Source organism: Colias philodice, chromosome 15, assembly GCF_061535455.1.
Source record: "Colias philodice isolate Cphi_HAF_F1 chromosome 15, ilColPhil1 Martin Lab GWU primary, whole genome shotgun sequence".
Lineage (NCBI taxonomy): Eukaryota > Metazoa > Arthropoda > Insecta > Lepidoptera > Pieridae > Colias > Colias philodice.
The window spans coordinates 6,842,321-6,914,314 of NC_143100.1; the positions used below are offsets into that span (position 1 = coordinate 6,842,321).

The window sequence follows — 71,994 nt, forward strand, 5'->3', positions numbered from 1 at the left end:
ACTAAAGATTTTACCGTAACATTTTGTTGTATTTCATACTTTATATTTTATTATTAATTAATAGGTATCTTAAGAAACGTATTTTATATCATTTGCTTCATTTTCTGTGTCTCTAGCTTACAGATTTAAGAGAAAAATCTGCTTTGAGTAAATGTGTGGATCGTATTACGGACGTAAACGTGAAATTCTGTTAAACAAAAAATATTGCACACAGCTTGGTCTATTTTTGAGTGCATTTTGCGCTATTTTGGCGTTCCCCACACAGGCAATATGTCAATGACCCTGTTTCGCGGCATTTGTTCACGTAAATTTGGTAAGTTTTGGAGCGCTCTATGGTAACGATGTAGTCAAATATTTTCATAGTGCTAATCATTCTAGGGTTATTTGGATGTGTTTTACGATTTATACCTGATAATTTTTAGGTTTTGTAATAATTGTGTGTATAGTATAGTATAGTATATAGTGCCTATATATTATTTTCATGTTTGTTGAAATAAAAAAAAAAAACAGACAAACGGCAACCATAGATAGGTACTTTTAGCTTTGAATTACATATATGACTAATCTAAAAAGTTACTGATTGTAGTATTGATAGTATCAATTTGCTACAGTTGCATGCAATTATGTGTGCATCATGGATATTGCAGTGTAGAGTCCCTCGTTATTAAAATGTAAAAAATTGTTAGAAACGTATAATTTTTACTTTTAAGTCAACATTTCGGCCGATACAATGGCTTTTAAAAATTATTCGAAAGTTAATATATCTACTATGTTAAGTTAATGATAGAAAGCATATTAATTCGAGTTTTATGATAATTAACGAACTAACAGAATATTTTATTTCGATAGCACGACGCGAAGTTCAACGTTAGCATACAAAGAGCCTGGGTGAGGCTCAGCTTTTTATGAGCCGAATTCGGCTTTAATCTATAGAGGAGGCACACAAGGGCACGGTGCGTGGTATGCGCGCGCGCACTCACGCACACACGCGCGGCTGCCCTCCTCTGCGGGTGCAATTCGAACGCGCCGCGCCCCGCACTCTCGCCCGCACGCAATTGCACTGCACTCCGACGCGATGTGTGCGTAAAAAAGCGCACGGAGGTGCGGGGCACGGCGGCGGAGGACTGCGAGCGCCCGCTTGCAACCAACAGTCATTGCTAGACGCTCGGAAGAGCACACCGCCCCCACAGGGCGAACGACCACTAGCTTACCGCGATACAACCCCTTGTGCTACGAACTTTGTTCAGTGCTAATACGAATTTTTCACATGAAGTTTTACAACGCATGAGTTCTCGCCGAAACTGAAATTGGATCTTCCATAACAATTAAGGGTAAGTTTCTTAATATTTAGTTTTTCTTTTTATAATAGGAGTTTTTTATTTTATAAAAAATATTCATAAATATTCGCTGTTTTGTGCAAAGGTACTGAGTTTTTTTAAGTAAGTATACTAGGTAGTTATACTAGCGAGATTTATTTATTTCAAAATTATTTTTTTTTTTTTATTTTATTTAAAACTCTAAGGCGATGGAATTAAAAGCTAAAAGTGCAATAACAATTGAATGCGGTATAACATGTTAGGAGGGATCGCGTAGTCTTTCATCGGTTCCCTAAATTCGATGTACCTGCTGAATAAAAGGTAAAAGTCAATTTGGTAAGGAAGGGCTATAGCGATATATGTAAATGGGGTAGGGCGGGCAGTGGTTGAGTGTTCGAGCAGCGCTGAGCGGCGAGCACACTGTCGGTTCGCACTTCGCACTTGGCGATCGTTAGCGGTGCGTGAGCTCTGAGTGCGTATGTGCACTGCGAGGCGCGAGTTTGTTTGGTTGTATTCACTCACTGGACTTTGCTATGTATCCGGCTTCTTCGTGTGACGGCGTTTTGCCAGGTTTGTTTTGTAGCAGCCAGTTTATAGCGTAGTTTGTTAACTTTATATTGCGGTTTGTTTTAATGTTGTTATGCTATTAATGGTTTTAATGTTTTTGCATAAAAAACCATAACCGAAATGCATTTGAAATATGCGATAGGTAATTTTATTTTGAAATCCTCTCGATATTTGATTAGATTTTTTAACCTAGAGTTATGCCTTTTAATTTTTATGTATTAAAACTAAACATAATTTTAATATTCAATTCACAAGAATTTTGCACTGTTTTTGTTTAGTTTTTCAAAATAAATATTCATTTAAAAATTTCGGTATATAAGTATCTAAGTAGGTAGTAGTGGTGTTACATAAAAAATAAATATAATTTAGTATAAACTTAATTCTTATATATTTTAATTATTTATTTTTAATCTACATCTTTGTTGTTTTTGTCTAATAAGAATTTATTTTGATGCGTGTTTCCTATTAATGAATGCATCTCTTCAATGTTTCATTAACATATTTTCTTTTGTTCACAGAAGCTCAATTCAGAAAAATGGGTAGCAGCGAAGGTCAACAGACGTTTTGCTTAAAATGGAACCACCACAAGACAAATTTAGTAGAGATCCTAGAGGCGTTAATAAAGGTAGAGACGTACGTCGACTGCACGCTTGTAGTTGACGATCAAGTCACTTTTAAAGCTCACAGAGTTGTGCTGGCTGCAAACTCTCCATATTTCCAGTCGATCCTGGCAGACGTGCCAATGGATCACTGCAGTATACTGTTCCCAGGTGTTAAAGATTTTGAAATGCGTGCACTGCTTGAATACATGTATACGGGTGAAGTAAATGTAACCCAAGCGCATATTCCGAGAATAATGAAAGTAGCCGAGCAGCTGGAAGTTAAAGGTTTGTTCGATATGACGGAGCTGCGGCGCCGCCCGGGTAGCAGTGAGCGAACTCCTGCTGCCTCGCCTCCCAGAGTCGTGCCCGCTGCGCCATCTAGCATTTCACCTCCGGTACAGATCAATCGCTGGCCGCCTCCGCCCACGGCACCTCTTCTCTCCGCAGCATACGATTCAGCGGATATGAACCCTTTAAAACGTAAAAAACTTTCAAGCATGCTAGCCACTCGTGATACTCCAATTTTAAGAAATGTTTTAGCCCAAAACACCTCAGTGGATTCATCTCAACCTATTTCCCTTGTATGCCATCCCGTGAGTCAGCATGAACCAACCCGCTTACATTCCAATGGTTCGGCACATGAATCTGAACGACCTGTGAGTCCTCAGCGTCCATTTGATTATCGTCCTCGAAGATTGTCATCAAGAGCATCGTCGCCTCATTATAATCGTTCAGACCGGTCTGAAGATGCTCACTCACCCTACACAGAACGTTCATTTGAAGAAGAAAATCAACGCACTTTCCATCCATCATCACCACCTACTAACTTTCAACAAGACGTAAGAGCCGGCTTAGCTCCATACGTGCCACCTCAACAAAAGCCAGAATGGAAGCGATACAAGCAATACACACGATCAGATATAATGTCAGCAATTGAGTGCGTACGAAACGGAATGAGCGCATTGCAAGCTTCCCGTAAGTACGGAGTACCATCACGTACATTGTATGATAAAGTAAAGAAGCTTGGCATTACAACAAGTCGACCAATGAGTCGTGGTGTAAAGAGAGAATCTAATGGAGCTGCATTTCCTTATGGCTTAAGTGGTACGGGAGGTAATGACGATCACCCACCTACAACGCCACTCATTGATCCATCATTTCTCCAACAAGCTTTAGAAGGAGCAACAAGAGATGGAGGCCGGGAAGCTCTTCACGCTATGGCTCTCGCGGCAGCTGCTCATGCAGCTTTAACGCCACGAACTCCCCCAAGATCAGCACCGCAGTCTCCCCGTTCCCCACAACACGATGACGACCACGTTGAAGATCTTTCACTGGCAAGACGTCGCGATCCCGATCCACCATCTGGAGTGATCGTTCAACCTCGTAACTTTGCTCTCGATTGTAGCAGTGAAAGAGATTGAAAAGTTAAAGGCATTGTATAATACTGACAAGACTGATATAGGCGTACAAAGTTAGTTAAGACACTTATTTGTAGACTAAACTGGTAGGATGCGTCGCGCGCGAATAATACATCGACCGGGCGCTCCGGCCGGGCAATTGCAATGGGCCCTGTAGCCACTTATCTTCTACCTCTTTTCTATTCTATTTATTTTCTAACGCCATTTAACCGAACAACGAAATCAAATTTCCGTTAGGCGGTATGGCGGTGTCTTGTGATTTTATGTTTGTTTTTTTCTTCAGTAGTTTTTTTTATGTTTTATAACATTTACGTCTCTGTTAATAGAATAGTCTATAAGTTAGGAATAACTAGTTTGTAAGGTTATGTCAGTTGGAGCGGTAACCGTTAGGGCTAGGAAGGCAGCGCCGGCCTGGCCGTGCACCTCTGGTAGGTCCGCCTAGACGAGTTATTGTGCAATTTGTTGTCCGCGACTGTGATGTTTATAGACTGAAACGCCGCCATTACCTCACGCTCGCTATAGTTTTGACTCTAGTCCACGGCACCGCACGTTACAAACTTGGTTTAATAAACTAATATGCAATTATAGTTTGAACCGTGCGACTGTGACGCTCATTATAGATACATTGAGTAGCGATGTTTTACATTTAATAGTAAATATTCCCTAAGTTAAAGTTTAGATAAATATAACAATTGTTTGCATTTTGCTATATCTGTTTATTGTTAAAAGTTCATCTTTGAAAGTAATTGATTTGCACAAGCACGGTCGTTCTTATTAGTATTAGGAGTTTCATATTAGCTAAGAATGCTCAATGTACTATGTATTTATATGAAACAATTGTTTGCAATACCGTTGAATACGTAATTATATACCTAATAATTATTATTCGTAGGTGTTACTGTGGTTGCAGATTTGTTACATTGTAGGTAGTTATTAGATGGTTCGGCGTACCTTGTGAATAGTTGTATCTTATAAACACTATACTTTAACAAATCTTCCTCAATACATTTTTGGAAGATATCATTAAAATATTTATTTATTAAATCTGTTGTACGTCAAACATTGTGTTCAAGTAAAATATTTTATGTTAATTCTGTCACTATTATTTAAGTTAAATATATTATGTACCAACTAAGTATACCTAATTACTTATTATTTTATATTTTTTGGAAGACTGATTTGTTACTTTAGTCTAGTTTGACAATGCCATAGATACGTTTTATAAATGTTTGCATATTGTTTAAATTAGGGTGATCACGTTTTGAGTGTGTAGACACTAAAATATCACGATTTTGTGCCTTGTTTGTTGATATTATCGAGATGTTTTGTGGACATTCCAGTAGATTCACTTTGTGCTGTTTTTTATTAAAACACGATTAAGGCACTTATTTTGTGAATTTGTAGATTGTAAATTAAATTAACAGATTTAAATATACCTACCTAGAAATTATTTTAAATAATAGTTTCTCTTGTCGAATTCCTAATCATTATACCTCATTTTAGCTTTTATTGGATATAATGTGATTGTAAAATAATACTTTTGTGCCTATGAATATTAATTAAAGCTGGTGTAGTAAGCAACATCTTTAGTTAAACTCAAGTCTTAGTACTTTTATAGTTGGTTATGTATAGTATAAATTCAATTACTGAGTGTAGTTTAAATCAAATGGAGTTTGTTTACGTTGTAACTACATAATAAGATTAATAAGAACTCTATCTATATTTACAAATAATATAATGTTATATAAATACAAAATAAACTTTTAATTGAAGATAGCTTTTTTTATTATAAACCACCTGAATGAAACCACCGGAATTTGATGAAACAAAAGATGAAGAAAAAGTGATTTACCTATAGCTTACATAAATGTAAGAATAACACAAGGACCTGACAAGGTATAGAAATACCAGCTTTTGCCCGTGGGTGAAACCGCCCGGAACAGCTAGTTTATAATCTTTTGTATGTATGTGGCTAGAAGGAATCTTCAGAATTTCTGATCCAATCATGAAAATTTTCTCACTAATAGAAAACTACACTGTTCAGGAGCGTCCGACTTTTCCTAGGGTGATCCAGAGCGGAGGCGGGCCAAGCGGCTAGTATTATTTAAATTTAAAATGCGTACCTACTAGCTTGGTTTTCCGAATGATAAATATGATTTCATAGATTGATCAAAATTTTAAGCTCATATTTTTACATTAGCACAGAGATTAAACTTAATTTTTATCTAAAAAAACTCAACGGCGAAATTTTAATTTTTATTTACACTTGTATACGTAGTATATTATTATTAGCATAGACTAATACACTCAACACTTTAGATTCTATTAGTCCATGTTATTAGTCTGTGTTTACACATTCGATGTTTGTAGGGAGCCATCTATCGGGGCAATTATAAAACAATGTTACAACAAAACATTGCTAGATGACCAGTGCAAACTTAGCACCCCATCTATGGAATTTTGGGTCGAAAATGACCTTGATCGTTAGGTCCCCGTTAGGTCCTTTAAGGTCCACCAATTTTTTCGTTAGGTCCCCTTTAGTTTTTTTTTAAATAATTTTTTAAATTTTAGGTATAAAAAAATTACACTTTAGCACCCCATCCATAGAATTTTGGGTCAAAAATGACCTTAATCTATAGGTCTTCGTTAGGTCCTATAAGGTCCCACAATTTTTTCGTTAGGTCCCCTTTAGTTTTTTTTTAAATATTTTTTTTTTAATTTTGGGTATAAAAAAATTACACTTTAGCACCTCATCCATATCAAAATTGGCGAATTTTATCAAAATCGTATTCTTTACCGTTAGGTCCGTATAGGTCCATCATTGAAATTGTTAAATTATTTATTTTATTAAAATCTATATATTTATAAGAAAGTCGTGTTAGTTACTCCACTTATAACTCAAGAACGGCTGAACCGATTTAGCTGAAAATTGGCAGGGAGGTAGTTTAGAGCCAGGAGAAGGATATAGGATACTAAATATGTACCACGGGCGAAGCCGGGGCACTAGTTATAAAATAATTGAAACCTGCGCATGCGCCTTAGAGCATTAAGACATGCGCACATCATACATAAACAGCGCGAAATTTAAATTGGTATCGTTTCATTTATTAAATCAATAAATAAATCTATACTAGTCACGTCTGGTTCGAAAGATGAGACTGGCTTTTTATTTCGAAAATTTATTTGGCAACACTTAACAGTTAACTGTCATTAAAACCTGAGTTGTTGATGTGTCAAAGCTTGTCAAAGTGATTTTATTTTCTGCGATTTTAGCTTAGGATTTTAGTGATTTCTAATAATTGAAAACTGAGTTGAAAACATGACGAAAACTTTAAACTATGATTAATAAATTTAAAAAGAAACAATTTGAAAGAGATGTAGTTTTCAAGGAAAAACACACAGTGTGACTTGATATTTTGATACTTTTCATCTTGATTGCATTGCACATTATATGATTTGTTTAATATTATTATTATTATTTTGCATGGATGATACCAGTAATCCAGTTATAAACTATTAAAGCAACAATATAAAATTGAACGATCTGTCCGTTCAAAATGTTTAAAGACACAAAATCAGTATCTCAACGAGATTTCTTCTATGACCGAACCATGTTATTCATGTTGAAGAGCAGTACAAAAAAAACAAGATGGAATAACTGCAGAAATGGAAGAGTTAATGATGTCAGAGATAATGATAGTGATTCTTATTCTTTATTCGCGGCTGAACGCGGCTTTTAGATTTAATATGATTATATTGATTAAACAAAATTTAATTGTATTTTATTATGTTTTTTATTACTTTCACTAGCTGTTCTTTTTTTTATCTGTATCAGATAACTGTACCAGATTACATATATATAATATTATATAGATGAAGAGTTTGTAGAGGTTGTTAATCTCTCAAAAAAACAAAGCTCGTAATAATAAATTAAAGTATCAAAACTTTATTTCCAACTATAACCTAAGTTACCATTAGGTTACCTTAATATGATGATTTTTTGAATTTGCCGCCTTTTCCAGTCTTATCTTTCGTTAGCCGGACTATCACCACAGTATCACCATATTTCCTATAGTATGGCGACGAATGTACTTGTGCAGAGAAACGGAGGGGAACTGGCGGGGGGTCGGGCGACGCGGGCCGCTTAATGCAATCACGCTGAGTTTGCATTAACTATCGCGAAAGGACGACGCAGTCGTATTTTTTGTGTAATAATTTTATTATACATAGGTACTTACATATTCTATTATGGCGCGCAAAAACTGTTCCGTTTACGGATGTAAAGCTACATTGAAATCCCAGAAGGAAACAATATTTCAGAAAGATTGTATTAATAATTGTATCTGTTGAATTAAAATCAAAGCTATGTATATGTTGTCCTCATTATTTTCTAATCAGATTGTACATCCCAATGCGAATGCATTACTTCTTAAATGGTATAATATACAATTAAGAACATCCAAAAATAAAGTGTCCACGTAAATAATATTTAGCAGTGCAATATCTGTAATTATATATTTATGAACAAATGATTACATCAGATTTAATAATCGCAATTATTTTGAATGTACATATGAATAAATGATTTCATCATAATATTAATAATCACAATTGTTTTATTTCCCATTTGTTGCAACCCTAGCGTATTTTCGTGTGGCAGCGTAAGTACCTACGCTGGCGGCGGCATCGCGCGACATCAAAGGCGTTTCCTTACTGTAGGAAATAATATTGTAATACTGTGCTATCACTATCATTATTATATTATACATAGTATAAAACAAAGTCGCTTTCTCTGTCCCTATGTCCCTTTGTACGCTTAAATCTTTGAAACTACGCAACGGATTTTGATGCAGTTTCTTTTAATAGATAGAGTGATTCAAGAGGAAGGTTTATATGTATAATAACATCCATTAAATAGTGGAGAAGTACTGCTATTTTTGAGGTTTCTAATGTGATGTCGTAAAAAATTACCAGCCTTACTTATAAAAACTGACTGATCTGTTGCATAAACACCTCTCAGTTAAATAACTCTCAACTCCACAATGATTAAAATAATCTTAGGTACTTATAAACCTATCTCAGCAGTCTCTCAACTAAGTTACGTCAATATATGTATTTTTTTCTAGTAACATTATCGAAATAAAACCCGCTATTCACGTAAAACTTGACTAAAAATGTACTTTTTGACAAATATGAATGGTAGACTTTATTTTGTATGACGTTTAACTGACAGGATATTGATAACTTTCAAATTTCAAACATTTGTACAGATTTGAGATTTTTGATAAATTCAAATTCAGTTTTAATTTAAAATGAGTTCAATGATCAATAAACGTTCTCGTTCGACGAATTGGAGTGAGGAGGATAAGGTACGTAATGTACACAAGAAATCTAATAGAATGTACTTATTTCCTTACATGTTTTAATGCTTATTAATAAATATATATTGCTCTTTAGAAAGTGCTTCGAAAATAATTAGTGCTCGAGCGAGCACATATTATATTAGAGAATAAGGATACGTCGACTAATACAAATACAGCAAAAAAACTTGCATGGGAAGATGTTTTGTCTTGGTTATTTTAGTTTTACTTATTCTAACAGTTTCTTGTATTTAATAAATTGTTACAGTGTAATAACATTATTATTGTATTTATATTTCAGTTATAATATCATTTCACTCCATAAAAGGGACTTAAGCCAAATACAAAATCAGTGGAGGAATTTGAAGAAAGCTAAGGCTTCGGAACACAAATTTAGAACGGCAAGAAACATGACAGGCGGGGGACCTCCGCCACCAAGTCCTCCGCCTGAAGATCAAGAGCTTATAGCAGCTCTTCCTAATGAGTTTGTGGTTGATAACAATCCTTTCGATAGCGATGCAACACATGGCCAACAGGTTTATATTTTTTACATTTTCTACTGCTATTATTCCTTAATTTGGAATATCCATTAAGGGATAATAGCGCTATGCATATATAGTTTTTTATTGTGAGATTGAGTAATTATATTTTATATATTTATAGGAAGTTACTAAGGAGTCTGCTGATGATACATTGAAATTGAATGAAAATGATGAAAGCACTGCACATGCATAGGTAATCATATTATATAATAATTTGTATAATATTTTTATCAGTTATGTTATACAAAAATATCAGTATTATAAATAAAATTTATATTATTTTAAAATAATTATTATTTTTTTATTTTTAGCCTGAATTGCCAAATTTCTCCACTGAATTGCCACGTATAAATCCTACACATCATATTTTCAAAGCTAAACCAAAAAAAACGTAAGTATGTAATGTTGAAAATAGAATTTCATGAAATTTCCTGTGCTTATTGTTCAGCTGTGATTTATGTGAAATAATGTTTAATGTTTATGTTATTTTTACAGTGGGAAATCAAATTCCAATTACGAGCATCAATTATTCCTCCTTGCAAAAAAAGCAGGGAGGAATTAATGAAGCAACAACAAGAGTTGCATCTATTAAGAATAGAGCAAGAGAGGGAGCTTCACCTATTAAGAATAGAACAAGAGAGGGAGCTTCACGAGAAGAAGCTCCAAATACTTGCATTAGAGGAGGAATATTTAAAAAAAATAAATTTTGAAAAATAATAAAATATGGTTTTTATTGATTAAAATAAGTTTCAATATAAATGGCCCTGTTTATATTTTCGTCTTCATCTTCTATATTATCAGGGATAGTTGGATCGATTAATAATTGATTTTCAAGGCCTGAAGGATCTAGAAAAATACAAAATAAAGAATTAAAATATGCTTATTTTTTATGTATTGGCATTATTAAATATACTTTGTTTACATATTAGTTTGCACAAATACCTTGATTTAAAATAGACTCATTAAAGAGTATTGCTAAATTGTGCAAAACTGCACAAGCAACAATAGTGGTCTTGATCACTTGCAGAGACCCTCGCATTGTTTCGTTGAGTATGCGGAATCTTTGCTTCCACACCCCAAAGCAACGCTCTACAGTATTCCTCGTTCGTATGTGACTCAGGTTGTACCTTTCTTCTGCCTGTGTCCTTGGTCTTAATATTGGTGTTAGAAGATGCGAAGTACAAGGATACCCGCTATCTCCAATCAGCTTCCCATGAAATTCATTCTCCTCAAACCTCCGCTTTATTGAGCTTTCTCTATATATGCGGGAATCATGTGTACTTCCTCTCCAGTGACACACAATATCGCAGATTTTAAGGTCAGAGTCACATACTACCTGTAATTATTGTCATCAATATTATTATAAATTAGAAACACATAATAGCACACATAACAATGAAAATTTATTACTTTAAATACACTATGATCAAACTAAAATGTTATTGTACAATGTTCATACTTGAGTGTTAATGGAGTAATGTCCCTTCCTATTAACATAGTACTGTCCAGCCTCTCCACTCACTTTGCGTATCTTAATATGAGTGCAATCTATTGCACCAATGATACGCTTCATCCCGCATATTATGGCCTCAAATTTCCTAATTGCTTTGGCTTCCTCGGTTGAGTTCGACGGCATATTAATATAACGCGAACTTTTAGAAGCTAACGCAATAGCAACATTTCGGGACAAACGGGAAAGTGTCTGTTGACTCATTCTGTGAATGTCAGCACAATCTTCTTGGATCTGTAATGTAATAGATCGTTATACAGGCTTTTCTATTGTATATATCCAAAACTAGAGCACAAGTCACATCTACCTCATGCCGGCCCCAATATCGAATAACTGCCATCACTTGCAGTTCCACTGGAATACCGCCCCCTCGAGTGTCCACGCGAAGGTCATCCCGAATCAAATTAATGATTTGTTGCATGTTATTCTTTCCGAATCTATACCTCGACCGTAGTGTGGCCCTGTGGCCGCTACAAAAAATATATTGACACCATAGATTGACACTAATACCAGGTTATTTTAATTCTAGGTTGAAAAGTAGGTTTTTAATAAATAAGCACTCTCAGAACAATAGATTTATTTAATAAATGAAACGATACCATTTTAAATTTCGCGCTGTTTATGTATGATGTGCGCATGCCTTAATGCTCTAAGGCGCATGCGCAGGTTTTTATTATTTTATAATTTTAATAAAATAAATAATTCAACAATTTCAATGATGAGCCCATACGGACCTAACGGTAAAGAATACGATTTTGATAAAATTTGCCAATTTTGCTATGGATGGGGTGCTAAAGTGTAACTTTTTTATACCTAAAATTAAAAAAAAATTATTTAAAAAAAAACTAAAGGGGACCTAACGAAAAAATTGTGGGACCTTATAGGACCTAACGGAGACCTATCGATTGAGGTCATTTTTGACCCAAAATTCTATGGATGGGGTGCTAAAGTGCATTTTTTTTTATATCTAAAATTTAAAAAATTATTTAAAAAAAAACTAAAGGGGACCTAACGAAAAAATTGTGGGACCTTAAAGGACCTAACGGGGACCTAACGATCAAGGTCATTTTCGACCCAAAATTCCATTGATGGGGTGCTAAGTTTGCACTGGTTGCTAGATGTCACTAGTATAAATTCCAAAGTGATTTATTCGTAAAAATAAGACAGTTTTAATAAGGTTAATAATTTTGCATATATGTTAATCAACATTTTAAATATAAAAGAAAATAAATATATGAATGATGCAATATTATGTCATGATGTGCGTCTTACTAACATAATATTTCAAAACGAATCTTACTCGGATGACGTAATATCGCACCACCGAAGATAGGCCTTCTGATTGGCTGTAAAATAGATTGTCAAAATAATGAAAATAGCGAGCGGAAGTAAACACTGATGGAATTGTTTTAATTTATGCGTAATTTTTAATGATTTACTATAATAATTTCTCAGTTTTCAAATAAATCTAAAGTAAAGTAAGACTAAAAATGGATTCTGATGAGCCTTTAATGAATACTGATGTATTTAATGTTAATGATATCGCAGAGATTGAGGGTGAGTAATATATTGGCTTAGTAATTTTTTATAAATTTTTCTTATATTAAAACTCTTAAATGCCTTTTTAATTTGTTATAATTTCAGACTTTCTCAGCGGCTGTGATGGAGATTTTATGGTTAAGCTTGAAGAAGAGCTTGCATTGATTGACAACGACATTGATTTAATCGATGTTGATACGAAATTTACTGCCAATGCTTCACCTAAAGTTTCCCCATATCCAAACAGAACAGGAAATCCTCTAGTGTCGCAGTATTCTCAGAGCACTAAATCTTCAGTACAGACACCACAACCTAAAAGAAGTCCTGTATTGGGAGTTTATGGAAGAGAAGAATCATATAATTTGCCGCTTACGAAAGAAAGCACTCCCATCCCCGATAAGAAACAATGTGTAACAACACAGGCGCCTGCTCAAACACCAATGATTGTACAACAAGTGGTACAGCATCCACTTTACGTTAACCTAACTCATGGAAGTTTACAACAGCTGCCTGATGGAAGAACTTCGCTGGTGCAGATAGATGGAGTTCAACAGATAAATGACACACATAAACCTCAAACCACTCAGCCCTTGTTACTTCCAAATAATGCAAAGGGAGTTACACCAGTAATAATAAAGAGTAGCGATGCAAATTTTTCTCCTGTATTATTGCAATCAAATATAATTAGCCCAGAAACTCAGACACTTATGTATACAAGTGCCCCAATACAAGGTAAGAAATTGCAAGGTGAACCTGAATCGCAGATCTTTTGTTAGTAACAAATATACAAGTTGTAATACACAAAATTCTTGTGTTATAGGGATTGTTATCTCCTCTGAAACAGCTTTTTTATAAAATAACTATTCATAACTGTGTTTTTTTTATGAGTTTCAGGAACTCAAGGAACAAAAGCCAGCAATGAAAACAGACCAATACATACATTCTTCACAAGTAATAATGGGCCAACTTTATTAACAACAGGCATTCCAGTTGTATTGGATGGTGATAAAATATCCTTTAATCAGTCAAACTCAGCTCCGCCCAAAGTAAAGGAGGTGAAAAGGAGTGCCCATAATGCCATAGAGAGACGCTATAGAACTAGTATCAATGACAGAATAGTAGAACTTAAGAATATGTTAGTTGGTGAAGAGGCAAAGGTATGTGAATGTTTTTTAAGTTTTAATAATTTAAATCCACATGCTATTTTTGATACCATTGTATGAGTTTGGCTTTGATGTTTGAAGTTAAAATATAATTGCTGTTTTTGAACACATCATGTTATTGACCTGTAGAAGAGTAGTTCTGACTTTTTAGATAAGATAACTTAATTAAATAAATTTGGTGAGGCGCAATTCAAATCCGTGTCTTATGTGGTACTTCTTTTTCTATTCTTAAAAATTTCTCAACATAAGTTATAAATATTGTATTTTATAATTGCAGTTAAATAAATCAGCTATATTAAGGAAAACAATTGAGTACATAAAGTACTTACAAAATCAGAATGCTAGATTGAAGCAGGAAAATGTCGCTCTCAAATTGGTGTGCCAGAAATCTGGAGTGAAAGAGGTTGGATTTGAAGGAGCGTACACTCCTCCACACAGTGACGTTTCATCGCCTTACCACTCTCCTCATGGTATTGATAGTGATTCGCCATCTTCACCAGAATTTAAGGTATTTTTGTAATTTTTTAATAAAAAATTTAAAAAAATTCCCTTTTTGACAACTTCATTAAATTAAGCAATACATTTTGTATATTGATTTCATACTAGATTCCAATTTTCATGTGTAAATAAAAAATCCGAAAAAAAAAATGGTATAGGTAATTTTTAATATCTTATTACAAAGCAATGAATTTGTTGTTCATTTCTTTTAACCAATATTTTTGTATGTATTTTTAGGCCGACGAAAAATACTCAAAAATAGTGATGGGAATGGGTGATCATTCTCGCTTGGCACTGTGTGCTTTCATGGTTGGGTTGATAGCTTTCAATCCATTTAGTGCCTTCTTTGGAAGCTTCATGTTAGACTCACAACAAACGGATTATAGTTCAAGATTTGATCAAAGAAGAATACTGTCTGATGATAACTTGAGTGAGTATTGATATTACATTTTTTTATATGTAGCTGACTTATTGTAATTAACATTAATTAACACTTATAAAAAAAATATTGGCTATTTATTCTGCAAGGAGTAATAAGTATTCATCAGTATTGTGTGAATATAATTATTTATGTCTTTAATTAAAATGGACACGGATGATAAGCAATAATTTATGTTATTTTTGTTAATTTTCAGATTCAAGTGGATCTGGTTGGGGAATGTGGTTATTTAATATATTTTTAATATATCTTGTGAATTTCATACTTCTCAGCGGCTGTCTTATAAAGCTCTTAGTATACGGTGACTCTGTACCTAAATCACAGTCAAAAGAGGCTGGACTATTTTACAAACACAAGCGCCTAGCGGATAATCATCTGAAAAAGGTACTTTTGCTTTACATAATATTTTCTAATTGCTTTTTATTGTGCTGTCTTACCATTTTATAAGGCGACATTAGCCTTGCGTGCTTAAAATATCAAAAAGTAATAGTGTGATGCATTTGTGTATATTTTCATAGTGTTTTTTTATGTATATTGATATTCTGATGTATTTTTGTACAAAAATGTAATTGAGATATATTTTCAGGGTGACCTAACAAATGCTCGATTAGAACTTCACCAATCGCTAGCGGCTTGTGGTAAAATTGTGCAATCAGGAGAACAGGGAAGGGCCAAATTTTCCGCCTTAGCTGCGGCGATTTTGAGACAAATTCTACAAAGACTTCCCCTTGGCGGCTTTTTGGCACGACGCGCTGGCGATTTATTTAGTGACAGGTTTGACTCTGGTTAACATTTTTTTTCTGTACAAAACTAATCTTGCACTTTGTAATATCCCGTTTTCTAATCAGCACCATTACAATAATTTATATCTGATCACTTTTAAATTTAAATTTTTTTCATGATTTTTTACATTTGCTACACATTTTCCGGAAATTTTAGTGCTAATAATAATAGTAATAATTTTTCGCAACAGCCCAGCTCGAAGAGCGACCAAGCACTGGGCAGCGGAAGTCTCAAGTGTTTCCCATCGCCTCGCCCAATTGGAACTATTGTCAAATCACAGCGGTCGCAGTGAACGTGTATTATTGGCGTTACAAGCTGTGAATCTAGCTGAAGTTACGGGTGACAAACACCTTCTAGCCGATACTTATATAACTGCTGCGTTAGTTTTCAAGGACTATATGCCGAAGATCGGAAATTGGTTATGTGGGTAAGTGACACTTCACTTGAAGGAATTGAAAAGTAAAAAAATATGTGTATACTAGCAGTCCGCCCCGGCTTCGCCCGTGGTACATATTTACGTTTTTTCTACATAAGAACCATCCTCGTACTTCAAGGAATATAATAAAAAAAGAAGTAACGAAATCGGTTCAGCCGTTCTCAAGTTATGCGCTTACCAACACATTTTGGGATTCATTTTTATATTATAAGATTAATGTTCTATCTGCATTATCATCACCAGTTTTATAGAAACTATAATAATGCAAATTAAGTTTATTGATACATAAATATTTTGTTTCCTCTTAGCAACACACAAAATTGGTTCAGGTGTTTTCGAGATTTGAGCAACACATTTGGCGATTCAGTTTTATTATATAATATACAATCGACTATCATGTATTTTCTCCAATTATCTAGACTGGAGTTTTATTTCCCTCAATCTACTCGTCAAGTTTTAACAAGAAATTCTGATATTTTTAACCGACTTAAACGAGAACGAAAAAAAACGAGGAGGTTATCAATTCGGCCGGTATAATTTTTTTTGTATGTATGTACACCGATTACTCCTAGGTTTCTTAACCGATTTACGTGATTCTTTTTTTGTTCGATGCGGAATGGTGTCGAATTGGTCCCGTAAAAATTTTATTCGGATAGGCCCAGTAGTTTTTATTTTATGAGCATTTTTGTCTGTACTCAATGACTTAATTGAAATGTAGCAAGTAACTTTGATTCAATTCCCGGTAACCGATTGAGCTGAAATTTTGTATACTTATGTAAATTGGATAGCGATGAAACATTATCATGACCTAGAGCTGATTTGATGATGGAATCGGAAGGTGGCCTTAAGGTGGTTGTTTTTAACGCAGTTATTTTTATGGCTTATATTATGTATAGGTCGCGTCATGTAAAAAGAACGCTGATGGTTAAGCTGCGCATTGGCGATTTATTGGTCTATTTGGTGTTATGAGGTGGTATAAGAAAAACAAATATGTAGTTGCGAAGCCACGACTCGAGAGCCTACTTCAAAAATAAAATAAGCAGCAAATAACTTTCGTGCTAAACTCGATACATGCCAAAACACACCCCATCACTTTCATCCAGCGTTATTTTTACATGATTCGCGTTATACACCTTTTATTGCAGCTACTACCTGGGCGCGTGCAGCACGTGGCGCGGCGAGTGGGGCGTGCGCGTGCGCTGGGCGGCGAGCGCGCGCGGGCAGCGCTTCCTGCGCACGCGCCGCTGGGCGTACGGCGCCGCGCCCGCGCTCTTCTCGCGCATCCCCTGCCCCGCCGACCCGCTCGCGTACGCCATGCGGGTCAGTGCTGGCTAACTAATAAATACCAAGGGGGTTTCACTCCGAAGTTTAGGTATATTTCGCGCCGTTGCCGACTGAGTTGGCAGTCGAGCGTGGGTTGCCTGTCACTCGCCGCCCGGCGATAAATCGGCGGCGAGTACCAACCCTGAACTATTGTTAGGGAGTGAACCTTCTGTACATAGTACTATTATAATATATTCTGTGCTACTACTAAATAAAAGTGTAGAACGACATTTGAATGCCGTAAACCCAAAAATATCATATTCAACAAAAAGGTCGTGTTCCATCGTTACATTATTGTATTCATTGAAAAATGTTTCATGATGGTTGAAATGGTTGTTAATCATCTCAATAGATGGCGCGCGGTGTGTCCCTTAAACACATAAAACTGAAAGAATAGAATAAATTCGATCGCTCTGGCGGGTCACGAGTGGCCCAGTTGGTCAGGCATCCGCCCCGGAATGGCGCGAAAGGATGCGGGTTCGAGTCCCGCCTCGTGATCAATTTTTTTCTATTCTTTATAAATTTATATTTATAAAGCATTTGAATGCCGTAAAACCAAAAATATCAAATCCAAGATTCAAAGATACCAAAATCGTCGCCTTACTCCATCACGTGACCTTTAAAGTTTACTCTCAACGCGCGTAAAAAAGTTTCAAATTGTTAAAAAAAAGAAAGTTGGAATATTGACAATATATTTTTTTAGTATGAATGATAGTTACATGTCCTGTTGGGGTCCTTTCCTGTAAGGTTTAACAAACGGGACGGAATAACAAGTTCATGTATATTACATACGAATCAGAATAAGTATTTAAGTACGTAATTCAGGACATAACATCACATTTAATAAACATGTCTTGAATCAATCAATGGCAATAGTAATAATCCTACTTCTATTATAAAGGCGAAAGTTTCTAAGTATGGATGTATGGATGTTTGTTACTCTTTCACGCAAATTCTACTGAACTGATTACAATGAAATTTTGCACACATATAGAGTGTAACTTGGATTAACACATAGGATAGGTTTTATCCCGGAAATCCCACGGGAACGGGAACTATGCGGGAGAAGCCGCGGGCGGAAATCTAGTAATTTATTATATTTTCAGGCATATCACCTGGAGCTCTTACAGAAGAGTCTGCACATGTTGCTATGTGCGGACGAACGCAGCAACACTCGAGACGTGCTCGATACCGTCAAGTTGATCACTGAAGACGTGTCCGCTGATTCACCACAACACACTGGTAAGTGTCATTGAGATAATATTACTACGTATGGAGGAGACACCACGAACAAAATCTGTGCGCCATCTTTTTGCTCTTACTAAGTTTTAAAAATTATTATCTAGTTAGGTACTTACCGATGAAAGTTATTCCTTTGCACTTTTCCGTATTATTTGTATTATTTGTGCAATATCGTAAAACACACGAAGGCATATTTGATGCGTTTCACTTTAAAACAAATAAAAAATGAGCGTGCAGTTACGCCATATGGCGTATGTTGAGCGGAACATAAGTGATGTAGGCGGTGTCGTCTCTTTATGTATATCTCAATGGTAAGTGTTTGTGTTTGTACTTGACACTTTAGTAGAGAGTAGACCTGGGTTTGGGATTTAGGAACCTTAGGACAGTTATTAAAATTTTATGGCCAGCTTCTAAATGTGTTTCAAAGTGTTGGTGATTCTAATAAGTTATCCTTTGCATGTTAATAATGTAAAATTATATCAGTGATCCTGAAATTGAAGATCAAATTATAATGATAGATAAGTGAACTAAATACCTAATTAAATTAAGGGATGTTGGTGCGTGGTTCGTGAAGTTGCGTTAATGCTAGAAAATTTGGAATTTTTTTTATCTGTATTAAGAGAAAGATTAAGCATTAATCCTGTGTAGTGTATCCATACTAATATTATAAATGCGAAATTAACTCTGTCTGTCTGTCTGTTACTCAATCACGCCTAAACTAATGAACCATTTTTCATGAAATTTGGTATGGAGATATTTTGATACCCGAGAAAGGACATAGGCTACTTTTTATCCCGGGAAAATGACGCAATCCCGGAAATACCACGGGAACGGGTACTATGCAAGTTTTTCTTTGACTGCGCGGGCGAAGACGCGGGCGGAAACCTAGTATGTACTATATAGATTAGTATTCTTACTGAATAACAGTGCAATAAGATAAATGTTTATACAGTGATATTACCTCTAAAACTAGGTTGTTGGGACCCAGTGATGGAATGGTGGGCGAATATAGTGGGCGTGGCGGCCACGTGGTTGCTCGCTGACGTCAGCAAAGCAGCGGATATCGGGGATAGACTGAACATGTTGCCCGAACCCTTGGCTAATTGCGAAGATCCACTACCTGGGTGAGTACTGAGTGTAGTATAAATTCTTGAAAACCCCTATAAAACTTATTTATTTATTTAGGAAACGACGTATTAAAACAGTATAATTGTAATGTAACATACAATTTTATTAAAATCAGCATTTTCAGAAGTTATTTATACAAATTGTACAGTTTTCACTCACAATTTTACAATAAGTTTGCGTTACTTTCGACTCAGCTAAGCCGAATATTATACAGAAAATAAAATAAGAACATAATATTATATCAGCTAAGTTTTGAAAATATTAAAAAATATTTCTCGAAGTACAAAATCAGATTTGTAACATACAGTTGTTAATTATTACCTAATTATTAATTTACAATATATATGAGCATTTTGAGAGCGAAAAGAGATGAACTATTATATTCCTCCTACATACCTATACAAATAATAAATAACATAGAAAACTAACAAGCCACTATAGAGTTCTATTTTGAAGATAGAGATCCTATTATTCGGGACATTCGCAAAGTAAATTGAAGTTATAAAATTGTTTCTACTTTTCATTAATCGATAGATCTAAACAAATTACACCAAATAACTGAACACCATAGACACCAAAAATGGACATTGTAAATGTATATTACATGCTTACCTGACTTAGCTTTTATATTGATAACAAGCTTATATTCTATCTTTACTTAAACTCTTAAGAGCAGTATCAGAAAGTAGCACTAAAACTTACCATGCAGTATCGGACAACATTAAAATAACTGAGGCAATCCTCACCTCGCTGATGAGTTAGAAATTCTAAATGGTTTTATGTTTATTAAACACGGCTGTAATGTTTATACTTATCGTATTAATAACTATTGTCTTTCGTTGTATAAACATAAAATATATCTATTGTGCTATCGATTTATAGAGCGCTCCAAATGGCGTACAAAAGTCGGCGCGGTCTCTTGAGCTTGGCGCAGTGTCGAGATGAACGTTCCATCAAGAAGACCTCTGAAACGATACTTAAGGTAAATTCATTTGTTGTTTTAATTCAAAGCCTTATACTTAAATCTTGGGACTTATATTATATTATTTTATTTATCATTCCGCCCGCGGCTTCGCCCGCTTTGTCTAAATTCTAAAACATCTCTATAAAACACACAGAAAATCCGTTGCGTAGTTTTATTAAAAATTTAAGAGTACATAGGGACAGACAGACAGTTATAGCAACTTGGTTTTATACTATGCTTTTATAAACCAAACTGCGAGGGACTGGAACGCCTTGCCCGCGTCTGTCTTTCCAGAAACCTATAATCCGGATCTATTCAGGGTAAAAGAGAATAGGCTCTTTCTAGGCAGGCATGCCCATTCATAGACTGCATCACTACTTACCATCAGGTAGGATGCAGTCAAATGCCTGGCTATCTTTAATTAAAAAAAAAAAAATATGAAAAATATGGTTTATATTTTCAGGTATGCGACATCGCGGGAGCCAGGTTAGCTGATTCGCTGGCATATTACTGCTGCAAGAAACCCACACAACTAATGCTGGTAAGTGGTATTTTAAAAGCATTACTTGCACACGATAAACCATTCTACCATAAGCACTTTTTTATTATTCATTATTATCAGCCAGAACCTTTGATTGTAGTTTTTATTTTATTTTATTTAAGTTGAATTGATTATGGGATTAAAACTATTTTTCTAGATCCGTGGCGAGAGCCTTTATAGTTATTAGGTTCTTCTTTTTACTTGTTTTAATTTTTTATGTTTGTTTATTTTTATTTTAGCACAGTTTTTATGACAATGCCTTTGGAGACGAGCAGCATTACTGTCTCGGGAGTGCATTGTAGTTGCATTGCACTTGTTTCATTTTGTGCAATATTACTACAAAGCAAATCTCGCGGCAGTTGAATTCGTCGCATGGATGAAGCTTATTTTTTTGCTTATTTTATTATTTTGCGCTTTGTAGTTTTAGATGTTTTTGTATTATTTATGTCATTATGAGAGCATGTATATTGTATATGTGTAACAAATGATTTTTAACGCAAATTGAAAACAAAAAGGGACTGTTCGTAATAATATATACATGTGTTTGAATTCATAATAAGCAGTATTGCTATGATACGGATATTTCTTTGGTTTTAAATATCATGAAACTAAATGTCATGGTGAGAATTAACATTTTGATGAACCTTTTGAAAGAGTTTGTGTTAGTGTTAGAAGTCAGACACTTTTATGTGAGCAATATTTGCGTTAAAAATCTTAGTTAAACTATTAGATAAAGTTAATATTTTTAATTAAATAAATGTTCATTTCATAGTAGAAAGAAATCAGCATGTATTGTATTTTATTTCAAAGAAACTGATGTCTTCGGTAATTTACAATTAGCCATATTTGTTTGTTGTAGTTTTGGTATTATTGAAATATATTTTTATAGTTACGACTTTAATACCAATTTAACGTTATATGTAAAATAATATTTACAAATTTTATATTTCAGTTATGATTTCTTTTTCTAATTTTATTCCTAATAGAGTTTGAACATTGAATTTATTTTTCAAATACACATTGTTTTATGTATACTCATACTTTGTATGTTATATTGGATGGTAAACCGATAGTTAATTTTGGTTTTTACATTTTCGGTAGCGTAATCTAGTATCTAGATATCTTGTATATACAGGGAGTCCCACTGTTGGTATACTAAGCTCAAAGGAGGTTATAGTTTTGCATACGTTGAGTACGTAAAAAATACTTATAAAATTCCAGACGCAGTTTTTTTTTTTCAAATAGATGAATTCTTAAAACTCTTATGTGTACACCCCTAACAAGCAACCCGCCCAACTTTGATACCAGCACGACAACGATAGGTCACTATCGTTTAAGATTATGTTTTCATAGACAAAATGCTCACATTAGCGAAGCGGTAGCGAAGCGGCTGCGCGAAGCTAGCGAAGAAAACATGGATTTTCAGGAAAAAAATTAGCAAAAATTTATTAATGTTGTTTTGTTGTTTAAGTATTTTTTACGTGATCAGTGTATGCAAAACTACAAGTCCCTTCGCGATTAGTATACCAATAGTGGGACACCCTGTATAATACCCAATGTATTGTGTATTTATGTGTACATGGTACCTTATGTATAATGTTATTCTCGAATATACTCTCATATTCATTGAGATAATATTACTACGTATGGAGGAGACACCACGAACAAAATCTGTGCGCCATTTTTTTGCTCTAACTAAGTTTTAAAAATTATTATCTAGTTAGGTACTTACCGATGAATTATTTTTAATTAGTTATTCCTTTGCACTTTTCAGTATTATTTGTATTATTTGTGCAATATCGTAACACACACGAAGGCATATTTGATGAGTTTCACTTTAAAACAAAATAAAAAATGAGCGTGCAGTTACGCCATATGGCGTATGTTGAGCGGAACATAAGTGATGTAGGTGGTGTCGTCTCCATATGTATATCTCAATGCTCATATAATATTAAACACGTATCTAGCTGATGCAAGTGCTATGCTGCGACTGGGTGCTGGAGGTGCGCGCGGGCGTGTGGGAGGCGGGCGGCGGCGGGCCCGCTGCGCCGGCTCAGCTCAAGGCTTTCCAGCGGGATCTGCACTCGCTGCGGCGGCTGTCGCAAACGTTGCCGGTAATTGTTTGTGTGTGTGTGTGTGTGTATAACGCATTTCATTAAAGAAACGACTCTTCAATGGCGGCCAAAGCTGACACTGACATATGGTAGTAAACTTTTTTGTTATGGTAGTTGTGTATTTATAATTTATATGAATTATCATATTTACGTATACAGAATGCAACAAAATCCCCATAATACTTGTAATGAGCCCATAAAACTGAACAACTTTTCCCAAAGAACATTTTTTGTCAATCTCGAATAAAACATTATTTTTACTATCGCAAATACATAATTGTCGTTGTAAATTTATGATAAAAACTATTATAGGGAAAATCAAATACATTTTAGTGATTTTACTTTTCCCTATTTTTTTTGCATGCCGTACGGCCGTGTGTAAGCGAGAGGGAATGAGTGAATAAGCGCCGCCATTTAAGATTCGTTTCTTTAATGAAATGATCTCTATGTGTGGAGAGGTAGATGTGTCTGTGTATGTGTGGAGAGGTGAATGAGTGTGTGTGTGCGTGCGTGCGTGCGGGTGTGTGTGTGCATGTGTACGTATACGTGTGTGTAGTCTGGTTTGTGCATTAAATGAATCTACTTTTTCTTCGTTCTACATATATTTTGATCATAGCATAAAGAGTCTGGCTGTCTTTCTTTTTCATTTTTAAATTAAAGCTACTTTGAATTATAAAGTAAACAAAAAAGTTTTTATGTTCCTTACATTTACTACTTATTTAAATGTTAAATTACAAAATAAGCTAACCCGAAGCATGGAAAGATTTTTGCTCGCACAAAAACTATAATTTATACTTTTCTTTACCATCGACTAATGGAAAGTCGACTTCTACAGACTACAAAGGTATATTGAAGCGTAAAAGTATTATATTGTTCAAATTTTTTTGTTGAAGTGGGTGACATCACGCGTGTTTCTACAATCGGCGGTATGTCGCATGATGGCGGGCGCCGCACCGAAACGCACGCAACAACTCCTCGACGGAAGTCTTAGACCGAGGATGAACAGATCTTCAATTATATGTGGAAAAGGTAATAAAGCTAAATAAATAATAGTTTAAAAAAATAAAAAACACGCTTTTTGCAAATTGAAAAATGCAATAATTTTATCAAATTAGTGTATTGTCATCGGTCCTCAATAAATCTACAAAGTTTGAACGAAATCTGGAATCTTAGAATCTTAGAACGGAAGTCGGTTACAAACAAACTTAAAGGTGAAGTTAATAAAAAGCGTGTAAAAATCACCTTTGATATCTAAATTAAATTAAAAAGCATGTTCCAATTGCCCACTGTTTTCCCATCATACAAGTGACATTTTTATATTCATAGTAGCTTTCTGCCCGCGGCTTCGCCCGCGTTTTGAAAGAAAAAACCTGCATAGTTCCCGTTCCTGTGGGATTTCCGGGATGAAATCTATCCTATTTATTAATCCAAGTTACCCTCTATATGTGTGCTAAATTTCATTGTAATCGGTTCTGTAGTATTTGCGTGTAAGAGTAACAAACACACATACTCACAAACTTTCGCATTTATAATATTAGTAGGATTCACTATTATAGTTAATACGTAATCCTTTATTGGACACATAAGTTCTAACCAAGGATTTAATAATCACCATTAAGAGAAATATATTTTAAGTACATATTTACATAAAAAAGTTTTTTCATTTCACATAACGCTTTTTATGACGTCCGCTTATTATGACGTGTTTGTCGATTCCCTTCGATGTCATTATAAACGGATTCCACTGTACATATTATTATTATCTGTGTTTTTAGAGCGTGCACTCGAAAGTGGAGGTGGCGAGGGTGAAAGGGCGGTAGCTTTATACATGGCCTGTAAACATTTGCCGCCAGCGGTGTTGGCAGCGCCGGGAGAACGCGCGGGAATGCTGGCGCAAGCAGCTGCCACCTTACAGAAAATTGGACACAGAAGCCGCCTACCACATTGTTACCATCTCATGAAATCTGTTGGAACGCTTCCTGCCGCGCCATGATTGACGCCTTGTTTTAATATATTTTGTACTAGGAGTTTAATATAATAAATAATCAATGATTTAAATAAATAATGAGTATTGTTTTACGTGACAATTTCCAAAACCCACGCCATATTATTATAATTTTCAGTAATATTTAAAGGATTAAGCAACTACTAATCTATATACAGAGTGAATTATGTAATGCCACCTTGAGGGAAAGTACGCTTAACACTGAATATCTCAATATAGACAATTTTCCTCAAAGAAAACGTTCCATTCATTTTGAAAAGAATATAAACTGCAACAAAGATTTCCGAAAATTCGCTTGCCTCGCCCGGGGATCGTTAAAATAACACGAAGTTTTATTGTATCGATCTAAAGGGTCTGTTATGAGGATAATGTACCTGTAATATACTCGATTAATCTAAATACTGGTCATGGGTTTAAATTTAACTATTTATCATTACAAAAAATTAGCTACAATCGAGTATATACTTCCTATACTCGGATTTTTAATTAGATAAAGTAAACTGACAGCAGCTAATGTCACTTTGTAAAATAATGTTGCCACATTTAAAGTAATAGTGAGGAATTCAGTTCTCATTCAATCAGATGAATGAACAATGACTGTGAATAGTTCATCATTTCAAACTATAAAATAACATTATTTCTAATTATAATATATAAAGCTACATAAGATATAAGTTACTAGTAGAGTGTAATTATAATCATTTTTTTATTTTTATTGTTACGCTGTTTACGTTATTGTTTTTGTAATTTTTTCGTTAATTGTAACTAATTACGTTGTGTTTGTTGTCATTGTTGTGTTTATTTGATGTTATATTGTTACAAACTAAATATTCACTAGACGATCGATTCAATTTCATTCATTCCCGATTTTCAATCATTCACTTTGTGACAACGCTATTTTTATTTCATCAAAAACTGACAACACAGAAAACGTCAGTTTACTTTATCTAATTAAAAATCCGAGTATAATGCTAGCCACTCACGTACGCACGAATACACGAATCCACATGCCCAGTGAGTGCCCTTTAGGGCCGGCGCAGTTATAACGAAGCGCATTTTTCATTATCAAACTATTATCTACTATATTACTTGCTCTGTGTTATCGACATTGTCTAATTTAAAATAATATTCAAAATCAAATAAGTAGTTTAGTGTATCGACTAGAATTTCAAATGTCCAGCATTTGTTATCACACAAGGTGCACACAAGTGAGTGACCCGGGCTAAACACTCATTCTTGATGTTGCTCTGTGTAGACTTACTTTATGTCAATGTCAATGTTCACTAATTTTGAAGTCTATTATCTACGGAATATTGATTTTTTAATCTATAGAAACTTTTGAAGGTATTTGTTTTGATTTTGTGTTTGAATTTAAAAATAATCATTAACTTTTGTAAATCTAAAAATTTCTAGAAGTGGTGTATAAAATTGATAAAGAACTTTCTATAATAATAATATAATATTATTGAACTTGAAATACACAGAAAATGGTAGGTACTTTATTATATTAAAATACCTTGTTATTCTAAAGCTAGTGATATTTTGTTATGGGAATTCATTCGTTTTTAATTATCTTCAGGCGACGGTAGTAAATAATGGGACAAAAAAGCCAATTAATGCTAATAATCCACCTGCTGTTCGAAAAAAATCTGGTCCTAGATTTGAATTATCAGAAGAGCAAAACAGAGATATCAAGGAAGCTTTTGATTTATTTGATACCGAAAACACTGGAAAAATTGACACTAAGGAACTAAAAGTGGCTATTAGGGCATTAGGTTTTGAACCAAAAAAGGAGGAAATAAAAAAAATGATAGCTGAAATCGACAAGGGTGATGGAAAGGTATCATTTGAAGATTTCCTTGAATTAATGACTGTAAAAATGGCTGAAAAGGATACTAAAGAAGAAATAATGAAAGCATTTAAACTATTTGATGATGATGAAACAGGTAAAGTGAAAAAAAAGTTTTAAGTAAATTATAAAGTAGAAGAGACATGAATTTTACTTGACCACCGAGCGGCCCGATCGGGCCAGGACACAATAGATTTTCTATTGTGTCTGTGATTCCGGGGGCTGAGGCATTAATATATTTAATACATATCATTTTGTTGATGTAGATAAAGCTAAGTTTTGAATACCAAACTTTCCAATAACTAGGCTTTCACTTCGTTATTCATATTTTGGCCAAGTAGAATGACGGTTCAAATCATGCAATCTTTTTAAATAAATTTTTGTACAATGTAAGTACATGTAGAACTTCTCAGAAACAGATTCACCAATTTTTATATCATGTAAATTTTATATAGATTTAAGAAATGGTTAATCATTTTTAAACCCCTAAGCAAAATAATTTTTAATTTGAATTTTTGATTTTGAATCAATAATCTGTCCACAGGAAAAATTTCATTTAAAAATCTTAAACGAGTTGCAAAAGAATTGGGTGAAAACTTAACAGATGAGGAATTACATGAAATGATAGATGAAGCGGATAGAGATGGTGACGGGGAAATTAATCAAGAAGAATTCTTACGTATTATGAAGAAAACAAGTCTCTATTAGACAAGCTTATATTATAATTGAAGCACACAAAGGAATATAAAGCACACATTATAAATATTGATAATGAGTCCAGTGTTAAAAAGATTATCCGAAATCTGTTTTGGAGACAAATATTATTAATTTATTGATAACTCTTGGCTTTATGAAAGACTGTTCTTATTCATTTACTTGAGTAATTTTAATGTCAGCATTTGTTTTAAAAATGTACATATTATTATCATTAGTTTTGCATTATACCACAGACTAATAATAATATACTACGATTATACATTCTACTTTTTTTTATAAAATAATTTTCTGAAGGATTTTATGTTAAGTTATTTTTATGCAAAATTTAATGAGAAGTATACATAAGAAAATAAATATTTTGAAATCTGTAAGATAGTTAATGACTTTTGTTTTATCTTATTCCAAAATAAATTAAAATGAAGAATCTCTAATTCTATTTAAATTCTTATTGCAACATGGCCGTAAAAGTTACTACACATATTGCATATTTTCCATACATTCAAAATCATTAAGTTGTGGTAGTCTTGATAATTATATCTTAAATCTTTAAATGGGAAATTTAAAAAATAAAATTTTTAAAGTACAAAAATTATATTGTAAAAAAGAGATTCATTTAGATAATATATATTTCTACATAGGAACATTAAACAGTTCGTTCAACAACTGTGCCTTCTGGTTGTCCAAAATATGCTTTTTGACACATTTTAACAAACAGTCCAATTTCAACCACACCAGGAATCATTTTAATTTGAGTGCTAACTTTCTCCCAGTCCATATCTTGGTTTGTAAACATCCAGTCCAATAAAAAGTTTCCATTATCTGTTACAACTGGCCCTGCTTTCGCTATTGCACTACGTAATTTAATTTCACCGCCAAACATTCCAATAATTTTATTTTTTATTGGCACATATGCCATAGGAATAACTTCAATTGGTATTCCTTTTTTATACCTGTCTCCTAATTTCTGAGAATGTTTAGTATAATCTGCTATAACAATAAGTTTCTTAGAACATGAGGCAACAATTTTCTCCTGTAGTAAACAGCCTCCTCCTCCTTTTATCAATGTCATATTAGCATCAACTTCGTCAGCTCCATCAATTGTAACATCAATAACAGGATTAGTTTCAAGTTCTCCTAGGGTGAGGTTATGTTTTATGATTAATTGTTTCGCTTGAAATGAAGTTGGAATGCAAACTACCTTTAAATTTTCTGTTTCGACTCTTTCTGCAAGACGCTGTACTGCATAAACTACAGTGGAACCACTTCCCACGCCAAAAATACAGTCTTTGTTTACGAATTCATCAACAGCACGATAAGCCGCCACCTGTTTAGCTTGTTCGAGCGACATTTTCCCAGTTTTATTGCTATGATTTATCGTTACGTATCCTCTTTTACCAAAGTAATGGCGTAATTCTCTTAGCAAAAGACTTGATAACATTCGTACATCTATTATTAGATAATGATAATTTTAGCCCTACAAAAATATATATAAGTACCTACCTGTCTTGTTTTATCAAGTACTTAGCCAGTAGGTACCGAAGTTAACACTCTATTATTTATGGAGTATAGACTATACTTAAACATTAAGTTGATAAAGCTAAACAATCGCAATTTATAGTATATAGAGTCATAATAATTAGTTTTTATGATGTAAGCTCTTATTTTATTTCATTCATACGTTCTTCTCTTCACTACGGTGTTTACAATTGGACTTTGGATAACGAATAACGATTGTCATTTGTCCAAATTAAAAACATCATCCATGACAAATGACACTTGCCAGTGTCCAGTGACACCGTAGTGATACCAACCTGTGTAGGTAATTTTGTTTCCCCCAAGCCTGTTTTGGGGATTTTGAACTTTTAACTAATTTATAATGAATTGTTTATCGGGCATTACGAAGTCTTTACATGAAAATTGTTGTTAAGAAAAAATATATATTTCAATATTAAGCAATAGTATTTGAGTAACTTTATTATTGAGAAGACCAACTTATAGGTAATATAGAGCACAACGATCCGAGCACACGTGTCAGAAGTGAAACTTCTTTGGCAAGATAGGTACCAAAATCTTCGCCTTACCTACTCCATGATGTGACGCGATCTAAAATTTTACTCTGAACGCGAAGTTAATTGCAAATTTCGATTTTTTTAAGCAATAAACCATGAATTTTGTGCCAAAGGCCAAAGCCCAAATGTTTTGAAATAATTATTATGAATGATGGTAATAAGAGTAGGTATAATTAAGGGCCCTTAGTAGGTGAAACGGCAAAATGGACTGTTATGAGCTATAATTGAAAATGATGAAGTTTTATCGCACTGAAATTTCTAATATAAGTACGTATTACAGAACGTATGTGTGATGGGATGACTGTTTCCAAAACACGATTGGAAAAATTTTGCTTGATAAAAAAAAATCCTGAAGTTACCTCTAAAATAAATGCTCATTACAATTACTTGTATACGTAGTATATTACTTATATTAGTCTGTGATTACAACCATATTTTACGATAATAATTCGTATAAAATCACAAATATTACCTTCTCGATTTCGTGACTGTTTTAGATTAGAAAATACTAAATATTTTCATTCACTTTTTGATAAAAATGTGAATGGCGCTTACGATTTTTAGTTTCGAGCACGTTGATTCCATACTAAACGCGGACCCCCTCACCCCTTGCCTCGTTTAAAAAACTAACTACTATCACAATATACCTACAGATACATACAGTAAGGAAACTTCATACAAAATGTTCGAAATGGCTCCCCCCCCATCAAGCGTGATTACGAGGGTATTGAGGGGGATCGATAGTAGCGGGTGACACATCCACAGATTTTGAATGACAAAGATACATAATAAAGAAAAAAGTTTAAAGTGATGTCAATTCACATTAAATAAATATCGATTGTTTCAGTTTGTAGCCCTTTCAATAAATATATTTGTAAATACCGTATCTGACTACAAATTAAAAAGAGACTATTTTTTAATTTCTATAGATATGGCAGCATGAGTTTAAATTATGTGGACATATTTCCACCAAAATGATAGCTACAAATAGTCACTATTAGGAGTCCAGATCGCATCTATTTTTTACGCAATCTAGAAGAGCACAAAAATCTAAAAAATGGAAACCTTAAAAAAATCTTGTTTAAATTTATGTGCATAATTACGTAAATATTAGGGAAGAAAAAGATAGATATTATAATTATTGTATTTTTATCGATACGTGACTTTACCACTTTGTCAAGCACTAAGCCTGTCAAACTATTTTCTTTTTCATCCTAAAACAAAAAGGTGGAGGTTCTATGCTCGTATAATAATAATTTTAATTTATTTTTGCATATTTTGTGTTTTTTAATTTAATTTAATTTATCGTTTTAAAAATAACTTAGTAGGTATACCTACATACAAGTATTGTAAATTCTGGTTTAAAAGAATTATTGAATATATGTATAATACAAATATCAAGCATCCATACTAATATTATGCGAAAGTAAAGCGTCTTATTCACGGTCAATCCCCGACGTACGTCGGCTCAAGGCCGCGGTGCTGGATGTATCCTACTGACGATCGTGCGCGCATCAAGCATGGCTAGGGTTGCCAACTTTTATTTGAAGAAATAGAGTATATCTGATTTTAAAGGAGGTAAATAAAGAGTAAATAAATATTTTTAAAAATGTATTTTTTTGTACTTTTAGCAGTACCTAAAATTTTTCATTATTTTTAAATGAATTATATGAATCCAAACATTCCAAATCTAAATTTATATATTTCGAGAGCTCATTTTTAATTAATTTTTAATGAAGCTCGGTTTCTCTCTTCTCGCCACTTCACATTCATGACCGAAAAGACTCTTTCAATAAATGCTGAAGTGGCGGGAACAGAGAGTATATAGCTAATCATTTTTTTAAACAAACAAATTCGTCAAGAATTTTTTTTTAAATAAATTGCCATTTTTCTGTAGTGGACTTTTGCATAAAATCTGTGTTATTCAACAATTCGCCTTGGAGTTCTTTTAAAATAATAACTTCTGAATATAAACTGTCCATGTGTACAAGGTTGATCCAAAAGTAATGATAATTGGGATTTCCTGTGTACATAAAAATCAAAAATAACCGTTTCTTGCTTGCTCATGTACTCACTAAGTTATCACAAAAAAATCATATCAATAGGCCACGTTTCCAAGTATTTACATTAATTTCTGTTGGCAACACTAATCTGCTGTACGTCCGCGCTATTCACTGTCCATCTGCACGACGTTCGCGGTGGTGGGGGTGCTTGCTGGATGAAAAGTTGGTCGTGCACATCCAGCAAGATAATAATAATAATTATTGACGTACGTCAACGCTATTCACTGTCGTTTTGCGTCGTGCATCGTGTATGACCTTGGCGGGACGTACGTCAAGATGGACCGTAAATAAGACACTTATAGCGTCTTATTCACGGTCAATCCCCGACGTACGTCGGCTCAAGGCCGCGGTGCTGGATGTATCCTACTGACGATCGTGCGCGCATCCAGCATGGCTAGGGTTGCCAACTTTTATTTGAAGAAATAGAGTATATCTGATTTTAAAGGAGGTAAATAAAGAGTAAATAAATATTTTTAAAAATGTATTTTTTTGTACTTTTTGCAGTAACTAAGAATTTTTCATTATTTTTAAATGAATTATATGAATCCAAACATTCCAAATCTAAATTTATATATTTCAAGAGCTCATTTTTAATTAATTTATAATGAAGCTCGGTTTCTCTCTTCCCGCCACTTCACATTCATGACCGAAAAGACTCTTTCAGTAAATGCTAAAGTGGCGGGAACAGAGAGTATATAGCTAATCATTTTTTTTTAAACAAACAAATTCGTCAAGATATTTTTTTTAAATAAATTGCCATTTTTCTGCAGTGGACTTTTGCATAAAATCTGTGTTATTCAACAATTCGCCCTGGAGTTCTTTAAAAATAATAACTTCTGAATATAAACTGTCCATGTGTACAAGGTTGATCCAAAAGTAATGATAATTGGGATTTCCTGTGTACATAAAAATCAAAAATAACCGTTTCTTGCTTGCTCATGTACTCACTAAGTTATCACAAAAAAATCATATCAATAGGCCACGTTTCCAAGTATTTACATTAATTTTTGTTGGCAACACTAATCTGCTGTACGTCCGCGCTATTCACTGTCCATCTGCACGACGTTCGCGGTGGTGGGGGTGCTTGCTGGATGAAAAGTTGGTCGTGCACATCCAGCAAGATAATAATAATAATTATTGACGTACGTCAACGCTATTCACTGTCGTTTTGCGTCGTGCATCGTGTATGACCTTGGCGGGACGTACGTCAAGATGGACCGTAAATAAGACGCTTAACTCTGTCTGTCTGTCTGTTACTCAATCACGCCTTAACTACTGAACCAATTTGCATGAAATTTGGTATATAGATATTTTGATACCCGAGAAAGGACATAGGCTACTTTTTACCCCGGGAAATAGGATAGGTTTTATCCCGGAAATCCCACGGGAACGGGAACTATGCGGGTTTTTCTTTGACTGCGCGGGCGAAGCTGCGGGTGGAAAGCTAGTTAAAATAATTTGTACATTAAAAATAAAAAGCCTTTGGCGTCCATAACAAAACAAACTTTCGAAATATAGCACTGATAAAAACGTATTTACCAAGGTGTAATAATTCGGATTGTTTCTTCTTGTAAATTCATATTTAGGCTACACCATTTTTTTATTTTATCGCAAAATTACCACAAAATCAACTGTGAAAAAAAGCAAACAGAAATATACAGGCCGAATTGATAACCTCCTCCTTTATTTTTGAAGTCGGTTAAATATCAAAAAGGTAACAGCCCTATAGCCTATAATAGTGCTTATGTCATAATTTCATCGCAGGGGCTTAGTTTCCTAACTGTATGTACGTAGTATATGTATATCTGTCAACTGTGCTACTATGTTATATGCAGGTAATGGTATAATTTAAAATTCTCTAGAATATTCGATTATATAGATCTGCCGTAACAACGTTTGCGCTCCCGTATATAATCGAAAATTCTAGAGAACTTTAACCCTTAGCTGGTATCGCCTTTTTTGGCAACACTACCGGTATCGTGGGTCAAATTTTACCCATACCAAACAATCTGTTGTAGAACGTTGATTTTTTTATAATTTGTATAAAATTTGGTTAGTTATGAAATAAACAATTATTTTGTTACAAAATTAACTTTGTTTAATTTTAGAATATAAAAAAAATATCATGTTTTACACGCATTTGTAACTAACCTTATTTTTTGGCACTTTTTGGTAAGTGTGAACATAAAACATAAAAAGAAAATAGAAATGTAAGAAAAAAATTAACTAAAAGATATTTATGGCACTTCTCATATCTTTATAATAACAAAAAAATAAATTACTTCTGAGATCAGCATAACATAAAAAAATGACAACCAAAACCAAAATGACTTCTACCATCAACCATCATCCTCATCTTCTTCGCTCTCATCTCTCGTATTTTCTCTTATTCTCGTATTCTCCTCTTCGTTTCCACTGTCGTCAGAACTTACTCCAAAATACTGTCTTCTGAGCAACTAACGGGTTGGGGACTGTCTCGATCGTCGTCGATGATGTCGTCGTCACAAAGTTGGGTTATATTTGGTGTCATTTCATTTTCCGATTCCAAATCATCACTTAAGCCGTCTATATCAACTCCTCGATTTGTCTGTCGTTCAAAAAGCCTCCATTAAAGTACAAATAAACACTAAAGCAAAAAAAGTACGTATAATTACACTCAGTGAAAAAAGTTACTTATTTGTGTTTCGTGGGTCAAACGTGACCCAGACAGCTACTTACCTCCACTCCTAAGATAGTCCCTGTCCTTTTACAAATGACCCGAAATTTTGTGGGTCATTTGTAACAGGATGGCGGTTCTACAGGGGTCTTAGTACGCAATGACAAAAAGAAAAATGATGGTCAGAACGCTGATACCGGATACCTTAAGATACTGTAATATAAAATATTACAGTATCTTATCTTAAGATAAAATATTATAGTATCTTCACCGTGTGTGACGCGCTTTATGCGTTATAAATTGGACGCCTAATAATTATATTATACCTAAGTATTTAATTGGCTTTGACAACACTTGCTAAATATTTGGTCGAGACCTTGGTCGAGATACAAGTTCAACCGCGACCGTGGGCCAGATTATTTCACATGAAGATAAATTTATCTGGGGGCACGGCAGTGCCCCCGCCAAGTCGAGCAAAAAAAAAGCGGCACGGCCGTACCATCCTTTTCTCGAAGCAATTCGGGCCTTTTTCGACCCCCTATAATTCGGTTGTGGATAAAGCAAGAAACCTGAATCTTCAGTAACTAATCCGGCATTGTATAAACACGGAATATTTAAAATTTCAGTCAATTTGAACCAGTAGTTTAAGAATGACAACTTGTTAAAGTTTCTAAATTTTGTCACTCACTGACTCACCGATCATCAAAAGTCCAAGGCACTTCTAGCAGACTTAGAAGCTTCATATTTGGAATACATATAGAGTTTAGTGTCTTAATCATGGGAAAACTTAAATATTTTGTAATTTCGGTCCAGTTTTCCAAATACACCAACTGCATCAATAACTTTGTAATCCCATATAAATATATGGGATTACAAAGTTATTTATGCAGTTGGTGGTTGGTGGTGGTATCAAAAAGAAAGGCTCTACAAAAAGAAGTGAGATCCCATCAAAAACATCTTGTAAAAAACCCAAGTCTCGCAGCTCAGTCTTTCTACCGTCAAAAGTTGTGAGATCCATGTAATACCAAGTCGGTTAATCTATTTAGTGTCTACTTGAAGGACCTTCTGTCTTAAGTTATTACATAAGTTATTATCATGCCAATATGAAAAATATTTAACGTTTTAAACAAATAGATCGACTTGGACATCGCATGAAAACAAAATGAATATTACAATATTATATTAGATTCTTTAGTCTCTCGCGCCTCACGCGATTGAAACTCTCGTTCCTGTTGGTCGCTGGCCCGTCGTGCTGTGTAGTGTGATACATACTAATAATCAAATCAAGCGATGTCCAAGTCGATCTATTTGTTTAAAACGTTAAATATTTTTAATATTGGCATGATAATAACTTATGTAATAACTTAAGACAGAAGGTCCTTCAAGTAGACACTAAATAGATTAACCGACTTGGTATTACATGGATCTCACAACTTTTGACGGTAGAAAGACTGAGCTGCGAGACTTGGGTTTTTTACAAGATGTTTTTGATGGGATACATTTGACACATTAGGTATTTCGTCAGATTCTTAGATAACAACACGCTTCTGTAGTTCCTAATACCTATTGACTGAAATATTTTGGATCGAGACAAGTCCACATTAATTCACATAAGGATAAATTTATACATTTAACACATAATTTCGTTTGATTCTTATAAATAGGGAACAATTTATATTGGAAATTCATAGATAAAATAATAAATAAATATTTCAGGACAATTTTCACACACGGCACGATCTGATCCCATACTAAGCTTTCGCTTGTGCTATGGAAACCAGATGGCTGATAAACATACATATTATATAATTTTAAATACATAAATACTGATATAGATAAATAACACCCAGACACAGAGTAAACATCTATATTCATCACACAAATATTTGCCCCGGGTGGGAATCGAACCCACTACCTCTGGCTTGGAAGGCAGGGCCACTGCCAACCAAGCCAACCTGTCAGATAACATTAAGCGTACGCAACACTCAATGGTTCCAACTATTGACTGAAATATTTTTGATCGAGATTCGAGACACAAGTTCAACCACGGCAGCGTCCGCGTCATCCAGATTAATTTACATAAGGATAAATTATTTATACATTTAACACATTATTTCGTCTAATTATAATAAATAGCGAACATTTTATGTTGGAAATTCATACTATTAAGTGTACTTACGCAAAACGCTTCAGTTGTTCCCACTATTGATTGAAAAATTGTTTATTCTAAAATGAAACATTTTTTATTATCGTTCGTCGTATTATTGCTCCTCGTAAATATATGTATTGCAGATCCGAAAGTATAGTAAGTTATCTTTTTTATAGCATTAAACTAATTGTTAAGGCTAACTTGTTTTTAAATATTTATTTTAACAGTGTACCGATACGTTAGAAATTTATATGTAGTTAGTTCCCGTTCCCGCCGGTTTTCCGGGATAAAACTTATTTTTTCAGGTACAGCAGACAGAGTTAATATCGAATTTATAATACATATATTAGTTATGTAACTAATTACTTTTATATAATATATCTAATAGGAGTAATAGGTATATTAGTTTTGCTTATTTTACTAAGGGCCGATTTTTCAATCTTTGGTTAAAATTTATCCGTCCAATAAAGTATTACACGAACATTTTAAAATGTCACCTGTAAACTGTCATATACGGACAATTAGAATACATTTTTGAAATGGTAGTTTAATACGTTATTCGATGAATAAGTTTTAACCAAGGATTGAAAAATCAGCCCTTAGGAGTCCTTTTTGTCATTACTCACACGTTTTCCCAATTGTTTTTCAGTGGAATATGCTGCTATTGGCTTTTCGGCTGTTATGTAAGTATACATACCTCTGCTCACGTCGCATATTTTTTTTAATAAATATTTAAATTATTAAATGAGTTTGCCAGAGAAAGGTTGAATCGTGTATCTTCGTAATAAGTATTTACATTGTGATTAACATAATATATGACACGCAAAAGGTGATCTTATCTATGAACGTAGCTTACTTAAACTACTGGACCGATAAGGCAGGCATAAATTTGGCATGCAGCTGATTGCAACAATGATTTATCCATCTTTTAAAGATTTTGATAAATTCTACCCCCAAGGAGATAGCATAGGGGGGGGGGGGGAGTTTTTACAATTTATATTTTGACCCCGCGAGCGAAGGTGCATTTTATTCAAATGAGAAATTAAGTAAGCGCTGAGAAACAATTGATGATATTATAAAATGTAATAAGTAAAGAAAGTTATTTTAGCGAATGTTTTTTTTTTCACAAAATCTTTTGTCTATTACATTATTAATACTTTTTTAATATTTCAGGAACAACTAATAGATTATAGCGACTGTGATGAATATATTATTGGAAATGGATATGACAATGAAAACAATATATTGGTCTCCAATAAATAGAAAATAGTACTTATTTATGATTATTAAAGTGAAAATTTTAATTTAGATTACGACAAATCAATGTAATTTTGCCCTAAGAAATGTAACAACAGTTTTATTTAAATTGATATTTTCTTTCTATTTCTAGATTTCCAACTTTGTATAATAAAATCTATAAATGTACTTAACTGAAATGTTGAAATAAAATTATTTTAATGGATTTATGCCTTTTTAATATTCTGCTTAGATCAATTCTGAGTTTCCTTGTTCCGCCGTGGTTAGATAATTCACTGGTCAACAATGATTTTGTTGCCCTGGATGTGAAAGTGGTTTAATATATAAATCTATTAATGGTTTTGGTAGATTGGCTCTAGTTTTTTTTTTAATCCTAATTTTCTTATTAGACCATAAAACGCACCATGCAATAGAAGGGATATTTGTTTAATATCATTTATTTATCACAAAGTTTCACTAATTGTTTTGTTTTAGTTTTTTTATTAATTTAACTAAATGGTTATAAAAATAGAAAAAAACCTTAAAACTTATAAAATAGTACAAGGATATATATTTTATAAGCTTCTCTTCTATAGTTAATTTGGGGACAATCGTTTCTTAAGGACCATCAGTAACCTGCCATCATGTGACGATCCCATATACCCTGATACCTTTATTCCATAATTGTTAGTTCGTTAGTTCTTTCGATGCGTTCTTCCTGTTTCTCATAGAAATTTCCCAGTTAAGGCGTTACCCGGCAATTTCGACTATGTTCAACCTCTATAAAGTCTGGTACAACATAAAGCACAATACCGAAAAAAATATATAAAATAGGATGGTCTTTGATCTTTAATTGCTCGCGAGGACTTTTTTCCAAAGTTAATAGATTTCTAGAAAAAAAATGTGCCGTGGTCATCGATTTTTCCGCAAATACTCTATAAACTTCGTAACCTGCTGACTTAGAGCTCTGAAAATTTTATGTTTAATAAATTATCAGTTACACAACAGTCCCTGACGAGGATTTTTTGTTTCACTGATTAGTATCTTTTTAAATACAAAATGCGAGGAAAAAAGAAGGTGCAGGGGGAGAGGTTTGAGATCCGTCAAGTATCCTCAAGGTTATTAGCGCATGTAAAAGCCTTTTTTAACAACTTTTGCACAATTTCTTTATAATTTGGTGCTTTATATTTACCAATACTATATATACCTTTCCATAGTTTGCATTCAGCATCAGTTATTAATTTTGTTAAATTTTCATCATTTATCAATTTTCGACTCGTCCGTCTTATAGGGCCGTTGTATATTCTTCTTATTCTATTCAATCTATTCAAAGGCCTAAATTCTCATATTTATTAATTTTTCCCAATGAATTTGCTTTGTCTTATCCCATTAATAAAAACATCAAGGGAATTTGGTGTTTTTTTTGGCCACTTTGCTGACCAAGTACTACTCGGTTTCTTCAACTCAATAGGTACAAACCGAACATTGTTGTTCATAAAAATATTTTTTTACAGAAACCATTTATTATTCTGATATTCTACATTTAGTTTTATAGAAAAGGGTTATGTCTGAGCGAAGAAATGTGCAGAAAACGTAATTCACCAAAAAAATAAACACTTGTTAGTAACCCATATTCTGAAGAGCCGTAAGAAAATTAAATATATGAAAATCCAAATAAAAAAAATATTTGAGCCAATTAAATAATTTTAATTATTACATTCGCAAACTGGGTAGGTACTTAAAATATAATATAAATCTGTAGAAATAACCAGGGCAACCAAAAAAAAAATGTTTTTTTTGTTGAGCTCGGTAATATATCCATGTTTGGATAGTAAAGTTCTAATTAATTCCCTATTATCTGAAACAGGATAAAATGACGGTCAATTCGATGCCCCTAAATATAGTTATTTACCATAAATATTATCTATCTGAAAACAACAACAATTGAGAGATAAGCATTATAATAATATGTAGAGGCTTCTCTTTTTCAATGTGAAGTTGAATTTATTTAATTGGAATTGATAATAATAACAGGATAACCGTTTTCAGGAAATAAATTAAGTTTCAGTACAAAATAGAAAGCAAATAAAAATTTAATGTCCTATTTTTAAAACTATTTTATATGTAACATCTAAGTATGTAACAATAAAAATAAAAGCATAGGTATGTGAAATAAAAATATTTTCTGTATCCTTTCTAACCAATTACCAACCGTAAGGAATGACAGATAATTTAGATTCTACATAATCTTCTTATATATAAAAATGAATCGTAAGCGCATAACTCGAGAACGGCTGAACCGATTTCGATAATTCTTTTTTTGTTATATTCCTTGAAGTACGAGGATGGTTCTTATGTAGAGAAAACGTAAATATGTACCACGGGCGAAGCCGGGGCGGACCGCTAGTATTATAATAAAAACATAATATGTATGAAAAACATTTATTTCATAAAAACACATACATTTTTTTTATCATAGGTACTTAGAAAATTGAAATAAAAAATAATTTTAGGCAGTAGGGTATCTTATGCTAACATTAAATGTATTCAAAACTAAACGAAATTATTTTCCATATTATGTGTAGTTAATTATAATTTAGTGTAGGTATTTATGGCTTAAAATTGTCTATGTCATTAAAAACTTATTTTATGAAGTGAAAATTGTTTGTATTGCCTTCTCCATTTCCAGCGAACACAAAAGTTTTGGCTATTGGTCCTGAACTTGTTATTTTCCTGTAGTAACTTGATGAAGATGACTGGAAAATTAAAATTTCATTGAGTAAATAAAGCTAAAATTGCAATAAGAATTAAGAGTAGGGAAATAGTGTAAGAGATAATATGTATATTATTATAGGGAAAGAGTATAACGTCGGTGCTGCCGCTGCCGCTCATCCGTATCTTCTTAAGTAAGTATTATGTATACTGGCCCCGTGGTTTCTACGATCCTATTAGTCTTATTGATATATAGCCTTTCTCGATAATTGGACAACAGTGAAATAATTTTTCAAACCGCACCCGTGGTTCCTGAGATTAGCGCGTTCATGCAAACACACAAACTCTTCAGAACGAGTCTGTATTACGAGAAGTTGACATTTTATATACCTATATTTTTTTAATTTACATTATTATAACTGTTAAAAGTGATCAATATTAATTTTATTAATTCAAAATTACTAAAGAGCTTATCCAACCACGTCGTTGCGCTAATCATTATGCGTTTTTTCGATTTAACAATAGTTACCTGCTTCCAAAAAATTTCAAATAGATAGAAGTAGATAGCATAAAAATACTGCCACGCCATGGTTTCGAGAAAAACACAAAAAGTGGATAAACCCAGTAGAGACTCTTCAACCTCCAATGCAATGCCCGGTGCATTCCTCCTCCAATGCAATGCCTCGAAGCGCTTTTAACTTTTTAACATAATATTTTGGTCACGCTAACAATCAATATTGATGGACCAAAACCCATAATTTATAACTTTTATCATGTTAAGTCTGTTTGTTTAAATCTAATATCTATCTAATTTCTAATATTTCTAATATATACGTATATTATAAAGGCGAAAGTTTGTAAGGATGTATGGATGTTTGTTACTCTTTCACGTAAAAACTACTGAACCGATTACAATGAAATTTAGCACACATATAGAGGGTAACTTGGATTAACACATAGAATAGTTTTTATCCCGGAAATCCCACGGGAACGGGAACTATGCGGGTTTTCCTTTGCAAACGCGGGCGAAGCCGCGGGCGGAAATCTAGTAAGTATTTCATAGTACGAACGAGTCTGATAAGTTTCCTTTTCTGTCCGCATAGTGTCTCTTTTGTAAATATACTGCCTACCTATCGTTCCCACACATTTACTAAAAACCTAATAGTTAAGATTAATTAAATATTCGATAATATTTAATAATTTAAATAATACTTGTATAATTTGTAATTCTTACTTGTTGACTGCTACTGGATTCTTCATATGTAAAATATGTATTGCGTTTTTCTCTTGGAATCTGAAATTGAAAAATAAAAATAAGATATTTTAAAATGTTCTATTTGTGAAGTTAAAGTTAAACTGAAGCCAATGTGTGTGTGTGGCTGAAGCAAATGAGATGGCTCACCTAGATAGATAAAAGATGGGCGTTAAAGCATATAATATAACATATTGTTTACATCCCTTCTTTTATGTCTCTCACGTTTAAATATGTATATTGTAGGTCTTTGATTCTATTGCTTTCATAAAGGTTTATATTTTATGGGGGCAAATGCCATTCACAAAATCGTTCACAAACTAACTATACGCTATCTCAATTCTTAGCGTACCTACCTATGATTCTATTTATATTATTTAATTGTTCTTTTTTAAGGGCTATCAGTAATTATTTTTGACTTTGATAGGAAATTCTTTTGCAGTGGTGCGGAAGCTTTCGCGGTATCAACAGGTAATACTCAATGATATTATACATATATAGAAAAATATCATTGGTAATACTGCAATAATACTTCTTAAGGTTAAATCGGAGACAAAAATTATTCGACGATTTTAGAGTATTCCATTACTTTATCAACATTAAATGCTAAAAATAACATGCTTAATTACCCACAATTCAAAAGTTAAGGATACAGGAAAATAATATGTTATAGTGATTATGGGTTACCCGTTATAAGGAAAATAGTTTGCTAATTAATGACGTTTTCGATACAACGAACTCAAACGATTACAAATTATTAAATAATGCGATATAGAGATTTAAATGACTTAGGTAATATTGTATAAAATGGTTTTAACAATACTTTCACCAAAGAGTAGCTTATGTTATGTTAGTAACTATGTTTAAAAAGTATAATTGGGTAAAATGGGTAACGTACAACGTAGTAGAACATAATAATAGGTACCTATAAGTAAAAAAAAATGTTTGGTCAAAACAACTTACCTCTGAATTTTGTATTCCGCTGTTGTGTTCAATTTTCCTTTGACAAAAAACAAACAACACTTTAAAGTTTTAAATGTTTATGCAAGATATTTATAAAAATAAACTATAAAAGTAAGTAAAACTTACTCAGGGGAAGGTCTGGCCTCTGTCAGAGACGCTATTAGGACACACAGATAAAGTATCATCATTTTTGTATTCATGATTTTTATACTTCTTATATTATTATAACTGCAAAAATTTTCTCGTCTTCACAAATGAAGCGTTGAGGACAAACTGATTCTACTTAATAAAACGTATGAACACACACATAGTAAACAAATACGTAGGTTGAGTTAATTGTCTTAAAAAGATAATATAATCATACAAAGCTTACAAACTTGTTTCTCACGTTAGTGTAGCTATTTTTGTTGAAAACTATTAATCATTCTCTTAGAGTAGATATAGGTAGGTAACTAAAATTAGATTATCCATCATTAAATATGAGTAAATACTAAATACCATTTCTTAAAAAAAAATATAAACAAACTTGAAATTTGTATACTTACTTAAAGTTTTAAGAAGGTATCTTTTGTTCGCCTCTTACTTTTTACTACGACATTCTACATGCGTTTTTGACCTTCCACGTTTTTTTAACTAATGGTTATTTTAACATGAAGGATGTGATGTTTCTATTAAACTGCCTGTGCGACGCGGTTTCACCCGCATTGCTCCGCTCTTGTTGGTCCTAACGTGATGATATAAGAATTTTTCAAATCGGACAAGTAGTTTCTGAGATAAGCGCGTTCAAACAAACAAACAAACAAACTCTTCAGCTTGATTATATTAGTATAACTAGATTATATTACAATGATTTAAAATAACAGTCCTCTAAAATTTAAATTTACATTTTTTATAGGAAATTTTTCAATTTTCAATATAATATGAATAAAGCAATAAGAAAAAAATGACTTTATGTTTCGGCTTTGTTTTTCCGTCGAACTGTAGTTTTCAGTAAGGTACCCAATATAAGAGCAGATGAAGGATTCTTGATTTTTTTGTTATTTTTTAGGAAAAGTTAGCATGTTGCAGTTGTTTCCACAATTACCTACTAATTGAGCGTTGCTTTGCAATAACTTATTTTGATTATTATCTAAAAAAGTGGCAATTTAATTTTTCCTTTGGACTCGTGTGTGTATCTATGTGCCCTACATACAAATTAATTTTAGTCATTGAAACGCCAATATTTTGATTCATTACTAGAAGTACAGGAAGAAAATAAAATATTCAGATATTTATATTTAAATCTTATTTTTTATTTTTATTTAAATCAACAAAGCAGGCTCTTATAAAATAATTCATTTATAATAACAAAATGCGTTTTTAGAGATTATCAGTACATTAAAGATATAACACTTCAAGAGTAGAAATTTTGACTAAGATTTCTTTCTTAAAACTAAAAAAAAACGTACTTAATTTGTATTAAATACAAATAGCACAACTAGCGCTAAACTAAAAACTAAAAAACTCTTGTTAAACGCTCTAGATCATGATGGAGCGTGCGTGATATAGGTACCTATTTATAGTTTTGACTCAATTCCGACGACAGTTTTCAAAGCTTTCGACCTCATTCAAATTAAAATAAAGTATTTTATTTCTTGAAGTGGAAGTTGTTTGAATTTAATCGTCCATTTCCAGCCAACACGAAAGTTTTTGCTATTGGTCCTGAACTTGATATTTTCCTGTAGTAACTCGATGAAGACGACTGAAAATAGAGAGAGAAATACACCAATAAATTAATAAAATATGTATAGTAAAATAAGTATTTTTTTGATATCATTAATATGTTTAAATATGAAAGTATTAATTTTATATGATTCAAATAACTGTAGAGTTCTTAGAGCGCGTTTTGAAAGCCCTTCTAAAAGATTGAAATGGAAAAAATTAAAAATATGTGAGTAGGTAATAGTCCGATAGACGCAGTGACAATAATAAATAATAATATAATATTATTATATTAATAATTTTAGTGTATAGTGTCGAAAATATAACAAAATATGATTAAGATATTTGCTAGTAAAATGAACTTACTTGATGACTGCTACTGGATTCTTCAAAAGTAAAGTAGGAGCCTCGCTTTATTCTAGGAAGCTGAAATGGAATAAATTTTTCTGATTAAAAATATGAAAGAAATTAATTATTAAATAATTTCCATTATTGATAATGTGCAGCTCTATGTTACTAGAATTTTTACAACAAGCAAATGCAAATTTAATTTTTTTAAACTCAATCATTTATCCAAGTCAAATTTTAGAATTTGAAATTTTGAACGCATGTTTACATAAACAAGGTATTACAATAAATAAGGTATAAAAAATATAAACAAGGCATAAACAAGGTATTGGATAAAGAAAAATGATATAAAATAAACCATTTGGCTGTTATTGTTGCAAAAATAACATGATTGGCTAAATGACAACAACCGGTTTGAAGGTTGAACAGGGAAATATGTAAACGGACAAAGATGCGACTTGGAATTCCAAATGTTGGAGTGAACATTACCCGCTGCACCTGAGTAACCCCAGAGTATCTCGTTAATCCACTTTTCGATTTCTTTTGAACAGGAAAATACATTTATATGTTTACCTATAGGTTTTGGCACGTATGTATATTTTATAATACGCTATAGCCGTTATATTTTCGATATATATGTGCGCATATTATTTTTTATAAAAGATCGTGAACTACATTTTCATTTACCCGTCAGTTTTAACTTAAATCCTAGAACGTGCTGTAGAAGTACATAATATTATATCTTACATAGGTTGACTATATAAAATGCTATTTATACTCAAATAGAGGTAAGCTTGCTCGTAACGGAGCGATTTTTTTGACTCAGAATACGAGGTTTCCAGTTTTTATCGTCAGTAAATCATTATTGAATGACATGTTTTGGTAGCCCCCCGCTCAGACATCGCAAAGCTTTTTAGCTTTTTCATTTCAATATATTATTATGCTTTGTAAACGAGTTCTATAAAATTCAATAATTTATTACTATTTTAAACGTAAAGGTTAGAGGAAAATATGAAACAAAAATACTCAAAACATCTGACATACATGTATATATAGCTACTTAAATATAGTGTATCTAATAAATAGGAGCGCAGGGTCAGTGTGTGTGTGTGGTGCGGCTGCTGCCTGCTGAACAACGTGGCGGCCGGCGCGCGGCACGCGGGGCGCAGCGCCCGCCGCGTGCTGCGTCTATTTTTAAAATCACAATAGCGTCTCTACAATTTATTTATTAATTAATATTGTTTTATATCTGACCTGTCTGTCGGTTTCTTCCCGCTTAAATATTTAAAGTGATAATTTGTTTTTGGTTCGTTGTTTTTTACATGATATGAACTATGTATGCATATTAGTATTTTTAGAACAAGCTAATGTGAATACCTAGTAACCTACAAATCTGTTATCCTACTGGTTTAATGCTCCAAGTCCTACAGACATTCGTATGGAAATTATATTAAGCAAGGAGAAATGTCAAAGCTTTTGAGCCGTTTTATTTAAACGAGCGAGCATTCTTATTCTAAAATTGATTATTTAAGAAACGTACCTGTTGATTTTGTACTTGGTCATTTTGGTCCGGATTGTGGTGAGATTGTTGACTTGTTCTAAAAATTACACAAAACGTTATTAAATGCAACGAGTATAGAGTTGAACGAAATGTTATTTTATATTTGAATTACCTAACTGTGACTTCACAGTTAATTTACTTCTATAATAACTTACTCAAGGGATGGTCTGGATTCTACGACTGATGCTATTACGATAAACGCACAAACAATAGCAATTTTTGTATTCATGATTTTTATAATTCTTATTATTTTCAATGTAAAAGCTTTGTCTCGCCTTCACAGGTAGAGCGACGAGGATAAACTGATTTTTATATTCATATTACACTGAACATATACGTAAGCATAATATATAACTGTCTTAAGATTTATAATATATGTATGATGCATACGTATGTTTATGACATACAATTTTGCTTACGTATTGGGTTTTTATTGGTTTATGAAATATATGTAACCAGTTTATAAGTATACCGAACTAGTCTAATAATATAATATACCCGTATGTCGCAGTGGGATTTTTGAATTCGTTATTCTTCATCAATTTAATGCATTTTAAAAATATGTAGGTAGTGTGCATAGGTATATGTCTTAAAGTAATAATAATTTATAATTTTTTTTTATACTTATTTAAAAAAAAAATCATGGTTCTTAATTCTTATCTTTTTACATAGGGAATTTTCTTAAAAAGAATTAGCTGTGTAGCAATAATTTGCATAGATAGATATACTCTATAATAAAATATTAAAATTACACTGCTTTTCCCGGCTTTACCCGTCTTTATCCGGGATCAAGAATAACGAAGCTTTCTGCTGGTGATCTCGTAGTTTCAGAAACTATACGTAAAAAAAACGGGCAACAGTAGGGGCAAACAACTAGTCTCTTCATAAATGGCTGGTGTCGTCATCAGACATCACGTCAGACGTCATCAATGTTTATATAATTACAATATCGCAATACGATGGCGCATAGACCGATTATTTATGATTTTGATAGTCAAAAATATTTAAATTTGCCTTTATTACCATTCAAATACGTTTATGATTTAGCAAAAATCGACTTGTTGTTTGTCCTAGATGTTGTGGTTTCACAAAAGTGTTTGTTATGTTTTTAAACTTCATTTTGTACATTAATATTACACTAAAAGGTAAAATAAAGCTTATCTCATATGAACAAAAAACATTTATTACATATATCCAACAATTGATATTAAGCAAAAGGTATATAAGCTACCGTACGACGATAATTATATGAATTGATGGTGTTTTTTTTTTTTTTTTTTTTGTGTGGTGTCTCTCAATGTTAGCCAGAATAGTCCGGGATACATCGCCCATTTTTGCAAGTGATTACTATCAAGCTAATTTTTCGTGAGTAGCTTTATTTTGATGAGATGCCCAATAATTTCATGTACGAAACTCTCGATTGTGGTAGCTTACAGAGGTAACAAGGATAAAAATTTTTGATTTGACGGTTCTCAAATATTTATTACGCAATTTGTAGGACAATATGTCTGTTGAATTATATAAGTATTAAATAAGTGAAAATAAAAAAATCAGCTGGTTAGTAATCATTTATGATGACTTCGTTATCGATACACATTGGAAAGGGGGACTCTTTGATCAAACCATAGATTTTGTAGGACAAATATTTTTTCGAATAATTTAGATAATTATCTTGAGATTGAACAAAAAAAAAACATTCAGTTAGTAATTAATATTTGAGAACCATCAAATCAAAATATTCTATCCTTGTTTCCTCTGGTAGCTACCACAATCGAGAGTTTCGTACATGAAATTATTGGGCATCTCATCAAAATAAAGCTACTCACGAAAAATTAGCTTGATAGTAATCACTTGCAAAAATGGGCGATGTATCCCGGACTAGAAGGGCTTCTACATTTTAACGCGGACGCGGGGGTGAACTGAAGGTTCACCCTGGTAGCGACATGCACAAGGGCGTCCCCCCTTGACGGGGACCACGAACCTCGGCTTGAGCTGTCGCTTGAGTGGAGGAGGCCAGAAGGGCCCTAATCGGACGGGCGCTCACCCGGGTGGGCGCGGGAACGCGGAACAAGGGACCTCGTCTTCGCCGGCGAAGACGGTGTACGCTTTCTGCTGTGGTGTGTGCGGTGTCGCGGTTGGTTCGACGTTGGGCTTCAATCGCCGAGTCTAGCCGTGCGTTGGCTTTGGTAATGTCGTCGTCGGAGTCGTCCAAGACGTGTCTCGGCCGCCTGCGACGACGAGTGGGATCGGGATTCGCGACGTATGCGATGGCCTTTGTCACCAATGGGTTGGGGTGGTTTTTAGCCTTGTCGAAGTAGCGCTTAGACGCTTGCTTCATCCATTGGGCTATGGTGGGGAGTTCTAGGTCCCTATGTAGGTCCACGTTACGCACGAACCAGGGCGCTCCAGTCGCCGTTCTCATGAACCGCGACTGAATCGTCTGGAGCTTGTGTATGGAGCAATTGATGGTGTATGGGACGCGATTCTTTTGGAACTTTTGAACTTCAATAAATAATACAGCTGTATTTCGTACATTATTGTTATGGTCTCAGCTGTTGGTTTCTATCTACCTATGTACTTCCTATGTAGGATATGAATGATAATAATGTTGATGTACGAAAAATCATTATATTAAATTAATATTAATTGACCGATCGAAATATTATGACATACTATTTTAAACAATATTATGTACTTCCCCGTGGAGCTATTGACAATTTAATAATCAATGTGATATATTTTTACAAATGTAAACATACTTATTTAATAAAAATAAAAAAATAAAAATAAAATTATATTTATTTGCCAAAAGAAGGTTATTACTATTATTATTTACTACGTTACATTAGGTAACAGTTACAGCCTGAGTCATAAAGGTTATTCACGTTGGCATGCATACAGTTTTGTTTATTTTGAATTTTAATTTTAGATTCATACGATAATATTCAGAGCTTTTATCCGGGGGATTTCTCTTTATCTTTAAATTTATTTCTTCTTTTATATTTACTCTTTAGGTGGCTTGTTGGTTAAACTACGGTTTTTTAAAGATAGTTACTTTACTTTACGTACCAGAAGTACCTAGTATCTATTATTTTCGTAGTTCTGTCGCCTGTGATGAGATGACAATAATCAACAGATCCGGAAATCATTCTTGTATTTCCTTGTCTACAGCCACAGATAGGTATTATAATACTTTACTATTATAGTACTACAACTTTAATTCAAGGTTATGAATTCGCTTTTTTTCGCTTTGCTTTCGCTTCTGTTATTAGGATGATTTTCTGTGAGGGACAGATTAGACACCTGTCTATTACATATTACATATGTTGTTATCTTGGCGTGTTGTAATTAAATAATCGTCGTACCTATTAAGACCTAAAGCCTGAAAATGTACATTAATTTCAAATTCGTTAACATATCTTATATCTCTCTTATTTCTCTCCGTACTAAACTACTTCTCTTTGTGTGTCACGGTGTTGCAATATTCGATATTATATTTTATGAAAGCGTTTTTTTAAGGAAAACCAAACTTATTAAAATATGACCACAAATTATTCGCTAAAATAGGCCATACGTGTCACGTATAAGCACATCATGACAGTTGCAGTGCAGGATTCGTGGCAATAATAAATAACCTATACGGTATACATAGGTAATTTTCAAAACTTACTTTTATTTTCAATTAAAAAATAAGGACGAAATATTTTATCTTTTTGTATAATTTATAGTTAAAAGGGAAATAAATACACATTTTTTAAATACGCTATCTATTGAATGTTTGATGTAACAACGTTACAAAAGTTAAAAGTGTATTTAGGTCGACTACTACGACTTGTGCAAGCGTAGAGGGCGCTTCTTCGTAGCCGTAGTTTATTGAAATACTCGCGAGATGGCAATCTGCACATAATCCATACTATTCAATACTATCCATCATCTTTCCATACTAATATTATAAAAGCGAAAGTAACTCTGTCTGTCTGTCTGTTACTCAATCAAATTGTCAGCTGTGGTGTGCACCTTATTAAATAAAAAAAAAAAAAAAAAATAAATCACGCATAAACTACTGAACCAATTTTCATGAAATTTGGTATAGAGATATTTTTATACCCGAGAAAGGACATAGGCTACTTTTTATCCCGGGAAATTGACGCAATCCCGGAAATCCCACGGGACCGGAACTATGCGGGTTTTTCTTTGACTGCGCGGGCGAAGCCGCGGGCGGAAAGCTAGTAATATATAATAGGAGTTTAATGTGGCTAAGAAAGTTCTTTTATAATAGTATAATTTAGTTTTATTAGCTTTCCAATTCGACATCGAAACATAACATTAGAAAATAATCTGAAACATCGTAAGCTGCGTTATATATTATAATAAAAATAAATAAATAGTATTTTTAAACTTTTCCTCGTATTATTGAGTTGTACATGGTTGTACTCAATGTATGTGTCAAGGAAATCTCTATACGATTATGTACCTACGCTACTCTCCTGTCCAATACCGATTTGTTATTTTATTTGCTCACAAGACACGCTCACTTTCAAAGGTAAATAACCATTTAAGGTCGGTTTCATGTTCACACATAGAGAAAATACATAGTTATATTTTCTAAAATCTATTCTTTTCTTCTTGGTAAATATTGGTATGATGTTTATTAATGTATTATATAAATATTGTTACGACATAACGATTAAGTCGGCGCAGCATTAAACATAGGTAGGTATGTTGAAACCTATAATTTTAATGAATCAAAGCGACTTACCTATATGAATAAAGGATCCGATCTTCTTACTTAGCCGTTATCCGTACGGTCGGTTTATTTCAATTTCCTTCATAAAAGACGCTATTCTCGGATTTGAAGTAGATTTATCATGCTCGGATAAAGCGGGCACTTTTTGTGCTTTTCTTGTGCCTGGATCTGACCCGAGATCTGTCCACTTAATGTGAATAATGGTGTGCGATGGAAAACGAATGCGAGCCCGAACACAAAAGACAACAATAAGAAGTGATTTCGAGATTTGATACAGGGATCCTTGTAAGATAATATTGTATTTTATTGAAATTTTAATATTTAATTCACTTATTCTAAGTAGATATTATTTGTTTTCCGTTGAGCGTTTTCTTGCTACACCCGTAAACGATCATCTATTTGAAACTAAACGAAGCGTAATGAACTGCTCCATGCTCTAACACGCGATTCAAGAGATAATATTATGTTATCCCTGAACAAATGGTCATTTTTAATATGGAAAATTTAAGAAGTAAGTATAAAAATCTCCCAGTTGAATAGAAGATTCATAAAAAATCATGTTCACATAATTTATCATCACTGATTTTCATATGCCATGATTTGCAGGTAGGTAATAGTTGTTATAAAATCCATATTATTATTTCAATTAATTGTTGATTATAGTTAAATGTAAATAAAAATATACCATTCAAAGTTTCTTATTATAATGTCTGATGATTATTTATTTATTTATTTAATAAGGTGCACAAGACAGCTGACAATTTTGCCTCGTTATACACAAATTTAATTTAATTATATGTTGCGGTGAAATGCCAACCAATTAATTATATGCACACAGCATAGTTGAGGGAAAAAAATTATTAAAAATTACATTATTTAGCACAATTCATAGATCAAGTAAAATAATTTCCTAAAATACATGCCATAAAATAAGTTGAATCTAATTAATCATAGTACAGATAAATATCACATTAATATAGCTACAGTACATTATTGATTGATAATTATCCAATTCTATTATAGAGGTACGATACTTACATACATATAGGTTCATAATAAATATTTTATTTGAAACTTTGTATTACTCAACGCACTTTTCAACTCTTGAGCTTACTCTTATATTTAACTAGCTGCACTCCTGTTGGTCTTATGTCTTCTTGCCTTCCTCGATCTGCTATCGATCGGCTCGATCGGCTATCTAACACCGAAATAATTTTTCAAATCGGACCAGTAGTTCCTGATTAGCGCGTTCACACAAACAAACTCTTAAGCTTTAATAATAATATACTACGGATATTAGTATACCTAGATTAACTGTGTAATTGTAAAACAAGTCTATGGAATAAGATCCCTATTGCCGTTAGATAGCCTGTGTATTGTGTAATGCATTAGGTACTTGCATGACTACCTCTTACTAGATTTCGTAAATACTATCTGTTATCAAAATCGACCCCCAAGGTCACTAAATCCTCGATTATATTTATAAACGAAAGTAAATTATGTATGGATAAACTAACCAATATAATAAAAGCTAAAGTTAGTTATAATAAAAGCTAAAGCTAAAGTTGCTGTTTCACACAAAATTTGTTCAGGTCTGTATGAAATTTTGTACACAGATTGATACATGGGCTTCTTTTCACACGGCTCCCATATAGTGAAGTCTATAGTGAATTCTAGTCAAATATCATACCTAGAAGTAAGCTACGATAAATATTATTTTATAGTAGAAAAAATTTCTGTCTGTCTATTAGTTGTACTTACTTGTGTAGTAACACAAGTAAGTACATGAAGTATCATGTAACTATAAATTTATAGTAATCCAAACTCCGTAGCAAAGCTCTCATTATCGGATCGAAAAATAAAATTTCATATGATTCTAAATCAAAAACAGAACTAAACTTGAGAGAGTAGAGTTTACATTTGTATAGAGAGAGAACTTAAATGTGAGGGCGAGCATTACAATGTTCATGTGACGGTGAAACCTTTTTGTTCCGTCTTTTGTGAAGAGAATCTGCGACGCCCCAGGGGCCGTAGGCACGATTTCCATTACACGGGAGGCTTTTTTAAAATACCTTCGCTTTTAAAAGTTGACTCTAGTTTAGTATTTATTTGATCAACAATCTGTATGAACGTAATAAAAAGATAGGCCATCATTTTTATTGATTTAAAAGGCCATCATTTTTATTGATTTAAGGAGAGAAACAATTTATTATAGTTAATGTTTATTTTAAATCCTTATAAACTAAATATTTAAAAATCTTCAAAGTACAGAAAAACTATCAACAGGCGGAATCGATCACACCTCCTTCACTTTTCCCAAGGGTGTCCTTTAGGCATATAAAATTTAAAGAGTATTTAAACATAATTTGTACTTTTACTCTTAGAGTAGAAGAAATTCTATTGCTGAGGTGAGATGTTGGACTCGATGTCAGGCATCGCTACAGAACAGCGAAGGACGCAAGATCGAATCCCGCCTCATGATCGGTTTTATTCTAATAATCTCTATGTATAAAAATGAATCCTTATTACCCTTGGTCACGGCATCACGCGTGAACAGCTTGACCGATTTCGATAATTCTTTTTTTATAATATTACTTGAAGTACGAGGATGGTTCTTATGAAAATAAAAATTAACATGTACCACGGTTGAAGCCGGGGCGGACCCTAGTAATAAATATATTTCAGGACACTTTTCACACACGGCACGATCTGATCCCATACTAAGATTTTCTATTGTGTTATGCAAATAAAATGGTTGATCAAAATACATATATAATTTTAAATATATATTTGTATAGACTATAGATAATTATCACCCATACACAGAGCAAACATCGATGTTTATCACATAATAATATCTGCCATGGGAATTGAACCCACGAGCTCTGGCGAAGGTAGGGTCGCTAACAACTAAGCCAGTCAGTTAAAATTATTAAATATTCTTTAAAGTTTTTCAAACTCAAACTCAAACTCAAACGTGTACTTATTCAATTAGTCTTCTTCTAATTTGAATCGTTATACCATAGCTTTACCATTTACCACTGAGTTCAAACAACAAATTATGTATTTTCAAAGTTATATCAGTCTTCAGACTACACAATAAGTATTTATTTTTACAAAACTTTATTTGCATTGCATTTGAAAAGATAGATCATCAAAAAACACAACAAATTAATAAGACATAAACGCTATAATCGAACTGTAATTATTGGTAATGGTTATTTAAATGGTTATCGTAATTACAAAAGTTGTTACATTTGACTCTCGAGCAAATGGCCTCATTTGTTGAAAATATTTTCGCAATGTTAATGTCAGGTGATTTCGCAGACGAGGTCTGCCAACAATACAGTAAAAACATTTAAAGTAATTATCATCATTTCGTAGGCATTTTAAATAAAATGAAGTGATTTTGGATATAGGATAGGTACATGCTATTTAATTTAACCAATTGTTTTAAATATAAGTAATTAGTTTAACATTCGATTTGTTCTGTATTACCCGTTTACTTGCTCAGCGATGATTTTAGGTTTCTTCGAGTAGGTGAATCATGTTGGAAAGTGTAATTACCTAGATATAGTTAGTGAGGTTTTTTTGATAGAATCTTTATTTTAGAAATATTTCATTATTTCTTATAATTTTCAAATGGATTCGCTTTGGCTTCTATTGTTAAAGTTTTGTCATATGTTTACATTGTACAAGCTAAATTACAACATTAAGTGATTAAGTAAATTACTTATTTACTAAGCATATACTTAGGAATTTACATGCAAAAAAAAAAAACCTCAAATCTAGGAAAATATAAGAGCGTTCTTCACTGTGGTTCCCCAGGAGCTGTAGGTACTTATTAGTAATAGTAGGTTATTAAGAAAAAAACACGGTTAGTATATTACTTTTAATATTCTCTAGATACCAGCACTTCTACTGCAATCTAAATATTCAAGTTCACATTTCGTCACTTTTTTATCCACTAGAATGATTTCTTTTGATAATTACATCGTTTTTATTGCGTGAACCATTTCCTATAACTATACGCCTACATACTCTTCTCTCAGTCTGAAAAATAAACTAAGTGTTATTATAATATTTAATGAATTATTGAAACAAAGCTCAGCGAAGATGGACATCACTATATAGTATAAAACAAAGTCGCTTTCTCTGTCCCTATGTCCATTTGTATGTTTAAATCTTTAAAACTACTCAACGGATTTTGATGCGGTTTTTTTAAATAGATAGAGTGATTCAAGAGGAAGGTTTTAGTATATAATTTATTATGTTTTAGTCAAAGCGGGCGAAGCCGCGGGCGGAAAGCTAGTAATATTATAAAGATGAAGATTAAAAATAAATAAAACTTACGCATCTCTGCGGCCACCAGCTGCACGGTCTGTAAATAAATTAAACAATAACATTAACGAATAAATTGTAGCAATAACTTTTGTGTCTATAATATTTATTCTTTCCTATTTATCTCTTATTAGTCCGATAGGTATATGAAGTAAAGTGCATTAAAAAAAATGTGATCTAGTTTTTGTAGGCTGAATTTTTTTGGGAGATGAACACAATAGACAATCTTAAATTCTAGTCTCAACTGTTAAAACTTAAGAAAAAAAAATTCAATAACAAAAATTAAAATAATTAGCAACAATACAAGTGGGAAGTGTAATATCAGGGTAACAAAATATTTAATATAAAATAAATAAACTTAAAACTGTTATAGAGTTCACCGTCTCGGTTTTTTACTTACTTTGGTTTGGGATTTGCTTCATATAAACTTACACAGAAAAGAAGCGTTATCACTAATATATGAAGTATTTTCATGATTTTGTTTATAAAATAATTTTAATTTAATGCTTAATTAGGCGAGTCTGCCGCACATAATGAAGGACCAATACCCGTACAGTTTATTATATACACTACAGGAAAACTAATTTCTTCCTGTGATAGCCAAATACAATTATATATTTTGTTGTTATTACGTAAATATAATTTTATCATGTTCGCGTTTAAATATGTAAGTAGATAATATTTTTAACAACACATGGTAAACCATTGAGGTATGTACTACATAGTAATTAGTAACTCAATGTGGTAAACCCATTTTTTACATCACGAGTCTGCATTCTTATGGCCACCATTCACAAGCGCGCCCATCCGCTGGATTTGTAGCTGGCGACATGTCCGCCGACAAATCTGCGTATGTATGTATCGGTGTGCGCGGCTCGCGGCTCGTCGCGGCGCTCGCCGTCTGGAGACGGCGATGGCTATATAAGGCGTTTATGAAACCTATAAATACAGAATATTTTTATAGTTATTGTTAAAGTCAAGCCTATCTTAAAGGCCGGCAACACACTCACAATGTCCCCGGCCGCGGCACGGCGTTGTGGCTTATGGGCGACGCTTACCATCAGGCGTCGCGTGGATATCATAGTACATAATATATGATAATTCAATAGGTGGTTTCATACTGAGTGAGCAGCCTCGGAAAATAATTGCGAAGATCATAGGCGCGTCCACACAGATCGAGTAGTCTCGTGAATCATTTTCCGCGCGTAGCAGCTCGGTCAGTGTGAACGTGGCTCGATCAAGGAAAATAGCGGCTCCTAGTCGTCGGCAAGGAAAATAAGTTCACACTGACCGAGATGTGCTCTTTGTGGACCCGGTTACATTTTGTGTTCGAAGGCATACGTATTAGCTAATCTGGCATATTGATATGCATATTGCATACATTACATACATTAATGTCCTGTGGCCCCTATGTGGGGCAGAGGGCGTCTACAGTGCGCCGCCATCGCGTTCTGTCTTGGGCTACGCTCTTCACCTCCTGCCAAGTCAACCCGATCGCCCTAGCTTCCGCCGCCACCGAGCGTCGCCAGGATTGTCTTGGACGGCCACGCTTCTTTTTCCCTTGCGGAGTCCATTCCAGGACTTGCCTTGTGTGGCCGATCCAAGTCCATTTTCGACGTAAGATTTGACGGGATATAGGAGTTTCATGGCAGCGTTCCAACAGATTGTCGTTGGATATCTTATCTGGCCAGTGGATTCGCAGTATTTGGCGGAGGCATCTGTTGACGAAGACCTGGATTCTATACGTGATATCTTTGGTCACCCTCCACGTTTCACTCCCATATAAAAGGACACTCTTTACGTTGGAGCGAAATATTCTAAATTTCACTCCACGCGTTAGTTTCTCCGATTTCCATATGGGTCGCAGCTGCGCGAAGGTTGCCCTAGCTTTGGCGATTCTAGAAGTGATGTCCTCTTCGGTTCCACCGGAATTAGACACAATACTAGCGAGGTATGTAAATTGCTGGACACGCTTTATTTGTTGTGGGCCTAAAGTCAGTGGTTGAGAATTTCTCCCCTCTGTGCGCATTTCCTGGGTCTTTAGGGAGTTAATTTTTAGTCCACAGACGGCAGCTTCACGTTGAAGGTCATCAAGCTTGGACTGCATGTCAACGTGTTTGTGACTGAGCAGACACAGGTCATCAGCGTAGTCTAGGTCGTCCAATTGGTCGGTCAACCCCCACTCTATACCGCGTCGCTTACCTTCGTTGACTTTATGCATTATGCCATCTAGTACCACCAGGAAAAGCAAGGGGGATAGCAAACAACCCTGTCTCACACCTGCACTCACACAAATGTCATCCGAGATAAGTCCGTCATGTGTGACCTTACATACGTAACTCTTGTAGATAGCTCTCAGCAAGTTTATTATTTTATCTGGGACGCCTATCTCGGTGAGTCGGCACCAGATGCTGAACCATTTTACTATGTCGAAAGCTTTTTCGAAGTCAACGCATATGCATATTGCATAGGGTATATTAATAATTATGTAGCTTTCCAATCCGTCGATATTTATGAACAATGTATCTTCATGCTTGATTTAGATTAGAATCAGAAAAGTTTAAATATGATTATTATTATTTTTGAAGTGAAAACTTCTTTAGCGGCGTTGGGTATAAAATCTTAAACTCGCGTCAAGACACGTGGCCTGATCGAAAAAGCGTAAGACGGATGATTTTTTTTAGCCCTTATATTCCATGCGTAAGACGGATACCATTCCAAAATATCAAACATGCTGAACGTTAATAATCAAGTTTTCACTTCTGCCGGTACTCCCGGAGTGCAACCCGTCTTTTTTTTTATATTAGAGTGGGCAAACGGGCTTGTGGAGCGCCTGATCGTAAGCGAGTCCACCGCCCATATTCATCTACAGGGGATTCTGCAGGTGCGTTGCCGACTTTTTGAGATGGAGGTACACTCTCTTCTTGAAGACACTCAAATTGTAGACATTAGGAAATGTCGCTGCCGGGAGGCTATTCCATAATTTGGTAGTGCGTGGTAAAAAGTTACGAAAAAAACGCACTGTACTCGTACGCCAAAGATCTAAGTGGTGAGCATGAAACTTCGCCTTGTGTCGGGCAGAACGATGGTGGAATTCTGCGGCAGGTATCAGTTCAAACAACTCGTCAGAACAATCTTCATTGTACAGACGATAGAATACGCATAAAGATGCGACGTCTCGTCGTAAAGCTAGTGAATCCAGCCGATCAGTAAGTGTCCGATTATTATCGTTTGTATATTTTTTTTTTATGAGAGAGGAGGCAAAAGAGCAGACGCGACGCCTGATGGTAAGGGGTCAGCGTCTCCCATAAGCCACAACGCCGCGCCGCGGCCGGGGACATTGTGAGTGTGTTGCCGGCCTTTAAGATAGGAATACGCTTTGTATGAACTAGGCTTGACTTTAACAATAACTATAAAAATATTCTGTATTTATAGGTTTCATAAACGCCTTATATACGTTTTGTTTAATGTTAAAATGTTATTTTTTTTATAACATACAATATTATTATTCAACTTGTTACACTACACTACGTTACACTTGTTGTACTCCTAGGTAGGTATGTAATCTGCGTATTTTACAAAAATAAGAGTAATTAACTTCATTAAGTTAGGCAGCTAACATAATTGATTATGTTATTAAAATATATAACGATAAGTTTCCATCAATCTTTTAATTTATGGCCTTTTTATAATAAATTCAAATATCAAATCAATATATTATTATTGAAACACATTTTATACAATATATTGAAAACAAAGCTATAGATAGCGATGAAATTTAATAAAAGGAAGTGCAACTGTAAAATTTTATTTTATATGACGTAGTGCTTTACATAATAACATTAATTTAACATTTATCTACTAACATTAAGGTTTATTACCTACTTAAATGAAACATTCAAATATTTAGTATGCAATGTATTTAATTAATATTTGATATCATAAAAACTAATACTTAAATATTAGGGGGCGCATAAAGCAAAATAACCAATCTTCTATTAGATGATACGTGTAATATGCAAGACCAAATCTAAAAAATAAAATATATATCAAACTAGATGATATGTTTAACGATTCTGTTTAATCAAAAACATAAAATATTAAAATTTACTCGATAAAAAAAAATCACCAAGTTACCTCTAATTTTCACACTTTTACGTTTTCTACTTGACATGGTAATACTTATTATGATTTTTTTTTCATAAACAATTATATTAAAACATTTGCAAGATATTTGTCAGAGCATTTTGTGTAATTACTTTTAGTTTTGGTTTTATCTGCGATAAACCACTTTTATCGTGACAAAATCAAACGTTTATAACGAGAAATAAAGAGCGCCACTTTTGGCGCATATTTTGGTCTTGCATATTACACGTATCATCTAATAGAAGATTGGTTATTTTGCTTTATGCGCCCCCTTAAACGCCTATTATGGTTCATTTTTAAGATAAAAATTCGATTCGTTTTTATATTAAAGATAAGTACTAAAATAATGGGGAATATTTAATTTAATAGTAACAACATGAATACAATAATATTGTCAATTAATTTTTCATTATAGCACGATGCAAATAAATTTTTAAACGTTGAAACGAGGTTATTATCTCATATGTGAAGTTAAAAAATATTATTTAATAAGACCGCCTCCTTGGGACAGTGGTTGACGCGTGAACTTAGAACCGTGGGGTTCCCGTGGGGTTCGATTCCCGACGATGACGAAAAAAAAGTGCAGTCACAGAAGGCTAATCACCTACTTGTCCCTGAAGAAAATTGATTAATGAAACAGATGAGTCCTTAGGATGAGTGCATAATACTTCTGGCACCCGACTAGGGTACATGGGACTTAACATATATCTATATAGAGACAGACTATAATTTAGATTCGTCGCCGTTTTTCATTCTTTATTTCGACTATTAATGTCTTCTGCTTAAAATATATACATTGTGTTTATTGCGAGAACCATTTCCTATAATAAAACGCCTATATTCCCTTGTCTGGGTCTGTTAAATAAACAAATGTTGTTATAATACTAGCTGCTCCGCGCGGTTTCACCCCTGTGGCTCCACTCCTGTTGGTCATAGCGTGATGATATATAGCCTATATCGATATCGATATAGGTATATCGATATATCGAATCGATACATTTATCGAGGAAGACTATAGGCTATATAATATATATCATTATGTCTTCACCCACAGAGCCACTGTGGTCTGTGGGTGAAGCGTCTGCTCTGTTGCCTCCTCTAGCTTACCAGGAAATAATTGAAAAGGACCCGCATTTGCTGTCTATAGGTATAGGTATGTCTATCTATCTGTATCTCTGAAACATGACAGAAGATCACACCGAAAGCGACGTTAATGAAGGGGTTTAAATGAAATTTACAGTTCACGTTCAGTTTTTCAAGAATCCCACCTAACGACGGGTATAAAGGTTGGATGCAATGGTATCATTTTCGCGTTTTTCATAGATGTTAATTATGACAGCTTACTCGTTTAAAATAATAATTTCAACTATTACGTCTACGACTGTATTACGAATTAATAATAAATAAAATAAATAAATAAATAACAAATCTTTCCCGTCCTTAATTTCAACTATGTATATTTTAAGCTTATTTTAAGTATCCTTGAGGCTTGAACCTTTCCCTCATTTTTCTTGGTCACATGTTCTTTGGAAGTAAATACTTATAATATAAAGAATAGCAGCTCTTGCGTTTTGCATACGTCTTGGATATCAAAGTATATGATAATTCAATACATAGGTGGTTTCATACAGAGTGAGCAGCCTCGGAAAATAATTGCGAAGATCATAGGCGCGTCCACACAGATCGAGTAGTCTCGTGAAGCATTTTCCGCGCGTAGCAGCTCGGTCAGTGTGAACGTGGCTCGATCAAGGAAAATAGCGGCTCGTCGTCGTCGGCAAGGAAAATAAGTTCACACTGACCGAGATGTGCTCTTTGTGAACCCAGTTACATTTTATGTTCGAAGGCATACGTATTACGTAGGTATTAGAATCTGGGCACCATACATATTGATATGCATATTGCATAGGGTATATTTATGTAGCTTTCCAATCCGTCGATATTTATGAGCAATGTATCTTCATGCTCGATTTAGATTAGAATCAGAAAAGTTTAAATACGCCTGATGGTAAGCGGTCAGCGTCGCCCATAAGCCACAACGCCGCGCCGGTGACATTGTGAGTGTGTTGCCGGCTCAAGATAGGAATACGCTTTGTATGAACTATAGGCTAGACTTCACTATAAAACTAAATAATTTGGAAAATCCAAAAGTGCACGCCTCATAATTTTTTTTTAATAAATATTTATTAATTATTATTTTTGTTTATTTAATAACAATTAAACCACATCGAATCAGACCCTGAAAAATGAAAGGGTTCTATTCCTGAGCATACTCAAGCGTAAGAGAAAAAAAAGACTCGATTAGTAAAGTATTTCGGTCGCTATCGTGTTAACAAGAAAAAGGATCCGCACATACAGACACACGGACGTCCAAGACAGAACTTTTTTAAACTGTTTTTTAACTAGTTTAAATAACAAAAATGACATCAAAAATATCATGAACGTTAAAAATAGTGTTTTTTCTTAATATGTGTGTGTATGTATTATCTTACAAGTGCAATGTATGATACATAAAGACATTTTAAGTTTGAAAAATCAGATGTTTTGCGCGAAGAGACAGTAGTACCCACCTCAACGCTTCGCTTATGAGGCGTGCAAAACAATAACTATAAAAATATTCTGTATTTATAGGTTTCATAAACGCCTTATATACGTTTTGGTTAATGTTAAAATGTTACATTTTTTATAACATTCATTATTATTCTACTTGTTCCATTTAGTATCTAATGAACAACTAGGGGCTTGTACTCCGTTAAAATTTTAGAAATAGGCGGCTAATATAATTGACTTAATGTTACTAAAATATAAACGATAAGTTTCCATCAATCTTTTAATTTATGGCCTTTTTCAAGATAAATATCAAATCAATATAAATATTAGTGAACACATTTTCTATAATACATTGAAAACAAAGCTAGATAGATAGCGATGAAATTTAATGAAAGAAAGTGCAATTGTAAAAATGACGTAGTGCTTTACATAATAAAATTAATTTAAAATTTATCTATTAACATTACATAAGGTTTTGAAGTGAAACTTCTTTATCGGGGTTGGACAAAAATTTAGTGTACATTTTTGCGTTACGCCGTACGCGTGACATTTTTGCGTTACGCCGTACGCGTGACATTTTTGCGTTACGCCATACTCGTGACATTTTTAAGGTCATAAAGAAGTTTCACTTCTTACGTGTGTAGGTACTCTAGTAGGTACACGCATACATTTTTTTACAAATGAAACATTGAAATATTTAGTATGTACGTAATGTATTTAATGAATATTTAATAAAATAAATACTAATATGTACTCAAAAGATTTTACTTAAATATTATTTGTTGTTTTGTTTTAATCAGTTTTTAGTTTTAATATACACCGTGTTAGTGTTGTACTGTCCATTTCCTACGTTTGTCACCTTACACCCATTGCATCTGTCGGCACTTCCTGGCTGACGAGAACCACCGTTGTCATACTGAAATAAGATTGAACACATTTATTATTTTTAAATAATCATTTTAATGCTTTTTGTGGTTCCTTTTAAAGATAAAAAACTTCGATTCATTTTTACATTAAAGATAAGTACTAAAATAATGGGGAATATTTAATTTTATAGTAATAATGTCAAGTAAAGTACCTAAGCTCCGTGAAGAAGACGGATTGGACATACGTTATATAAAGATGAAGATAAAAAAGTTTGGAAAATCCAAAAGTGCACGACTCATAATGCTCATTTAATTATGAAATATAAAAAAAAAAATATATATATATGTAGATATACAGTCTTGTAGTTTTCGTTTTTTATTAATTGCAATTAAACGACACTGAATTAATTAATCATTCGCATTCAGTGACCTACAATCGTCGATTAGAATATTAAAAAAAAAAAAAAATTAACTCAAATGATGGATTTTTTCACAAGTTATAGTGTTTTCAGGTTTCACACATGACGGACAGGAAAATTGTTTGACCTATTTCGGTGTTTTTTTCCAATTCTATTGAAGTAAATCAATTTTTTAAAAGTATGGGATTAATCTCCATTAAATTATCTCGACAATAGTATGCAAAATATCTTGATTCCGTGAACTAACAAGGCTATAATAATAAGAATAGTTGCAAAAATGAGGCGAAAAAAATTTTTCGATCGTAAAGCACTCTCTGACTCTCTGAGATGAGTCGTGCAAAAAAAACTTACGTTTTCCCAGTCCCAGAACGGTCTGTAAATAAATAAAACAATAACATTAATGAATAAATTGTAGTAATAACTTTTTATCTGTGTCTGTAATATTTATTCCTTCCTATTCATCCCTTAGGTACTAGCTGTGCTCCGCGCTTTTACCCGCAGTGCTCCGCTCTTGTTGGCCGTAGCGTGATAATAATATATAATTTTTATTATATATTATATAGCCTTCCTCGATAAATGGGATATTAAACACCGAAACAATTTTTTCAAATCGGACCAGTAGTTCCTGAGATTAGCGCGTTCAAACAAACAAACAAACTCTTCAGCTTTATAATATTAGTATAGTATAGACTATAGATTAGTCCGATAATTATTATAAGAAGTAAAATGCATTTGAAGTAAAATAAATGTGATACCTATAGCTTTCGTAGGGCTGAATTTTTTAGGGAGATGAACACAATAGACAATCTTAAATTCTAGTCTCAACAGTTAAAACTTAAAAAAAAAAAATTCAACAACAAAAATTAAAATAATTAGCAACAATACAAGTGTAAGTGTAATATCAAATGATTAATATAAGATAAATAAACTTAAAACTGTTATAGAGTTTACCGTCTCGGTTTTTTACTTACTTTGGTTTGGGATTTGCTTCATATAAACTTACACAGAAAAGAAGCGTTATCACTAATATATGAAGTATTTTCATGATTTTGTTTATAAAATAATTTTAATTTAATGCTTAATTAGGCGAGTCTGCCGCACATAATGAAGGACCAATTCCCGTACAGTTTATTATATACACTACAGGAAAACTAATTTCTTCCTGTGATAGCCAAATACAATTAGATATTTGGTTGTTATTATGTAAATATAATTTAATCATGTTCGCGTTTTAATATGTAAGAAGATTTTTAACAACACATGCTAAACACATTTTTTACATCATAAGTCTGCGTTCTAAGAGAACGATTGAGGGTTCTCAAGTAACAGAAATTCCACCACCAGACAGCACGACATCGACAACAATAGTCAATACCACCCTCCCCTTGACTATTGGCGATCTATAAGTGCGAGCTTTAAAAGATGTTTCTTCCCGCGCACAACAGATATCTGGAACAAACTTCCTCATTTCCAAACGACTATGAACTGGGGACCTTCAAGAAGAAGAGTATAATCCTACTTGAAAGGCCGGCAACATACTGTCTCTGGCACTGTGGGTGAAGCGTCTGCTCTGTTGCCTCCTCTAGCATACCAGAAAATAATTGAAAAGGCGAGTCCATTTGCTGTATCTCTTTCTATCCTTATATCTGAAACATGATAGAAGATAACACCGAAAGCGACGTTAATGAAGCGGTTTAAATGAAATTGACAGTTTGGAGTTCACGTTCAGTTTTTGAGAATCCCAGCTAACGAGTAACGACGGGTATAAAGGTTGGACGCAATGGTATCATTTTTGCGTTTTTAGTAGATGTTAATTATGACAGCTTACTCGTCTAAAATAATAATTTCAACTATTACGACTACGACTGTATATCGAATTAATTCGATGTTGTTTGCTCGTTTGTTATTCACAGATATGAAAAAATATACCTACTTATAAAATGTAAAAATTTCTAGTTGTGATGATGATTCCATTTCCTTCATTTTAAACATTTCTAACAAATATGTCCAGTCTTTAATTTCAAAAAAACTTTATTTTAAGTACCCTTGAACCCTTTTCTCATTTTTCTTGGTCACATATTCTTAAGAAGTACATACTTATAAATAGTAAATACTTATAATATAAAGAATAGCAGCTCTTGCGTTTTGTATACGTCTTGGATATCATAGTAATTATGATTATTCAATAGATGGTTTCATACAGAGTGAGCAGCATCGGAAAGTAATTGTGAAGATCGTAGGCGAGTCCACACAGATCGAGTAGTCTCGTGAATCATTTTCCGCGCGTAGCAGCTCGGTCAGTGTGAACGTGGCTTGATCAAATAGCGGCTCGTCGTCGTCGGCAAGGAAAATACGTTCACACTGACCGATGATGATGTGCTTTTTGTGGTTGTGGTTCCGGCTACATTTTGTGTTCGAAAGTATACGTATTAGCTAAGCTGGGCACTACACATGTTGATATGCATAGGATATAATATTTATGTAGCTCTCCAATCCTTCGATATTTATGAGCTTTCGGCCCGCGGCTTCGCCCGTGTTTATCCTAAATATCCTATGTGTTAATCCAAGTTACCCTCTATATGTGTGCTAAATTTCATTGTACATAATCGGTTCAGTAGTATTTGCGTGAAAGAGTAACAAACACACACACACACACATCCTCACAAACTTTTGCATTTATAATACAATAGATATATGTATTATAATAGTAAGATGTATCTTCATGCTTGATTTAGATTAGAATCAGAAAAGTTTAAATATTGTAATCGTTTGTATAAACCAGGCTAGACTTTAAAAATAACTATAAAAATATTCTGTATTTATAGGTTTTTTTTACAGTACAATAGGGGAGCGCTTGGCCACGACCTCGCCTGATGGTAAGCTGAGATGTGGCCTAAGATGGAGCGCGCTGCCCTAGAATGTACCTGTTCACTCTCCTCTTGAAGACCTCCATATTGTACTCATCGGGGAACACAGATTCAGGAAGCATGTTCCAGTCCCTAGCGGTTCGAATAAAGAATGACGATCCGAACCGCTTTGTCCGGGTACATGGAACGTCAACCATGTGGCGATGCCTAGAATCTGTGCGCCTCGACGAACGATGGAAAAACGGGGATGGCGGAATTAGGTCGTGCAATTCCGCAGCGCACTCACCAAAGTGTATCCGGTAGAAATAGGTTTCATAAACGCCTTATATACTTACCTACGTTTTAGTTAATGTTAAAATGTTACATTTTTTATAACATACAATATTATTCTACTTGTTACATTTAGTATAATATAATAAACTCCTAGGTACTTGTAGGTACTCTGCGTATTTTAGGTACTAAAATAATGTATACTCTCGAATAAAGCATGTTGTTCAGTTTTTAATATTGATAATACTTTAAAATTTTATAAACTTCTTAAGTAATAGGCAGCTAACATAATTGACTATGTTATTAAAATATAAAACGATAAATTTCCATCAATCTTTTAATTTATGGCCTTTTTCAAGATAAATATCAAATCACTATAAATATTAGTGAACACATTTTATACAATATACTAGCGGTCCGCCCCGGCTTCGCCCGTGGTACATAATATTTACGTTTTCTCTACATAAGAACCATCCTCGTACTTCAAGGAATATAATAAAAAAAGAATTATCGAAATCGGTTCAGCCGTTCTCGAGTTATGCGCTTACCAACACATTTTGCGATTCATTTTTATATATAAGAAAGATTGAAAACAAAGCTATAGATAGCGATGAAATTTAATAAAAGAAAGTGGAACTGAAAATTTTTATTTTATATGACGTAGTGCTATACATTAATAACATTTATTTATTTATTTATTTGGGTACATCGACAGATCGAGCATCATTCCTTAAAAATAAATATAAAGTAAGAATATTCTAATGCTTGACCCTATTATAGATGTACACTGTACAACAGCATTACAAGAAAAACCAAAGATAAATGTAGTCAATGAGGATGTTTTATAAAACTAAAGTAAGTATATTTTTGCACTGATACTGATATTCACCACATTCACACTGTTCCATGTTTAAATGTTATTTTTATCACGAGATAAGAATTAAACACGAGCATATTAACTATAGGTAAACCAGAATCTGATGGCAAATTGGGAAATCGAAATTTTGAGTGTGCAACCCTAGGGGAAATGGACTGAACGATCTTGATACTGCTTATTTTTTATTTTGTCCTCAACATCATTAGTCACATTACATAAGTGAACATTACTGTACTTAATAATGAGATATCCACTTAATATTATGTAGACCGTACATACTTACATGTATAATATAGATATTACTTTTATCTATGTAATACATACTATTATTTACACATACCTATATTTGTACATTCATCATCATTATGCCATGTAAAATTTATGGATGTAATGATAATGTAGATCAAAACTAGATTGCTAATAATTTTTTATAAAATAAAATAAAACTATGTTTATTTTCGTAAGTATTAAAGATACACACATTATAAAATTGACTTGGACAGCTTGGACTTGACGAATAGCCGTATTGGAAACTCCTGTAATAAGTTTTCATAAAATTATATTGTAAGTAATTAACAAACAATATTATAGTTACCTACTTATAATATTTTTTATTTTAAGTATCAAAACGGGTAAGTCCAACTTACCGATAAAATATTCAAAATTTGAAAATTGTGATGTGTTTGACCCTTCTTCATCGAATGTTTTTCTATACACATTATAAACAACACCTCTTGCTTGTGATCGCAGCGGCTTTTTCGACATTTTCGAAGATTTTTTAGACAAAATCCTAAAAATTATTCATCAATTGCAAAGAAGACAAATAATTTGACAACCAATTAGATAGTTGTCAAATAAAATTGCCATATGAAAATCTTTTATTTCGTAAATATAAATATGCCATCAGATTCTGGTAGACCTATACGTACCTATTATCTCGCGCGACAGCGTATGAGTAGATTTAATTTAACATATCTACTAACATTAAGGTTTATTACTTAAATGAAACATTAAAATATTTAGTATGTAATGTATTTAACTATTTTTTAATTTCCATAAACACGATGTTAGTGTTATCTTGTCCATTTCCTACGTTTGTCACAGAACAGTTATCGCATGTGTCGATCCAGCCATCCCAGCCACGAGAACCATCTTTGACATGCTGAAATAAGATTGTATACATTTATTATTTTTAAATAATCAGTTAAATGCTTTTTATGGTTCATTTTTAAGATAAAAAATTTCGATTCATTTTTATATTAAAGATAAGTACTAAATAATGGGGAATATTTAATTTAATAGTAACATTTGTACACTAATGTCATTTAATTTTTAGACCGCCTCTTTGGCACAGTGGGTGGCGCGTGAGCTCAGAACCGTGGAGTTCTTTGTTTGATTCCCGATGATGACGAAAAAAAATGTGCAGGCACTGAAGGCTAATTACCTACTTGTCTCTGAAGAAAATTGATTAATAAACTATTGGTATGCACTATGCATAGGTAATACTTCTAGTACATGGGACTTCACATAGGTATATAGAGACAGACTAGATTTTATACCATATTTTTAATTCAGCTCCGTCAATATAGCAGAGGTGCATCAATGATATATATATATATATATGTTTCTAAAATGGGGATATAAATATCCGCTCGAAAGCAGAGAAAGTTGCGTGAGTAAGTAAGTCTGTTTTTATACCATACATGCATAATTTTATGGCGTTTGTTATAAGGTACATAAGTATAATATCAATTTCATTGAATTAGTAAATTATATCATGAGGGACTGATCATTCTTAAACTGCTATTTATACAATTGTTCTATTTGTTATAATTAACTGCTATTTCGTAAAAAAAATACTTACTACTTCAAACTCCTCCGAGTCATCGGGCCTAGAAAAAAAAAAATTATCAATAATTTTTCATATCCATACTAATATTATAAATGCGAAAGTAACTATGTCTGTCTGTCTGTTACTCAATCACGCCTAAACTACTGAACCAATTTGCATGAAATTTGTTATGGAGATATTTTGATACCCGAGAAAGGACATAGGCTACTTTTTATTGCGAAACTAGCGACCCACCCCGGCTTCGCACGGGTGCAATGCTGATACTAAATACACTACAGAAAAACTGTGAACGTTGTATATAAAAACATAGCGATCCGCACCGGGCGGCCGGCCGGTACCGCCGCTAACGCTACGTCCCGCAATTTTTAAATCTGTAATATCTTCGAAAATATTCACTTAAATCATACGGTGTAAAGAGCCATATAGATCTATATTAAATGAAGAATGTATTCAACGTATTTAATTGGTTAAGGATTAATGCTGTATTGGTTAAATCGCTTCGAAAATTAGCCATTATTAGTCGTATAAAGTAAATGACAAAAAAAAGTTATTGTGGGTTATCCATAAGAGATAGACATATACCACCGCGGACTTTTCTGTAGACCTTTTCAATGTGTATAATACTTAGTACATTATTTTGATAAAGCTCGTAGGGGCCTGCGTTTGCAATGTAAGCGGAAAAAATGTAATTTTTTACGACATCACATTAGAAACCTCAAAAATAACAGTACTTCTCCACTATTTATTGGATTTTATTATGCATATAAACCTTCCTCTTGAATCACTCTATTTATTAAAAAAAACCGCATCAAAATCCGTTGCGTAGTTTCAAAGATTTAAGCGTACAAAGGGAAGATATTACAGATTTAAAAATCTCGGGGCGTAGCGTTTGCGGCGGTACCGGCCGGCCGCCGCTATGTTTTTATATACAACGTTCACAGCTTTTCTGTAGTGTATTTAGTATCAGCATTGCACTCGTGCGAAGCCGGGGCGGGTCGCTAGTTTAAAATAAAATAAATAAACATAAAAAATTGTTATGGAATTCCCCGTCTCGGTTTTTTACTTACTTTGGTATAGGATTTGCTTCAAATAAACTTACACAGAAAAGAAGCGTTATCACTAATATATGAAGTATTTTCATGATTTTGTTTATAAAATAATTTTAATATAATGGTTAATTAGGCGAGTCTGCCGCACATAATGAAGGACCAATTCCCGTACAGTTTATTATATACACTACAGGAAAACTAATTTCTTCCTGTGATAGCCGAATACAATTAGATATTTGGTTGTTATTACGTAAATATAATTTAATAATGTTCGCGTTTAAATATGTTTGGAGATATTTTTAACCACACAGGGTAAACCCATTTTTTACATCATAAGTCTGCGTTCTAAGAGAACTATTGAGAGTTCTCAAGTAGCAGAAAATTCCACCATCAGACAGCACGACATCGACAACAATAGTCAATACCACCCTCACCTTGACTGTTGGCGATCTACAACTGCGATCTTTAAAAGATGTTTCTTCCCGCGTACAACAGATATCTGGAACAAACTTTCTCATTTCCAAACGACTATGAACTGGGGACCTTCAAGAAGAGAGTATAATCCTACTTGAAAGGCCGGCAACATACTGTCTCTGGCACTGTGGGTGAGACGTCTGCTCTGTTGCCTCCTCTAGCATACCAGAAAATAATTGAAAAGGGCCCACATTTACTGTATGTCTTTCTAACTGTATCTCAGAAACATGCCAGAAGATAACACCGAAAGCGACGTTAATGAAGGGGTTTAAATGAAATTTACAGTTTGGAGTTCACGTTCAGTTTTTGAGAATCCCACCTAACGACGGATATAAAAGTTGGGTGCAATGGTATCATTTTCGCGTTTTTCATAGATGTTAATTATGGTAGCTTACTCGTCTAAAATAATAATTTCAACTATTACGACTAAGGTAAAAGCTGCTAATACGGCGTTAGTCCAAATCGCTTCCTATTACGGTGGTATTTCTATTTTCGAGTTTTATTCCTGTTTTATTAATTCTAAGTACTTACACCAAAACGTAAACTATTTATTCCAAATTTATTACTTCATGACTTAAAAAAACGTTTGCAAGTATAGCACATAGACAACACAACAATATCAATCAAGCTATGTAACGGCATCGACGTGAGAGGTGTTTCCATACAAGCGCGGAACAACAAAAGTAAGTACACTAATATGTATTTATAAACTAAGTTTTTCGTATTAATAAGCCGTTCAGGTTTGTATATGTATTGTTTATAGCATTTTCCTA

The 71,994-nt window shown here is 33.4% G+C and overlaps 5 protein-coding genes and 7 long non-coding RNA genes across 15 annotated transcripts; 6 read left to right on the forward strand and 6 right to left on the reverse strand.

Annotated features, from left to right (window-relative positions):
* Positions 1-1,141: 1,141 nt before the first annotated feature.
* rib (BTB/POZ domain-containing protein ribbon) lies at positions 1,142-5,675 on the forward strand. 3 transcript variants are annotated; one of them, XM_089703909.1, is made up of 2 exons: positions 1,142-1,335; positions 2,405-5,675. In XM_089703909.1, the coding sequence occupies exon 2, from the start codon at positions 2,419-2,421 to the stop codon at positions 3,904-3,906; it is 1,488 nt and encodes a 495-aa protein (XP_089560035.1). In that variant the 5' UTR covers positions 1,142-1,335; positions 2,405-2,418; the 3' UTR covers positions 3,907-5,675. The 3 variants fall into 3 exon arrangements, with proteins under 3 accessions (XP_089560035.1, XP_089560034.1, XP_089560033.1); XM_089703908.1 differs by having other exon boundaries at positions 1,142-1,331; positions 2,402-5,675; XM_089703907.1 differs by lacking the exon at positions 1,142-1,335 and adding an exon at positions 1,754-1,886 and having other exon boundaries at positions 2,402-5,675.
* A 664-nt stretch (positions 5,676-6,339) lies between these two features.
* Positions 6,340-7,683, forward strand: LOC149482289 (uncharacterized). Its single transcript, XR_016316750.1, has 2 exons — positions 6,340-7,151; positions 7,402-7,683. It is a non-coding gene; the product is annotated as an uncharacterized LOC149482289 (long non-coding RNA).
* Positions 7,684-9,108: 1,425 nt separating this feature from the next.
* Positions 9,109-10,527, forward strand: LOC149482290 (uncharacterized). Of its 2 annotated transcripts, none has more exons than XR_016316751.1 (5): positions 9,109-9,272; positions 9,565-9,799; positions 9,927-9,998; positions 10,117-10,196; positions 10,301-10,527. It is a non-coding gene; the product is annotated as an uncharacterized LOC149482290 (long non-coding RNA). The 2 variants fall into 2 exon arrangements; XR_016316752.1 differs by lacking the exon at positions 9,109-9,272 and adding an exon at positions 9,291-9,476.
* Positions 10,528-12,666: 2,139 nt separating this feature from the next.
* Positions 12,667-25,550, forward strand: SREBP (Sterol regulatory element binding protein). Its single transcript, XM_089704481.1, has 16 exons — positions 12,667-12,872; positions 12,960-13,586; positions 13,749-14,011; positions 14,295-14,525; positions 14,753-14,945; positions 15,151-15,338; positions 15,541-15,728; positions 15,928-16,164; positions 17,319-17,493; positions 18,603-18,738; positions 19,712-19,862; positions 20,749-20,848; positions 21,294-21,371; positions 23,339-23,485; positions 24,379-24,514; positions 25,261-25,550. Exons 1-16 carry the CDS (start codon positions 12,806-12,808, stop codon positions 25,476-25,478), a joined length of 3,135 nt encoding a protein of 1,044 aa, XP_089560607.1. The 5' UTR covers positions 12,667-12,805; the 3' UTR covers positions 25,479-25,550.
* A 1,238-nt stretch (positions 25,551-26,788) lies between these two features.
* On the forward strand, positions 26,789-28,432 carry LOC149482292 (uncharacterized). Its single transcript, XM_089703824.1, has 3 exons — positions 26,789-26,980; positions 27,070-27,436; positions 27,884-28,432. Exons 1-3 carry the CDS (start codon positions 26,978-26,980, stop codon positions 28,045-28,047), a joined length of 534 nt encoding a protein of 177 aa, XP_089559950.1. The 5' UTR covers positions 26,789-26,977; the 3' UTR covers positions 28,048-28,432.
* Positions 28,433-28,628: 196 nt separating this feature from the next.
* On the reverse strand, positions 28,629-29,767 carry Rpi (Ribose-5-phosphate isomerase). The gene has a single exon (XM_089703823.1). The coding sequence runs from the start codon at positions 29,492-29,494 to the stop codon at positions 28,700-28,702; it is 795 nt and encodes a 264-aa protein (XP_089559949.1). The 5' UTR covers positions 29,495-29,767; the 3' UTR covers positions 28,629-28,699.
* A 7,148-nt stretch (positions 29,768-36,915) lies between these two features.
* LOC149482294 (uncharacterized) lies at positions 36,916-38,363 on the forward strand. The gene is made up of 3 exons (XR_016316754.1): positions 36,916-37,149; positions 37,643-37,676; positions 38,167-38,363. It is a non-coding gene; the product is annotated as an uncharacterized LOC149482294 (long non-coding RNA).
* A 2,295-nt stretch (positions 38,364-40,658) lies between these two features.
* LOC149482295 (uncharacterized) lies at positions 40,659-43,458 on the reverse strand. The gene is made up of 4 exons (XR_016316743.1): positions 43,283-43,458; positions 43,157-43,193; positions 42,176-42,235; positions 40,659-40,985 (listed from the first exon to the last, which is right to left on the reverse strand). It is a non-coding gene; the product is annotated as an uncharacterized LOC149482295 (long non-coding RNA).
* Positions 43,459-44,460: 1,002 nt separating this feature from the next.
* On the reverse strand, positions 44,461-47,064 carry LOC149482296 (uncharacterized). The gene is made up of 4 exons (XM_089704450.1): positions 46,922-47,064; positions 46,746-46,803; positions 45,224-45,283; positions 44,461-44,897 (listed from the first exon to the last, which is right to left on the reverse strand). Exons 1-4 carry the CDS (start codon positions 46,993-46,995, stop codon positions 44,784-44,786), a joined length of 306 nt encoding a protein of 101 aa, XP_089560576.1. The 5' UTR covers positions 46,996-47,064; the 3' UTR covers positions 44,461-44,783.
* An 8,327-nt stretch (positions 47,065-55,391) lies between these two features.
* LOC149482297 (uncharacterized) lies at positions 55,392-56,413 on the reverse strand. The gene is made up of 3 exons (XR_016316666.1): positions 56,255-56,413; positions 55,867-55,894; positions 55,392-55,566 (listed from the first exon to the last, which is right to left on the reverse strand). It is a non-coding gene; the product is annotated as an uncharacterized LOC149482297 (long non-coding RNA).
* A 6,542-nt stretch (positions 56,414-62,955) lies between these two features.
* LOC149482298 (uncharacterized) lies at positions 62,956-64,925 on the reverse strand. Its single transcript, XR_016316653.1, has 3 exons — positions 64,804-64,925; positions 64,184-64,205; positions 62,956-63,463 (listed from the first exon to the last, which is right to left on the reverse strand). It is a non-coding gene; the product is annotated as an uncharacterized LOC149482298 (long non-coding RNA).
* A 3,952-nt stretch (positions 64,926-68,877) lies between these two features.
* LOC149482299 (uncharacterized) lies at positions 68,878-70,891 on the reverse strand. The gene is made up of 3 exons (XR_016316719.1): positions 70,766-70,891; positions 69,711-69,738; positions 68,878-69,008 (listed from the first exon to the last, which is right to left on the reverse strand). It is a non-coding gene; the product is annotated as an uncharacterized LOC149482299 (long non-coding RNA).
* Positions 70,892-71,994: the final 1,103 nt, after the last annotated feature.

Excerpts from the sequence above, each read along its gene's own strand:
- rib (XM_089703907.1), top strand. The coding sequence starts at position 1,850 with ATGTATCCGGCTTCTTCGTGTGACGGCGTTTTGCCAG. Across the intron at positions 1,887-2,401 it reads GTGTGACGGCGTTTTGCCAG|AAGCTCAATTCAGAAAAATG; the intron begins GTTTGTTTTGTA and ends TTTTGTTCACAG.
- SREBP (XM_089704481.1), top strand. The coding sequence starts at position 12,806 with ATGGATTCTGATGAGCCTTTAATGAATACTGATGTATTTAATGTTAAT. Across the intron at positions 14,946-15,150 it reads ACTGTCTGATGATAACTTGA|ATTCAAGTGGATCTGGTTGG; the intron begins GTGAGTATTGAT and ends GTTAATTTTCAG. Across the intron at positions 20,849-21,293 it reads CCTCTGAAACGATACTTAAG|GTATGCGACATCGCGGGAGC; the intron begins GTAAATTCATTT and ends TTATATTTTCAG.
- LOC149482292 (XM_089703824.1), top strand. Across the intron at positions 27,437-27,883 it reads ATTTGATGATGATGAAACAG|GAAAAATTTCATTTAAAAAT; the intron begins GTAAAGTGAAAA and ends ATCTGTCCACAG.
- Rpi (XM_089703823.1), bottom strand. The coding sequence starts at position 29,494 with ATGTTATCAAGTCTTTTGCTAAGAGAATTACGCCATTACTTTGGTAAA.
- LOC149482296 (XM_089704450.1), bottom strand. The coding sequence starts at position 46,995 with ATGAATACAAAAATTGCTATTGTTTGTGCGTTTATCGTAATAGCATCA. Across the intron at positions 46,804-46,921 it reads GAATCCAGACCATCCCTTGA|AACAAGTCAACAATCTCACC; the intron begins GTAAGTTATTAT and ends TGTAATTTTTAG. Across the intron at positions 44,898-45,223 it reads AATCCAGTAGCAGTCATCAA|TCGTCTTCATCGAGTTACTA; the intron begins GTAAGTTCATTT and ends CTCTATTTTCAG.